General features: G+C 40.4%; 1 protein-coding gene across 4 annotated transcripts; it reads left to right on the top strand.

Moving 5' to 3' along the window:
- The first annotated feature begins 35425 nt into the window (after positions 1 to 35425).
- pcdh10a (protocadherin 10a) lies at positions 35426 to 53343 on the top strand. 4 transcript variants are annotated; one of them, XM_061275399.1, is made up of 5 exons: positions 35426 to 38487; positions 39596 to 39654; positions 40274 to 40380; positions 50237 to 50397; positions 52060 to 53343. In XM_061275399.1, the coding sequence occupies exons 1-5, from the start codon at positions 35941 to 35943 to the stop codon at positions 52111 to 52113; spliced, it is 2928 nt and encodes a 975-aa protein (XP_061131383.1). In that variant the 5' UTR covers positions 35426 to 35940; the 3' UTR covers positions 52114 to 53343. The 4 variants fall into 4 exon arrangements, with proteins under 4 accessions (XP_061131383.1, XP_061131380.1, XP_061131382.1 ...); XM_061275396.1 differs by having other exon boundaries at positions 50237 to 50620; XM_061275398.1 differs by lacking the exon at positions 52060 to 53343 and adding an exon at positions 50488 to 52040.
- Positions 53344 to 72089: the final 18746 nt, after the last annotated feature.

Below are 72089 nucleotides of genomic sequence, written 5' to 3'. Positions count from 1 at the left end.
CAACGTCAACACTGTTTACAGTGGCGATGGCGTGCTGCTGACCTCGACTAGGGACGTCGTGTGTCGGTGGGGAGAATACTTCGAAGACCTCCTCAATTCCACCGACACGCCTTCCATTGTGGAGGCAGGGCCTGGGGACTCTGAGGCGGACTCTCCAATCTCTGGGGTTGAAGTCACTGAGGTAGTTAAAAAACTCCTCGGTGGCAAGGCCCCGGGGGTGGATGAGATCCGCCCGGATTTCTTAAGGGCTCTGGATGTTGTGGGGCTGTCATGGCTGACACGTCTCTACAGCATCGCGTGGACATCGGGGACAGTGCCTCTGGATTGGCAGACTGGGGTGGTGGTTCCCCTCTTTAAGAAGGTGTGTTCCAATTACAGGGGAATTACACTCCTCAGCCTCCCTGGGAAGGTCTATTCAGGGGTGCTGGAGAGGAGGGTCCGTCGGGAGGTCGAACCTCGGATTCAGGAGGAACAGTGTGGCTTTCGTCCTGGCCGTGGAACAGTGGACCAGCTCTTCACCCTCAGCAGGATCCTCGAGGGTGCATGGGAGTTCGCCCAACCAGTCCACATGTGTTTTGTGGACTTGGAGAAGGCGTTCGACCGTGTCCCTCGGGAGGTTCTCTGGGGGGTGCTTCGGGAGTACGGGGTACCGAGCCAACTGATAAGGGCGGTTCGGTCCCTGTATCATCGATGCCAGAGTTTGGTCCGCATTTCCGGCAGTAAGTCGGATTCGTTCTCAGTGAGGGTTGGACTCCGCCAAGGCTGCCCTTTGTCACCGATTCTGTTCATAGTTTTTATGGACAGAATTTCTAGGCGCAGCCGAGGCGTTGAGGGTGTCCGGTTTGGGGACCTCAGCATCGCGTCTCTGCTTTTTGCAGACGACGTGGTGCTGTTGGCTTCTTCAGGCCGTGATCTCCAGCTCTCACTGGAGCGGTTCGCAGCCGAGTGTGAAGCGGTCGGGATGAGGGTCAGCACCTCCAAATCCGAGTCCATGGTCCTCGATCGGAAAAGGGTGGAATGCCCTCTCCGGATCGGGGATGAGATCCTGCCCCAAGTGGAGGAGTTTAAGTATCTTGGGGTCTTGTTCACGAGTGAGGGGAGGATGGAGCGCGAGATCGACAGGCGGATCGGTGCAGCGTCGGCAGTAATGCGGACTTTGTACCGGTCCGTCGTGGTAAAGAGAGAGCTGAGCCAAAAGGCAAAGCTCTCAATTTACCGGTCGATTTACGCTCCTACCCTCACCTATGGTCACGAGCTATGGGTCGTGACCGAAAGAACGAGATCCCGGATACAAGCGGCCGAAATGAGTTTTCTCCGCAGGATGTCCGGGCTCTCCCTTAGAGATAGGGTGAGAAGTTCGGTCATCCGGGAGAGACTCGGAGTAGAGCCGCTGCTCCTCCACGTAGAGAGGAGCCAGATGAGGTGGCTCGGGCATATCATCAGGATGCCTCCTGGACGCCTCCCTGGGGAGGTGTTCCGGGCATGTCCCACCGGTAGGAGACCCCGGGGACGACCCAGGACGCGCTGGAGAGACTATGTCTCTCAGCTGGCCTGGGAACGCCTTGGGATCCCCCGGGATGAGCTAGATGAAGTGGCTGGGGAGAGGGAAGTCTGGGAGTCCCTCCTGAAGCTGCTGCCCCCGCGACCCGACCCCGGATAAGCGGAAGAAGATGGATGGATGGATGGATGGATGGATGGTACAAGTCTACGTACTACAATTGTGTGGGCACTCCCTGCCTTCTGCTGGCGTGTTGGCAACTTTTGTGCCATAATTCCTCAATTTAGAAGTTTTATTTTTAATTTTAGATTTTTTTTGGGTGAAAAAAAATCCGCGATGTAGTGAAGCTGGGATAAATGAACCGCGATATAGCGAGGGATTACTGTATTATCTAAAATTAGGAGACAAGATGAAGAGAAAAGAAGGGAGAATATGAGATTCTTACTGTTAGAGATAACAAAGTAAAAGAGAAGATACTTCTGAAAAGGCTCTGAGAGATCATCAGAAGAAAGGCTGCAGAACATATGAATAGTGGCCTATTCAGGCACTGAAGATTAAGAGAGCAACGCACCTCAAATCATTCCTATCCACTGGATATGATCAATTTTTATCACAAATCAACATGATGTAATGTGGAGGTTCGGCCGTCATTAAAATGTAGTGGACACATATAAAGTCATTTGGCAGTCGATGAGAGAATATGGGACAGGTATACCCACATCCACTCTGTAATCTTCCCACCCCGCACAAATGAGTCGATTGGTGACAGGCATCAGTCTGGCAGTTACATTCAAACTTCAAATCATTCCTAATGAATATCTAATTACTCCCTGAAAAAAAGTGCTATGTCTGTCAGGTGGAAATTAAATAATTTACATCGATAAATATAGTGATCCACAGATGTTTAATAAAATAATTGGTGTCAAAAGGCTTGCTGTAGACTTGACAAATACAGTAATCTATCACATGGAATCCTTACATTATAAAATTAACATTTTGACTGCTCTTGATGATGTGCCAAGAACTTAAAACACAACAACAGTGGATTAATTAACAGGCTTATTGCCAAAATGAAAGCTGTTTAGGGCAGCTGGACATAAATGGTAAATGGTATGATAGTGAGAATGTTTGCCTTATAGCAGTACGTTGCAATATGGCAAACAACACTGCCAAGCCCGAGTGTCTCCATGTGGCTAATTGGTTTCATTGTTTCTGTGTTCTGGATAAACACATTCAATATATTTTACACGTGTAGCACGGTTGAAAAATAGAACGTTTTGTAAAATTCCCATCATTAATGTTTGTCATTATCTCAATAGTGACTAATTTGTCTACTCAAAAGTCCTATTTATTTTTCGACCAACATGCATGACAAATCTGTATACTCAGTTGGGTTGTGGTTTTAGGCAATGATTGTCCGATCCAGCTTGTCATATTAGTAAACTCAAGCTGACCATCTGTCGTCTGAAGGCATTCTGCTTTGTAAGCCTAATGTCCTTTTTTCAACTAGAGGGTGAGTGGCGAATTCAAAGCCCAGAAAAACCTACTTTAGCCGTTTGATGTTCCCAGACCTGTTTGCGTGAAATCAATCAGAGGTACCTTTTTTTCCTAATGCCTGACTTCAAAGTGCTGTCCTGTCCTACTGCTGATGCTGAGGCCTCTCTTCGTTTTCACCGGTGGAACCAAGAGATTGCAGTCTCGGTTCTTAAACAAGATTCTGCTCTCTGATTACACTTCTCCTAGTTGAAGGACTGTTAATGGAACGTAAAAATAACTGACCCTGAAACTGTGAAGGGTGGAGCACAGGGTATTTTATTGAATTCCCCCAAGAAAGGAACAAAAACTGCTGCAAACAAAAGAGACTAGAAGTTCCTTTAAATGTGTCTTACTGCTGAGAAATACTCTCCAAAATGATTGAGGACGTTAAATTAGGTAAAGACACTTCTGCCTTTATTTTTGAGTACTAGGCTAAAGAATTTAACAGTATTTTGCATTCAAAGCATCAGTGTGTTTCAATCAAATACACTAAACAAAGAGGACAAATTAGAAAAACTGTGCCGACAATAAAATTCTGAATATTAAGATAATAAATCATAACAATATCAATAATACTGCACATCGTTAAGAGCAAGAGAGATAAAATGACGAAATAAGTGCAATAAGAGTAAATACACAGTAAGTGCCCCGTGCATGGGTGGGTATCCTTTGGGTGCTCTTCCACATTCCAAAATCTTGCATGGTAGGATAATTGTGTCCCTCGTGAGAACAAGCAATCAGTTGATGAATAATATAATATAGTATATAAACTTTACACAAATAGCATTTGTGAGACATTTTCCACCTATGTGTTTTATTTTAAAAGTCAATAATCCCATTCCTGCACAAAAAGTCAAGATCTACTATGACCTTGTCGGACAGTAGTTTTTCTAGGGCAGGAATGGGCAAACCTTTTGACTTGCGGGCCGAATTGGGTTCTAGATTTTGACCGGGGGCTCGAACCAGGAGCAGATGGATGTAGTGTTTGTGTGAAGTAATATAAATGACATGTAAAGGTCATTGCATAAAATGTTTTTACTTTTAGTAGATACTAAAGCATGGATATTAAAAAAAGCTTTTTGGAAACAACTGCATTTATTAACAGCATTAAAAAAATATTTCACCAAAAAACCATTATCAGTGATCCTTATTAAATACGACACTGTTATGATGAATAACATTTTCCATCACTTCAGCGCCTGCAGGTCAGATTTATGAAATATGTTTATCTAATGAGGCGAAATCACATCCAACGGCAAACATTCTGACCAAATACATCATCTTGAAGAATCAGTGAATGAATACATCTAAATAAAGTAATAAAGAAATCAATAGTATTGTTGGTTTCCCTTTTTTGCCAGTGCATCATAGTCTGGAGTAAAATCTGTTGTGGTAATTCTTAGGATAGAGCCGAGGTGTCGGTCCGTTAACAATAGATCTGTGACGGGCTTTGTTGACGTTCATGTGGCTGAACGTCTTCTCACACACGTAGGTCGAGCCAAATTGTCCACTCTTTTTTAACATTCAGCACTCAGTGTCCACCTTTCTTTTCTTCGGGCCACTCATTTTAATGGAAGGATTCCAGGGGAAGGTTTGTGGGTGGCATTAGCGTAAAACTGTATCTGAAAACTCAGCGCGCGAATTACGAGAATATCGACGTCACAGCCTACATTCAAAATTCGGCACTGATAGATGAAATTACTGCGTACTACTGAGTACGCACACGCGCTTGTGAGTGTGCACCGAGCTTTCTGACACGGCTCCCGGGAGTAAATGCGCGGGCGGGCGCTTCCCCATCTACCGTAATTTTCGGACTATAAGTCGCGTTTTCTTTCATAGTTTGGGTGGGGGGGCGACTTATACTCAGGAGCGATTTATATACATATATATGTTTTTTTTTTCACTTTTTTGGGCATTTTATGGCTGGTGCGACTTATACTCCGGTGCGACTTATAGTCCGAAAATTACGGTACTGGGGAAACATAGAAATTGCAGGGAAAATGACCCCCCAAAAAATTAATAATACAATTTACTCAGGTTTGTCGGGCCGGATTAAACGGCCCCGTGGGCCGGATGTGGCCCGCGGGCCGTAGTTTGCCCATGTTTGTTCTAGGGTCATGCATTTAGATTTTATTCTCATTTGCAAAGACAGTTGGAGCACCCCAAGGGCGTGGATCTCTTTGCATGATATGGTACAAACAAGTGCTGCGGGCGGAGGAAATTATGTGGGGAAAACTACAATAGGTGCACAGCATGTGTTCACTGGGGACTAGTTCGATAGATAGATATTACAATTATGTATCATGAATTCTGAATAGCATCCTCTCCATTGTAAAAACAAACGATACAAAGGGATGAAAATGTTTTTCTTCGTGAATGCAGTTATATTACATTTTGACATTTTACAACCAGTTCATTTGTAAGCTGTAATGGAGCCAGCTGAGAAGCCTCCACTGAATAATGTGGTCTCTTTCCTTGATACAATCTCTTTCCCGAGCTACAGTTTAGAATACCACTTGTCCAACAGTAAAGTAGCAAAATGTGATGGGGGGGGGAAAAAAGGTTATTTTTCCTTTCAATTTTGTCTGACAGACACAAAGACACAGATGCTAGCAAAAACAGAGTTTGGCAAACAATTGAGACATAAGTAAACTCAAGAATAACACCCCTCACTGTCAAGGCTCCAACTCCCCTTCCAAAACGCAAAATGAGAAATTGAGAGCAAAATCTTTAAACATTTCTTTCAAAGATTTAGTTTGCACTTCAAAACGTTTTTCTTGATTCTTTCCTTTTGTTTGTTTGTCACAAAGTTTTGCTTGATTCTTTTTAGTTTTTGTCTGTGTTGCAAAAATGTTTTCACAATTCTTTTTTGGCACAAATCTGATTCCATACTTACGAAATGGAGCATATCACCGCGACGCAAAGTATTATTTTTCTTCTTTTTTTACCTCAACTAGTCTTTTTTATCTTCTTCAGAATCTTAAAAATCCTTAATCATGTAATCACTTGGGATGGTAATATGTACATCTAATCAAATCAGGAATTAGTTACTGCAATTATTATGAAGCAAATTATAGCAGATGTTTTCATTGCATCTTATATGTTCCTTTTTTGTTAGAAATTAAAAATACATTACACCCAGCAGATAATTGTCATTCAAGAGATGATGGATGATGACCATGGCTAAGGAAGCGTCAACAAATCCAAGGATTCTTGGGCTGAATCAGCAAGACACTCCGTGGACTCCGAAGGCAAACCTTGAACTTGTGCCGAGGTAAACAGTCAAACACTTCACCGCAGAATCGGTGCAAAAATCTGTCATCTTTTGGGCACATATACCCTTTGTACTTCCCTCCCCTTGCTTTTAACCTCAACCAAAGGCAATACAAGTTGTATCTCCCAGAGTGGATTCCTCTACTTGTATTTCTCTGCCCACTTACATTCTATACATCTGTGTAGCTTTGACTTTTTTTTTTCACTTTTTCCTCCCTCACACACCTCGTGTACGTATGCTCAAGTACAGAGTATTTTAGAACACAGTTAGGTTATGATTACTAGAAAGAGAGAGACAGAGAGAGAAAGGAGAGAGAGAGGGAGCGAGAGAGAGGAAAGAAAGAGAGGGAGCAAGATAGAGAGATGATCTACTGTATCTATTCAGCTCTCTCTTTTGAGCCAATTTTATTAAATGTGTCAGATATTAAAACGAATTGGATCTTATTGGACGAAAATATGGCATAACGACTCAAATGACACAAGTGTCCATTATGAACCCATCTCAAAAAGTTAAGAAATTTGTCCTTGGTAGTGCTTTGTAGATTATTACTTTTGTGAATTGTGATTACTGTAAACACCCTTGAAAGCTCTGTTATTGAATTGTATTTTATTTGATATCTATCTATCTATCTATCTATCTATCTATCTATCTATCTATCTATCTATCTATCTATCTATCTATCTATCTATCTATCTATCTATCTATCTATCTATCTCTCTATCTCTCTATCTCTCTATCTCTCTATCTCTCTCTCTCTCTCTCTCTCTCTCTCTCTATCTCTCTATCTCTCTATCTCTCTATCTCTCTATCTATCTATCTATCTATCTATCTATCTATCTATCTATCTATCTATCTATCTATCTATCTCTCTCTCTCTCTCTCTCTCTCTCTCTCTCTCTCTCTCTCTCTCTCTCTCTCTCTCTCTCTCTCTCTCTCTCTCTCTCTCTCTCTCTCTCTCTCTCTCTTTCTCGCTCTCTCTCTCTCTTTCTCGCTCTCTCTCTTTATCTATTTGTCTATCTGTCTATCTATCACGTTTTAGAAGGGGGTGGGGAGTGGGACCGACTCGAATGAACCCAGGTTTTAAACCACTGATATACACCCTGTAATTCTATACCCTACCAGTTGAGAGTATACCCTGCCTACTGCCCAGAGACCACTGGGATGGGCACTCACACACGTGCACACATGCACACACACACATGCACACACACACACGCAAACACACGCACGCAAACACACGCACACACACACATATACATATCTTATTACACCCCCCCAAAAAAATGTCACAGAATTTCTGAAATTTGTGCTCATAAAGATATCCTATACTTGTAAATATTGTGTGTGTCTGTATGTTTGAAATAGTACCCCCACCATGGCCGTATTGGACTATCTAAGACAGGGTACAAACAATGTGAAGTGCCCATTATTTTTTGTTTGTGGTTCTGTGAGAAAGTCTTGCTGGTGCTGATGCAATTAGTAGTAATACTGTGTGTGTGTTTGTGTTTGTGTGTGTGTGTGTGCATGTGTGTGTGTGTGTGTGTGGGTGTTCGTGCGTGCGAGTTTTTACCTTGTTTTGATACCAATTTGGAAAAATAATTGTCGTCATGTAGTAAAATCAAAATTTTAAATGAATCCAACCTCCAATGTTTTTTTATTGAATTGAAAGATTGAATCAGTCTAAAGTTGAAAAATATTAATATGTATAGCTGTCAAATTATTACCCAATGGGATTTTTTTCCATTAAGGTTAACTTCAGATCATCAGAGAAAAAAGGAAACAACTTTGGTAAAAGGAAAAAAAAGAATAACACTTTACTTGGAAGGTTTCAATCAATGCACAGTGCATGGCAGCTATTTTCTACTTATTAGTGTTTATTTTATATTTGGCTTTAATTTATTCATACTTGAAATTAGGTGAACATTTGTACTGGTAGTAAAAAAAATAAACACGCAGACCGTTCATTTTCGCATGACGTCATCTTTAGTAGACGTCTCTATGAAACAAAGACATAAAAAAAAAACCTTCATCTCGTTTCCCCCCAAAATTTCAACCTCCTCTTGCATCTTTTGTCTGTCGGTATGAGATATCAATTGAGCCCCGAATTGCTAGACTATTATTTACTTCCAGCACTTAGGGGACACATTTGATTCACAATATGTCCACAAACAAACCAGATTTTACGCAAAAATCCCAATTGAGCATAAAGACCTGCAATCTGAACATAGCAGCCTCTAAAGGGAGGCCCAGTCTTGTGTGAGCCATCCCTCATTCATCCCATATTCTGCATGGCCAATGTCAAACCTGTCTTTTGTTACCATGACAACAGTGTGCATGTGTATTTTGCCGCCAAGTGCGCGCAATCCAGCTGGTGTTTGCCCGTCTCTTCTTCTAAATCGCTCTGTAGGCTGGCTCTCATCATCTGGATGCAGACTGTGCAATGAGGCCAACTACTTGCTTCTACTCACGGAAGCAGAGCACAGAGTGTAGGAAAAAACGTCAGTAGTTGGACACAAAGACAATCAAAACATTGTAATCTCATGGTCATAAAAAGCTAAATTGCATGTATGCGGAGCATGCTGGACGAATAACCAGAACCCTATATGTGAAATACATACTGTGTACAAATGCAATTACAGTGGTACCTCAATTTATGAACCTAATTCGTTCTGCCATCAATGCCACTTTATACCTGACCTTCTAATTTTGCTTGGGGAAGGGGGGGCAGTTCTAATTTTCTACACTTGCTAAAAATACCTCAACCTAGCTTCTAAAGATAAAAATTGACAAACACAAAAGTGTGTTCTTCATCCCCAACCAGGATCACATGACACCCTCGTGTGGACAAGTACGTAGTTAACACATCTGCCTTAAAGTTCTGAGAGACTTGTTTGAATCCGGGCTACGGTTTACCTGTGCGGGGATTGTATTTTGTCCTTACGGGTATTGCAGCTGCGTCCCATTTTTCAATATTTTTTGTGGACTCCAAATTGTTTGTGTGAATCATTGTTGTTAATGCGTCCTGTAATTGGTAGGTTGATCAGTCCAAGGTGTATCCACCCTGTTGCCCAAAGCCAACATGGATAGTTCCAGCAACCCTCATGACCCTCAGCAGTGCCACCCAACCAGGGTGATGCGGTGAAAGGAACCAGCATGTTTTCCAATGTCTGAGAGCAAGGTAAAACACATTTAAAATGATGTCGAGCGACTTGCAACTGTTTCTGACAGAATCACTGCGGCACGCTACTGCAGTCACAGTTAAATATTTTACCCAACTTAGAGCAGTTCTCATGGTGTCAGAGGTTTTAGAGGCCAAAAAAGGCATCGGTGGCAGCCTCCAAATTTTACATGCGGTAAAAATCCTGACAGGTAACTAGGTTACTATTACTCTGGGTTTAACACACTAGAGAGGGATGTGTTAATAACTAATAATTATCAGTAATTGCACAGGAGACTCAGTGTAATGAAACAATTTTGCTTCAAAGTGTTGAAGTAGGTCTCATTATTAATGCATGTTATTCAATCTTTTAACCCACGTAACCATACTTTGTTTCCCTCTGCCACCTCCTCGAAATAACATAACAGTGAAATTCATTAACTTGACTTGCACCAGTTCTTTTTTCTCCAGAGGGATTTTTTTATGAACACAGAACTCTCACTACTGTAATTAGCAGCCAAATTAGTTTTCTGCGTTGTTCATCATACTAAACTTGAGGGAAAAGTGGTCAGTACAGCAGAGGGACTGAAGCCTTGCAATATCTGCCCTAAAGTGTTGAGATATGTCAAACAGTTTCTAAATGTTGACCAAGCATTCCAATAGAAAGCAATTACAGTTCTGCAGAACACCATTTGCTATTTCCATTTTTTGTTTACATTCAACTACAGCATCTCGGCTCTTATTTGGACTTGACCTGCTCCTTTAAGCATAGTGCACACATTTTTTATTTGGTACTAATCTCGTGGTCAAGGCTGTATGAAGTTTTATAACTACATAATGGACCATGTTCTACTGCAACAATGTTAAAATTACCCTGAGTCATTTTTTTGATTAAATAAAGGAGGGTTTTGAAATCTGTTCATTTCACAATGTTCTTTTTTTTTTATCAGAACCTCTCTTTTACCCATCCATCCCTTTTCTGAAATGTTTTCCTCCAACACCAGATTGTGAAGAATTAGCGATGGCCCGCTTTCCATTCATAAAACTATGAATTTTTTGATTAGGAAAATGAAACTAGCTTCCATTTTTAATTTGATCAATTTGCTTTGGATAAATGAAAAATAAATGTGTAACTTTGAGATGAATAACTTTAAATTAATGACAATAATTCATACTAAAGCATTCTTAAAACTGTATTTTTAAAAAGCTGATAATCTACAATATCTTTTGTGAAAAACATGTCCCCTCCCACAATTGATTAACGTGAAGCAAATTTTCCTCTTGAATGAACGTAGAATTGATCTATCCCAGCCGCAGAACCAAAGACAGTACGGATGGGAACCCCATGTTCAGACTCTAAAACCTTGTCTGCAACTCCGCCAGTGGGAAGGATAAAAAGGGTAAAAAATAATAAATGTTTCACTTGCCAAAGCACAACATGGTAATACATAAACTGCCAGGAAAACATAACCTCCTTGGCAAAGGTAAAAAGGGTAAACAAATTGTTATTTGCTGCGGCAAGAAGAAGTGGTCTGCTGTTAACTGTGTGTTTGTGTCTTTGTGTGCATGTGTGCATTTGTGTCTTGCAAGTATGTCTTTGTGGGTGTTTGTATATGTACATTTGTGTGTTATGTTTGCGAATTCACAGAGCCTTTATGTTATGTCTTTATCTCCACGTTCAAATCCCGTCTTGTTTGCTCTGCTCTGTAGCTAAACCAGCATGAGGCGCAACACTTAAGGTTTTCATTCCTCAGCTTATGGGTAAGGGTAATGTGCACGAGAATGATTGGGAGAAAACGAATGTGAAGCGGAAGCACAAAGAATTATAAATTGACAGTCTTTGTATGTGCATGCATGTACTGTATGAATCATAATTTACCTCTGGCTGAAAATGACAATTTTGTATTCCCCCCCAACCGTTCATCCCGCTTTCCTATAACACAGCACCTACTCTATGTGTATCCATGCACTTTAATCTGTCTCTCCATGTTTACCTTACCTTGGTGTCTGATCTCATGCTTATGCTCAAGTCATTGAGTAGCAGTCACCAACATTCAAGAGATCACTCCGTGGAGCATAATGTATTGGGCGCGGCTTAGGGGCTCATCAATTCTTCAGGCTTAACTATGACGGGTGGTGTGAGAGTGTGTGTGTTTAACACATACATTTACATCCATCCATTTTCAATACCTCTTGTCCCCACGGGGGTCGCGGGCGTGCTGGAGCCTATCCCAGCAGTCACCAGCAGTAGTCTGGGGACACCCTGAACCGGTTGCCAACCAATCGCAGGGCACACAGAGACGAACGACCATTCGCACCCGCACTCACACATGGGGGCAATTTGGAGTGCTCAATTGGCCAAGTTTTTGGGATGTGGGAGGAAACCGGAGTGCCTGGAGAAAACCCACATGGGCACGGGGAGAACATGCAAACTCCACACAGGGAGGGTCGGAGGTGGAATCAAACCAGGACCCTCTTAACTGGGAGGCGGACGTGCTAACCAGTGCCCCACATTGCACACATACAATTTCTTACAGAAAAGCCACTCTAAAATTGGTGTGTGTTTGTGTGTCATTGTGTGTCTGTCTGCGTGTGTATGTGTGTGTGTGTAAATGTGAAGTGGAGATCTTTGTCACATGTTATATTGTGTGCTATAATTAGTGTATTGAACCAAATGTCAATGTAAAAGCACCGAGATTTAAAGGGATTTAAGCTTGCATGAATGCTCCTGTCCCTCATGACAAGAGGGACAAAGTTTTAGAGATAAACGATTATCATATCCCCAAATGAACATCACTGTCTCATGAATTACTGTGATAGTGACATGTGGGATATTGTGTATTTGCTTTGTTCCAAAAGCTATTAAAAGATAGTTTTGAAGGCTCAAAGATGAGCGGTTCTTCTGCCATTTGTACATTGCATTGTGCATCCTAAGTGAGAGCAGTGTCAGGAATGTAGTATAAATATTTAAGACATGGCATTCACATAAAGGACAACAAAACGTGCCAATAAAAAGGCATCTGTTTCTCTCTTGATGTCTTGATGTTTCCAAAAGAACTGCAATGACAAAACAATCAACAAGTTGTCAAATGCACGACAAAGAAACAAAACATGTTTCTCTTTCTTAACATGCTGCACTGTAATCAAACATCAAAAAATCTATACTGCTCCCCTCCACACTGATGCTAAATCACATATTTTACATGCAATGAAATTAGTTCACCTAACCCCCTCTTGCTGAATGTAAATCCCACAAAGCATTCATTTTGAAGAACATCATCATTATTTAATTTTCCCCAGAAAGTGAACAACACAATTTCGTTTGATTACGAGCTGTGCGCTCATGCATTATAAACAACTCAATCATTTCATTACATTTCAAGTCATTGCAGGGGAATGGCGCACGCTAAATCAGTATTCATCAGTCCACATTACTTGTTTGATGATAATTTCTCATTTCACAAGATTAAACAGCATATTATTGCCAAAGACCTACATAAAGCATCGGGGGGGGGGGCTCAATTTCCGAGAAACGCAGAAGACAATTTATGGAAAGGGAAACCACACTCAAATTAGGATATATTTTGGGATATTTGGTTGGGTTGTATAAAGAACTAATTTAGTTCCCAGAAAATATCATTACACACAGTAGCAGTCGCCAATGTGCGTATGTACACGTCTCGTAAGTTTGGAGAATGATTGGTGTGTAAGGACCAAGTGCTCCTTCCTCAGCACCCTGCGAGCAGACAGCAGTCGTCCAGAGTGCCAGTCAGAATGTAGGTTCACTCACAACGATCAAAGAGTGCTCCAAGCACCAACGGATTTAATGTACCCACATGATGAACGGGTAGAGAGAATTAAGGGGACGCGCTGGGGCAGAGAAAAGGGGGTGAGATGGAATGACGGCAAGAAATCGACGAGCAATGCGAAGAAGCAATGAAAGCTTCAAAGCGAGTACGACGGTAACACTGGAAGCAGAATGGCTGAATGACGACAAGGATGTGAGAATAGGAGATGAGGAACTGATGGAGAAATAGGGAACAGAGGGAGGAAGAGATCATGAGGAAGATGGGTAGAAAAAAAAGGAGAGGAAAACGCTATTAGTGAAAATGAATGGAGAACTAAGAACCTCGGGCTGAAAGCTGCTTAGCAGCATAAGGGATGATTGCAACTATCACATCGCTCCTCATCTTTTTTCCCAAAAGTTGCTGCCTTCCAACAATACATAAAGAATCCACTGGAGTGATGACTGGGAAATGTAAAGTGGGCCAAACAAGGAGGAAGAAAGGAAGGAAGAACTTAAGGCCTGAAAGCGTGGTTTCAGTTTTGTCTTATCACTTTTTTCTTTTCAGTTCCAACTCACCAGCTAATAGTACAGCTCAAATTTTATTTGTCTTAATAAAACATTTATTTTTGCCACGCTCGATGCAGTTTCACACGTTTTCACAAAGGTTTAAACCCTCAAAAATGGCGTAATTCATATTTGCATACAGCAACAGCGTGTGACGAGAAAAAAACTTTCAATAACATTTCATCTTTAACATGTCTATATGAAACATACAGTTTGAAGATGACTGTATAGAAACTGTAGGAGGTGCTTGTAAAAGTATGACCACTATAAATGTCCAAAAATACCGCCGAATTCCAAAATGGAGATAAAATAACGCATATGGGTACAAAATGCTTTTTGTAAGTCTTGGGCTGTTATATATGTATGTTTATATATGTTTATATATGACTTTTCACAACTCTGGGTAAAAGGGAATGCTTTGTTAAAAATTTGTAGGAGGCGCTGTAGAGACATTTTTTGAAACTGGCACAAGAAATCTCTAAAATATTGATTCTCATGGCAGGTCTGATGTGTAATGTATATAGTGGAGGATTTACAACACATTTTATTGATGTAGAGTCCACATTGTAAACCAAAGTGTCTTCTTAAACCGTGTGTTTTTTTTTTTTCAGGCAACTTTAGGTGGAAGACAGGCAGGAAGCTGTCTCAGTATGAGTTCCACGACTGGATGTGTTGGTTAGACACGGGTATCGCATATCTGTGATTTTGTCATTCTATATCTAATTAAAATAAAAGTTAAACCCAGAGCAAGTGCACAGATAGCACCAGAACTATTAGTGGTGAGCCTATATTTACAATGTTATTCCTACTTCGTGTACAAAGTTTAGGAGGCAAAAGGGTTTGGAAATAAATAAATTTTGCACAATATTAGGAAACCATGTGCCTGTAATGGACCTTAAATTATCTGGTTAACTTGTAAGCTAACTGCCAGGCAAATTCATCTATCTTCAAAAACCAGCTCACTCGCTGGCAAGCTCAAACATGAACACTGGTGTTGTGAACAAGTACCGTGAATTGATTCAGTGACATTATCTGTGACCTTGATACGAGTTTTGTTTTCCTGGCAATTTTGTGACCCTATTCCAACAAACACCAGCAAGTCTTTGATGAGTTTAGCTCGGAATGGTTTCTATGATGTGGCATTCATGACCATCTCAAATGTAAGGAGGAACAACAAACACAGCACATCAGGAAGCAGTCATTAAATACACAAACTATTACCTTGAAATATACACACTTCAAATAGTTTTAACCCATTTTGTGGCTCAGGTCTGATGTGTTCCCCTCTTAACATGAATCCAGTCATTATTTATGCTCCAGAGGCGAGATGTCACACTTAACATCATACACATATTCAGCACACACAGAGCTTATGCACATAAAACAAAACACCCACTTGCACCTTCTGGCACTGTAGATGTGTGACATATACTCTACGTGCAAATGGAAACACACGGCATAAACGCAAATTTTAACTTCATAGAGCCAGTAACTGTGTAACGTACATGTACTTTTTGGACTGTTTCCCTAACTTCAAATTTCTATGAAATCTTTCTCATACTACAGAAATATCCCCAGTAACTACCTAAAGCTGCTATCTCATTGAGTGGTGAATGCTTGCAAGTATATTTGGGTTTTTTGTCTGGGTTTGTTTTTATCTCTCCCCAAGGAATCTTTAATCTACATACTGTATATCTTTGCAAGCTTTGGGAACCCTGACGAGTGAGATTACATCTTAAACTGCATATTGGAACCAATATAACACATGTTTCTATTTTAAGGGGAAATAAGTCTGTTCTTGTGTACAAATACTTAGTATCCGAAGAATCAAACTGGCACTCCCAAAATGGAATTGGCCTGATGTGCAGTTTCTTTTAACAAGAGCCAACTGTGCAGTATTTAAGAGCGTATTGGCAGTGCAATGAGTGTGTGTGTGTGTGTGTGTGTGTGTGTGTGTGTGTGTGTGTGTGTGTGTGTGTGTGCGTACTGCTGTTTATTGTGTCTCATTCTGACTAAATATTTATAACAGAATGGCAATATGTCAGTCACATGAACACACACATATGCTCAGAGAATGTGAAAGTAAGATGAGAGCGAAAGAAGGACAGCGCTTATTATTTAATGTCATACTTGGCAGAAAGCTGTCAGAAACCACAAAACTGAAGGGACTGACACAACTAAATCAATGTTCTTCTACTCAAGACATGAACAAGCTTAATTAATTAAGAGCGGGACCCCTTTCATCCTCTAGTTTGTAATGTGCAGAGAATTTCCGGGCTAGGGGGGGTGGATGGCAGTAGGCATTGTCAGCAATATTCAAGCAACACAGCAGTAAATCAAAACAAAGGGCAGCAGGAATGATCTCTCTATTATGAATTGCTCTTTCAGATAAAACACCCACACACACTCACACAGTTTTGTGCTCATGGTTTTCGGTTAGGTACGCATTGACTCTTAAAAAAAGTCTTGTTAAACTTGTATATTCATTACTTTTATTTGGAATAACTATTATTACTATTAAAGCACTACTGTCCCTCAATGTGTCTTAATTTGTTAAGTGTGTTGTTTTGAATGTTTGTTTTAAATGGTTCCACTTTTTTGAGACCAAAAAATGTTACAAAGTGGGGTTGCTGAAGTTAAATAGTGTCACACAAAACTTTACTGCGTCTGATGCATATATGCAAAAGTGCTTTTACTACCTTCAGGATAGAAAGGCAACGTATAAATGCAATCCATTTGTACCGCACGAGGCCAAGAGTTACATTCTATGCCTGTGGCTTGAAATTCCCGAAGCAAGTTAATGAGTTGCTAAGCGGTATTGCTACTTAAGAATTCAGCAACTCTTTGGAAGTTGTCAATAAACAGTTTGTGGCCATGAATGAACTTGTAAACTAAGATCCGGAAAAGCTAAAACATTTCATCTGAATGGTGTTACACAAATTGGAACGAAGAATACAGTGCGTCCTGGACTGCATTTCATTTAAACATGTTTTTCTTGCCACTCAAGTACATACATACGGTAGGTTGATATTCAGATATACAAATCACAATAATAATCATCATAATATCATATTAATAAACATTTTATTTAACGGTGTCTTTTTTGCCACTCAAGTACATACATACATACATACATACATACATACATACATACATACATACATACATACATACATACATACATACATACAGTAGATTGATATTCAAATATATACAAATCCTAATAATCATCATAATTATAATATTGGTAAAAATGGTATTTGCAGATGTCTTTCTTGCCACTCAGGTACATACATAAATACGCTTCGTTGATATACCAAGAGCCGTGGCATGCATTGAGGGTCTTCATATTTTGCGCATGGGAATCACCTGTCATCGTAAATTCATATTTCAAGTCGGTCTTCTGGGATCATCTGTGAAATGCACCTTGCTTTTTCTTCTTGGGCAGAGACTCATGTGTTGAATCCTCACAGGACCCTTTTCCCATTAAAAAGAGACAAATAGGCAAATCTGTCTATTTATTTTACTCATTTTACTAGCTTGTTGATTAATTATTAGCGTTACATGACCAGAGACAATAATCAGTCAAAGATGTATGTCACAGAGAGAATCGGGTCACTTTTCAATTATTTAATTTCTCAAGTATTTTTATAAATAAACTGGAAGTACAGAAAAAATTTTTTCATCTCTGCAGGACTTACAAGTGCACTCATTCAAAAGCTCATCTAAGACGCTTCCAAATTTGCTCGTTTCTGCTGCTGAGGTGCTTTTTTCACTGGTTCTTCATTTGACATGCTGGCCATCGTGTCAAGTAGTAAATCTTTGACAAGTTAGCTGGTTATGAGAAAAAAAAATTAACTCACAAAAATACGGACAATTGTAAAGAAATAAGCATGACAAATCAAAAAGGCGTTAGCTGTCTTTGTATCTTGGACCAACCAAAGTAGAACTGTGATAGAGGCTCTGCTTCAACAATAGAGAAGCACCTGTTTACATTCTCTAGAAAAGTGAGACTCATCTTTATTCCCATGTCAGTATCTGCCATAGTACCATGTCAGAGAAAGGATAGCAGGTATTACATCAGCACATATTGTAGTCTCTACATTCATTGATTTTGTGACTTCTTCAAATGGTGCCAGGGCAGTCACAGTATTCTCAACCAACATGCACAGGTTTACAATCAGAGTAGTTGCAAAATGGTACTCACTTGCGTAGAGATTGAGGATGCGTTTTTGATCAAGTATGCTTTGTAGCACGTGCTATTCCATCTTACGTGAACATCCTGCTGTAGCTATTTTTTTTGTGGCATTTTAAGGTCAAACTGGATGTCCCGAAGGTGTGAGGAGGCCAGAGAAGAATGGTTAAAATTACCTACTGTTTTTCTTGCAAAAATCACTGTCACTCACTGCGTTTTAAGGTGAAGTGTATGTGAGACTCATCCCAGCCGCTGCACTCCCAGTTCATCCACAGCTTTGCACATGTTACTGGGGTTTTCTCGTAATAGTTTAAGTGCGTGCAGTACGTGCTAGCTACGGTCGCTGTAACATGACAGAGAGAGAGTAGAGTGGGGTAATCAAACAGTGGCTGCAAGCTTCTACTGCATCTGGTTTCATTTTAAAATCATTAAAAAGTCTGCTTTAGCTGTCCATCATGTTGTTAAGGTCTCATGATACAGCTTGTGGTAGTTTTCACGTCCTCCTCTCACAACCCGGAGTTCAGGCTCATTCTAAGCTTATATTTGACTTGGTACTTAGATGAACCAAAGCCTCTCCCTTCTTTTTCTCTCAAATTTATAGATTTTAAGATCCATCTATTTAGAGCTCAGTTCACGTCTCCAAGTCTAACCACTTGCCTGATGTATTCTGAGCCTTACACTCAATCCCCCAGTGTCATTCACTCTCCACCTACAACTTCACCCTTTACACATCATTCGCAAGTGGACCTGAGAATTATACCCAACTGAGAATGAACTCAAAAGACACCCAATGCTATTTCAATTAATGCCCTAAGGCATACGGCAAAATCAAGTATTGGAATTAGAGTGGAGAAGGACTAGGGTATTACTTCCCTTCAGGCCTCAAGGGGTTAAAAAAAACCACTCGACCAATGTTGAAATGCTGGTTTGATTCACCTCAGGAGGATGACGTGAGTGTGTGAATTGTGAGGCCTGTGCACTTTTTGTGAGTTCTTTGAAATGTTTAAAGCGAGCGATCCTCATATGAGTGTGCATGTGAGTGTTGATATTCCTTTTGCAATAAATAGACAGACATTTGAGAGATGCCCCCTGGCGTTCCTCGCTTTAGTGCATTTTAGACTAGCTAAGCTCCCCCAGAGCCAAACGTCTAACTGGATCTGTCAGTATTGACAAAGAAAAAACACACTTCCTGCTTACCCAGAATATAATTCATGCTACGAACCTTCATGCTGAAATAAACCACTTAAAACTCATTCATATTCTCGACCACTCACAAACTAGTTGACTGTTACACAATTCTCTAAGATGTTGTCTCCTTTATCTCCCTTTATAATGATTTTAACATTATTCATCAGGTTTTAGAGTACTTCAAAGTAAACTTCTTAAATAAATAAATATGTCTTCATTTGAGGAATAGTTTTTAAACTGTGCTACAACCTATAAAGGTGGGGCACCTTTGTGAAGAAGGAGAGAGACTTGGCTCATTTGAGGCTGAACTTTGAACTCAAAATAATAAAAAATCCGAAATACAGGTAAACTAAGAACGGTTTGTACTTACCTAAATTTAGATTTTAATTTTGAAACAGGAGACTGACATTTACCGTCGCTCAGAGTATTATATAATGAGACAATGACTTATGGTAAGAAATACTGCCTTTGTCTTGCACGATCGAAGGAGAAGAATCGTATTTCCATTAAATCAATGAGATTGTGCTTTATTGTAATGAATAATGCATTGCTCTTGAAAAGCTACCTCGCCACACTTCCAAACCATTTCTCATGCTGTAGTCAGACCACATGTGAGCTGAGCATTTCAGACGGTACCATTCCATATGGGCAAAGAAGCTCCTGCGGATAAGCGTGACTGGATGAAGGGTGATGCGGATGATATGCATTTGCTGCGACATGAGCGGTAGTGTCCCTACCATTTGAAAATGTGAACTTTCTGTCGTGCACAATTGATGTTGAGAATATACTTTCTATATAACACACAGAGACACACACACACACACACTCAGACAAAGTGTGGTGAAATATACAATGTAATCATTGCAGTCTGTAGGCAGAGAGAGGCATACAACACAGCCATCTTCCTGTATCAGCCAAGCTAGAGAGAAAAAGGAGCAGGCTTGGAGAATTGGGAAGGAGCAAGTTCCGATTACTGCACTGACTTGTTTACAACTCTAGAACTGTGACCCAATATAACATTTAACAGCCAATGTAGCACAATCACCGGCCGGCAAACTTTAGTTTGCTTGTTTTCAGAAATGAACGAGGGTCCCTTTTTGTTTTCCACTCAACGCAAGCCCCCCGTGGTTCCTGTGGCAGGGCGATGTGATATTCCGTGTTCAGTCTGAACATAGAATCACCATGCCACTTGAAGTTTCGAGTCATTATAGGTTTGCTTGTGTAAGAATGGATGCAAACTTGATTGTTCACTCAGATGTCGAAATTGATCTAGTAACTGGGCATTTGTAAAACATTGTGCAAAACTGCAGAACAGTTCTTTTTTTCACATTCAGGAGTATCGTATTTTCCGGACTATAATTCGCAGTTTTTTTCATAGTTTGGCCGGGGGGGTGACTTATGATCAGGAGTGATTTATATGTGAAATTATGAACAGATTATATCATTTCACATGTTATTTTTACACTAAACCGCAAGAGGGCACTCTAGGCCTGTGGAATAATTGGAACTGCATCTGACGATGAGTCTGACGTAAGCGACGTAGAAGAGGAAGTGCCACATCTTCTACCTTCGGAGTTAGCAGAGTTGTTTAAAAGTGACACAGAGGATGAAGATTTCATTGGATTTACTGATCTGGAGTGACACAGATGGTTCGATAAACTTGTTAGCATGTTATTTATGCTAAAGTTATTTGGATAACTCTTAATATTTTATGTCAGGAACATTCTCAGTTCCTTGTTTATGTATCATGTAACATTAGCATACCGTACAATTATTCAGCCTGTTGGTGCTTCGATTCTAGTTTTATTTTAAATTGCCTTTCAAGATGACATGTCTGGTCTTGGTGTTGGATTTTATCAAATACATTTCCCCCAAAAATGCGATTTATACTCCAGTGCGACTTACGTATGTCTTTTCCTTCTTTGTTATGCATTTCATGACTGATCTGACTTGTACTCCGAAGCAATTTATAATCCAGAAAATACGGTAAATACAGTGAAGTATACAGATTACTTTAGCACGTGCAATGTGAGGTACCAAATCGGATCTGGTTTGACAAATCGCGATTGCTGATTTTACGTTTTAGAAATTGCACATCTCAAAGGCATTTGAAGTGCAAATGGCACCACCATGCATAATCATGACAAGGAAGTGCAGGTAAAAGATGCGACGGAGATAGAATATTTCCAATTTGTGTAAACATGTTTCAAACACCATAAAAAAATGTTAAATATGTCTGTTGATTGATGGAACTTTGGACTTCCACAAGGTAGAGCCCTGTCATATCAGCTAAGATCAAACGCCTCAAATGCAGCTCTACTGCCACCCTCTTACCTTTGTTTTGCTCATCACTTACTGTTCCAACATTGCACCTCTCTTAGAGCCATTACATCCATTAAGTCCCACTCAGGAGCTCTCTGACTGTGAACCCATACCATTCCGACATCCTTTACGCCTGTTCAAGTCCTCGGAACACACATAAGACCGATTCCCATTCCTTTAATAACTCTCTGGAAGAGTCTCAGTCTTCGCGCGTATGTTAAGCCCTATTGATCTCCAGTAGAGAGGCAAGGCCAGCAGTCCACCATGTGCAGTGTTGACCTTGTCTCCTTCTGAGTAATTAATTAAAACGTCACAGCGGGGCTGACAACTGATAGATTGCCCCCTTGTTGATTGTTGCTGTTGTGGCACTCGAGAGCACATCCACGTGCCGACATGCTGAGCTGAGGCGTGTGCATTCAAACTGAGTTGAAAAGAACCAGGGTGTATCAGGAGCAACATTGATCCGTTCACAGTGAAAATAGCAGTATGAATATGTGAGGATTCGATGTGTGTATGTGTGCACATACATTCATTAATTTAAAAAAGTACATTAATGATGATGCAATTGCAATTTGCATCTGAAAAAAATATATATAGTATATATATGGTCATAGAATGTGCTGTATGTGTTGCTCTTCCCTTCTTTACTTGCCACTCATAAAATTGTGCCCTGCATCCCTTATCAACCTCCTTCATCCCAGCCAGCCAACCAGAACTGCAGTATGTCAGCCCCAGTTCATCATGTTTGGTCTCCCTTTAGAACTTCCCACCTATATGGCTTTCCTTTCTAGAGTACACTGACAGCGTTGGCAAGGCACAAATTAGATGGTAGCCAGTAGATGTTTTGATCATTTTGATTAATGTTAGCATACTCAGTGGAAAATGATTTATAGTTCTCATTTCAACTAATACATTGTCCTTTTTGCCCTTACAGTACATTTGTTCCACTAAGAGAAGTAGTGCCTACAAGCATACTATACCAAAGGAATAGCTTATGAGATACAGTAGCATCCTACCAATGAGGTAAATTATATTTACTGAGAGAAATTCACTTGCTCTAACAAATGAACATAGATAAATGGAAAACTATTTCCACTTTAACTAACTTGTAAGAATAATATCACCACAAAAAAATATATATACTATATATATATATATATATATACACTAACATTCAAACATTCAAACTACCGATCAACATTACAAAATTGAATCTAAGAATCTAATCCCATGAGTATCATTTATGTTGCTGACTATAAAGTTAAATAAAGCACTTGAGATGAAGAGGGCCTTTGACTCATATTAATATTACTTAGCAAGAATTTTCCCTGTAGACTGCATAAAGTTGTTTCTGCAGTATGAAAGAATCAAGGACACTAATGGAAGAATTATTTGCCGCAATAGCACTGTCCAGACGCACCATTCATCACCTCCCAGAGAGGGAAAATGTTACAGCTGACTAAACCTACTATATCGTCAACAATCTAGTGGGAGAGTGTAATGTGTTGTACTAATGGCCTTACAGACTTTCAGAAGCACTTTTTTAAGTGCTCTTCTATTCTACTATCAATTAAATCACTTTTCACATGCATATTTGCCTGTTTTCAAGTTTTGCTAATAGTCAATGTACAATGCAAACAACATAAAAATACATATGATAAAGTGAGGTCACTGAACAAAGTAGCGACTTAAACAACTATTGTAAAGTAAACAAAGAAGATGTCACATGCACTCTAGTTAGGTCACAAGTGAAGGTCACAAGTGCAGTAATTAAACATTACACAATCATTAAAGCATGAAAAAAATTAGTCATATTTTGTACATTTGACAAAATAGTTATTTTTCTGAAGTGAGATGCTAGCATTCGTTTAAAGAAAAATAAGTGACTCAGAAAGCGAGATTTAAGATTTTTCATTACCTCAATATACTTTTGCCATGTGTTTTCCCGTCATAGCTTTTAACCTCTAATATCATATTTTGTCATGTGCCCTTACCATATGCCACCCAGCCGCAAACCTAATGTTTGTATTTAAACCCTGGTCGCGCGTTTCTCCCTGTCGGTGTCTACTGTTAATTATGTTTCTCTGTTTCTGCCCCTGCTGTTCCTGTCCCATTCGTGCATTCCCACCGGTCTTTTGTGTAGGCTCAGGGTCAGTACCCACTTCTTGTATCTGATCCTGGTTCGAGTGGACTTCTGTTCTCTGCGCACTGTCCGTGGGCCTCTACCCCGCCTGTGTCTCTGTTTTCAACAATTCACCTCAAGCTGCACATGGTCACGCTGTTCCATTCCGACATTATTTATTTTTGTTCCGTTGTACTGTCGTTAGGATGACAAGCCTCAATGTCTTTTTCATTCCTACTTGTTTGTTCTTTATAAATGTTTTTTCTGTCTTCCTTGATGAAAGGAAGCAGACTATTTTTGTTTTATATCTAAATAAAACATTGGCAAATATTTTTTTTCCTGTTTTCTGACAGGACTAAACCAGTAACTGAATCATGATTGATTTATAATCGCACAATTTGAAGTAATGTCCTGTTTTCTAACAAAGAAATCAAAATGAAAAACTGATTTATAAATTAATTGGTAAAATAATAACCAGATTAAGAGACTCAAAATATTCAGTTACTGCTTCTCTAATTCAACTCCAGGGAAATGGTGGGCCAGATAATATCTTGCCTCAACATGATTTAATTTTGGAGGCAAAATAGTGCCCTAAAATATTTAAAGCTGTTTTATGTATTAAAGGGTGACCAACCTCTTCACTATATCCTCGTGCGACAGAGCAACATTTGCAGCAGGCGGCTCATCTTGATACCGAGCACTACAGGAGGTCCTTTGTCCCAACAGCAATTTCACTGTGCCTCAGAACATATCTATCTATCTATCTATCTATCTATCTATCTATCTATCTATCTATCTATCTATCTATCTATCTATCTATCTATCTATCTATCTATCTATCTATCTATCTATCTATCTATCTATCTATCTATCTATCTATCTATCTATCTATCTATCTGTCCACCTGCTCACCCACCCCTCTCTCTCTCTCTCTCTCTCTCTCTCTCTCTCTCTCTCTCTCTCTCTCTCTCTCTCTCTCTCTCTTTCTCTTTCTCTTTCTCTTTCTCTCTCTCTCTCTCTCTTTCTCTTTCTCTTTCTCTTTCTCTTTCTCTTTCTCTTTCTCTTTCTCTCTCTCTCTCTCTCTCTCTCTCTCTCTTTCTCTCTCTCTCTCTCTCTTTCTCTCCTCTCTCTTTGGGGTAGTGATTAACTGAATGACGTTTGGTGTGTTAAAACTGCACACATCAACACACTTCAATTTTGACCAATGACGGAAGGACATTGACAAGAATGGTCATAAAACACTCTGCATATTTCCTGCAGATAGCACACGAATTGTTTTGGTGAGAATGAATGAATTAATTTAGCAATGATTAAGTACACTTGACAGACCTGAAAAGAGACCCGTGACAGCACTGGCAGCCATAAACCAAGGGACAGATAAAGTACTCTAGTAAACTCTCAGCATACCTTTCCCTTGCAAACTCATCCAAGTCTGAAGTGAACCATACAAATTAACTCCCTTTTTTCATCCTTATCCAAACAAATGTAGAGAAGAGGATTATGGCATTGGAACTCAAGAGATACCACTTGAATGGCACTGAAACCACAACAATACATTTGTGCTTCCGTCTCCGTCAGGGGAATTGAGTATGGGCTAATTAGCTATAATACCAGCAAGCAAACTTCCTCACTCCATTGACACCCACAGCGTTCGCTAATTGACTGCCAGAGTTTTGAGGCTTTAATACAGTAAAAAAAAAAAAAAGCAAGCTGTATCTCAGTGATTATGAGGTTTGTGGATACACTGAGTTACACAGAATTATACTGCAAAACCAATTCTATGTCATGAACTTTTAATGCAACAATGCTTGAATAAAGAAAGATAGACTATGCTCAAACATCAGAAAAAGCCCAAAGATGAGCAAGAGCATCCTTCATAGTAATTTCTCGTCTCGAATATTGGATGGACATTCCTGAGAGAGAAGGTTTGCATGAACACATAAAAATCATACAATATCATGCCACCAACATAACACAGCAGTTTCTGGTTTAAATGTGGTTTAGATGGGTGATAAGTGAGGTTACAGGATAAAAGGAAACAGACTGAACTTAATCTCTACTGTGGGTATACTTGATCAAACTATTATTAGACGGTTTCTGGTTTAAATGTGGTTTAGATGGGTGATAAGTGAGGTTGCAGGGTGAAAGGAAACAGACTGAACTTAATATCTGCTGTGGCTATACTTTATTAAACTATTATTATATGCAATTAGTGTCTTTTGCAATGCAATCTACACATGAATATTGAACATTTTATATTTGGTTAAGCATCTCTGCTATCTTTACTGGACTACAGCTTTCATTGTTTCTAAGAGCAAGAGAGCGATAGAAAATACTCATGTGGGAGGAATGTGATGGAGGGGGCCTCACCTAACCCTGGGAGGAAAAGGCCAGTGCATTAGATGGAGAACAAAGTTCCAGCAAAGATGAATATTGGCACTCGGATCAGGCTAGTGTCTAGGGAGACTTGGAAAATCCAGTTTTGTATATGTTGAAACTGTGAGGAGACAATCACCATAACCAAACAGACCCCAGGCTAAGCACGTCAGAGCCAGGGGAGAAACTGAGACGCACACTTATTGCTTGGTGGAAATTAATAAAAGTAAAGTCAAAGTCTGCTTTATTGTCAATTTCTTCACGTCAAGACACACTAAGAAATCGAAATCACGTTCCCACTATCCCACGGTGACAAAACATAGTACACAAAAACAAATAACATAATAAATAAGAGGAGCAAAAATGGAGCAAGTGTGCATACAGCAGACAGTCAGAATATAGCGCAAAAGTACAGGACGCTACGCAGAAGGGGAGAGAGAGAGTTCAGGATCCTAACAGCCTGGAGTATGAAGTTGTTGGTGAGTCTGGTGGTGCGGGAGCGCAGGGTGTCCCCCGAGGACAAACGAGCACACAGCAGGTTGACAGTGATGTGGAGCCAATCAGAAAGCAAGGTGACGCAACGGCGCGGAAGTGCAAAGGGGAATCCAAAATCAGAACAGTCACTGTGCAACAGAAAGTCCCTGCTCATGCTCTTTCCACGCCTTTGACCAACCCTTTATTCACACTAAAAACAAACCTTAAACCGTCGCGTCACTGTCCTGTCTGTTTGTATACTCTGTAGTCCCGTTTAATCTCAGAAGGTTTTGCAAAATGTCTTCTTCAACGTGGGAATATTCATGGATGAATGATTGTGTGTGATGTGTTGCTCTAGCTGAGTGGTTGCACACCACACAGGGTACATTTTATACCGTAATTTCAGTCTCACCACTTGTAGGATCTCAGAGTTTGGAAGTTTGCTGATTATTTTTAAATCTTGATGTGAGCTCCAGGTTTATGACAACAAAAAATTCTGGTGAAACAGAGGAGTAAAATTTTCCATTTCCATTGGGGCTCATTGAGCCCACATAGCATATTTTAATAATAATAATACATTATATTTTGTACTAAACTACTGATATGTTTAAAGCGGACAGAAGTATGAGCTAACCTAGTACCTGGATGTGAACTTAAAACTAAAACATACTAATACAATTCATCTAGTTGTTGATGTTGACTAAAATTCTCGATTTATAATCGACTAAAACTTGACTAGATGAAAAACAAGTTGATATGGACAAAATGTGCTAAAAACTAACAAGCACAATACAAACTGGTCTAAAACTAAGACTGAATTTAAAAATGACTGTTAAAAGTAACATTACATAGAAGTTTTGAAAAATGACCCGACTACTTTTTACATCACAGCATTTGTGGTGAGTTGGTCATTTGAATTACCATTTCTAATCATTCAAAAGAAAACCTCACTCATCCAAACATTCCACATTCATACAACAAGAAAGGGCCGCCGTAAATGAATACAGCAACACCCATTTTTTGCAAGACAAATAATGCTCCTAAGTGGAGCCAGCTTTAGGAAAATCAGCAGCATTTATGCAAGATGCCAAAGCAGCAGTACCAATTCCCCTGTGGATTTGCTAAACACTTAGCTGGCCTACGCAGTCTCTGTATTACATGACAGCAAGTTAAGTAAAGTATGACTGATAACAAATAGACTACATTCTTTACAATTCAGGCCATATGCGCATGCTAGCTCAGAAAGGGAAAAGAGTCAAATGGATGGAGGGAGGGAGGGAGGGAGGGAGGGAGGGAGGGAGGGAGGGAGGGAGGGAGGGAGGGAGGGAGGGAGGGAGGGAGGGAGGGAGGGAGGGAGGGAGGGAGGGAGGGAGGGATGATTGGTGGGTGGATGATTGGTGGGTGGATGATTGGTGGATGGATGGATGGATGGATGGATGGATGGATGGATGGATGGATGGATGGATGGATGGATGGATGGATGGATGGATGGATGGATGATTGGCGGATGGATGGATGGATGGATGATTGGTGGATGGATGGATGGATGGATGGATGGATGGATGGATGGATGGATGGATGGATGATTGGCGGATGGATGGATGGATGGATGGATGATTGGTGGATGGATGGATGGATGGATGGATGGATGGATGGATGGATGGATGGATGGATGGATGGGTGGATGGATGGATGGATGGATGGATGGATGGATGGATGGATGGATGATTGGTGGATGGATGGATGATTGGTGGATAGATGGATGGATGGATGGATGGATGGATGGATGGATGGATGGATGGCACACAACCAAGCAATTATTTTGTTACCTGCCTGTTAGGGTTGACAAATTATTTTGATCGTATGTTGGAATGTTGACTAGAATCAATGACTTTGTTAAAACCTTCCACCTTCCCTTGACTCGTTGAAACTTTCCACATTTCCTGCAGTTGTTGAAATTTTCCAATTAATGTGGAAACATTCTTGCTTAGTTATCTAAAACTGCTCCACGAGTATCTGTTTCCACAACCTTGTGAAACAAACACCAAAGACCCTGTGCACTGATTAACCAGTTTGAAGAGGTGATCCTCGAAACCTGTTCACTCTCACCCCCACCCTGCTTTCTCTCAATAAATAGTCTCTTGCAAGACGCAAAAGTCATTAGCATTATATAAACATTACCTTCCAATAAACAAGACTACTTACAGGTAATTGTTCCCTGAAGTTGTTGGTGAGGTGTATGACAGAGAGGTGTTTGTGTTTGGCAATGTGCATATGCCACCACAAACGTTTTTATCATTTCCTCACTTTGGGGTCAACTTCCACTTGTGGAAACATGCAGATGGCTGCTGTGACTACTCTCTTCTGAATGAGGCAGAAGGTACCTACTGATTTTTAATCTAACACATGGTTGACAATGGCTGAGCAGACATGATCAGGGTTGGGCCACTGTATGATACAGATCAGCTCCCAAAATAAGCCTTTTTCACCGTTGTAGAATAAATGTGTTAAAAATGTCTAATATAGTTCTCGTAAATTGTTGAACTTTGATGAACGCTCGTCAACATGAACTTATCCTGTAGACAACAACACTTATTGAGTGTTGAAATATCATTTTGGTGCATACATTGAAGGATTGGAACTTTCTTTGGTAAATAGTCTGCTCGTTCCGTTCTCTTTTCCCTTCCATTCTGTTGGTGCTCTCGTCCAGTCCAGTCAATTCATCGAGTATATAACTAAGTACTTTGTGTTGCTGCGTCATCTCAATGTTCTCATCCATGATTGTAACAGACTGGTTCTCAATTTTTTTTCGAATCAGACATGCAAGTACATTTTTCTAGATTCATTTTTTTAACTGATTCCCAATTTGACTGTTTTTTACTCTTTTTCTTCCTTAGATAGTCAAGGTAATCATATAATCACAATAATCCCATTTCTAACACAGCAAAACCTTTTGTATTATTCACTCTATGAAATAAAGGTTAGGTGAAGCAACAGGTGGATTTTTCTAAAACAGTGTCACAACACATTACAAATGAATTATCAAATCCATATTTTGAAAACTTTTATAGGTAAAACATATCTCAAAAGATTGACATGCCAGAAAAAAGTAAAGGTATTTTTAAAATGAGTTTCAAATGTAGATGTAGGGCCACAAAGCCATCACAAATTTAAATTTACCATTGACCAATGTTGTCTGACATTTCCTCAAAGTAGCTGCTCACTCAAAAGGTGCAGATTTGCATGGCAAATTGGGAATTCTATGATATGTAGAGATGCAAGCAACATTGAAGACCCCAGTGCTCCTTTTTCCCCGAGTATTTCATATCACCGAGAACTCCTCTCACCAAAGGTAATTACAATTTCTAAATCCAAGTGATGGAGTTAGAAATTACTCAGCAGAGCCTAAGAGGGCTTGAGCCTTTTCTGTTGCTAGTCTTTCTTTCTGAAATGACCTCCCTTTTGATTGTTAGGCAAGTAAATTCTCCGTATTTTAAAAATTCGTTTTTCGGTAACCAGAAATCATAATGATCAACCTCTTTGTTCAAATAATGCCAGCTTCATTTTGTGCTCTTCAACCCTTTTCATGTCAGCACCATTCACTGCTTTCAAGTACATCACCCAGATTGCTATCCCCCCACCAATTTCTTTTTTTTCTTCAACTCAACTCCACGCAATTTAGCACCTCATCCTCTTGAGGCCCCTGTTCTTCCATTCACACCAACCTTTCTCTCATCCTGCCCCAATGTACGGTCTCTGCCTCTGCCAGCCCCATCTATCCCTACTTCCTTCCTACCGCCCTTTACATTTTCTCACCACCACTCCTTCTGCAGTCCCTCCATCCATCAGACTGAGTAATAGCCCCAAGGCCCAGGAGTCACCCTGCAGCTGTCTGGGACAGACACTGATCACACACACAGTCACTTTGAGCTGAAGGTACAACCATCCATTTTGTACATCTTGATCTGGGTGCACTCCACTCTTACTGTTAATCCTTAGTTGGAACTCGAATAGAAAGTGTTTTTTTTTTTTCATTATGCAGCTATATCAGGTTTTCCATTGGACGATTTGTACATTTCATTTTACATGTGTAATATGAAACTCAACATGAGGGAAGGCCTTGGTTATGTCAAAATGTCAGTCTTGCTGAAATAGTTTCATCTACGTTGGTTGTTTATCGACCTTTCTGTTCATTTCACAAACACTTCAGCATTTATGAGCATGGAGTGTTTGAAAATCAATGTGTATCATAAATGATAAAGAGATGCAGTTTGTTTGTTATAGTGAATTTCATGCAATTAACTTCGATGACATTCTCTTTGAGTGCAAACATTACAGACTTCAATTGACACTGTTCTCCGTTACTACTATTTCATAGATCCACAACTCCGTTCTATTACACTCTCCAAAGTAGCTTTTTTTTCAGATAATGGCTTATTGGAGGACTCTGTCATACACATGAGGTATATCCTTTGGGTACTAACCTACTTAATGATGTCTTAATTTCATTTTTGTTCATATTATGAAATTGTAATACCTATCTCAGCATTGCCAACCAACTGGCCTTAGTTTGTACCACCCCCCACCCCCCAAACAGCTGGTTATTATCCTGTATAATCTCTTAAAAATGCATGAGTCATTTTTCACCACAAAGACAGAATGATGACCACGATGTTTTTCTCGCCAACCAAATTATAAATAAGTGTGACACTAGTACAGAGAATTTTGGCGTATGGGTGTACTGATACATGATTTATTTAGCACGGAACTTAAAAATATCTCAAAAACTGAAGAAAGTAGAGGTATTTTAAAATTAATGTCATCGTTTAGTACAGTAAAAAGTATGTAAAGTCCCACATAAAAACATTGGGTACCGAACAAATTGCCGTAAAACATACAAGAAAACAAACAAAACATTATATTGTGAGTAGCTATAACTTGGTTTGTATCAAAACGAGTGAGTCAAGTCAAATTCATTTATATAGCCCTTAATCGCACAAACGTCTCACAGGGCTTCACATGGCCACAGTTGACAAATATTAACAACATCCCCGAACCTTAACCCCCAGGGGAGCAAGGAAAAACTACAAACAAATTAAAACATCCGTGCAAAAATGATAAACCTTGAGAAGGGGCCAATATCTTTTCCAAGATCATTTCATGGAGTTCGATTGAATGGATCCCTTTTTGGAGAAATATGTATTGTACCATTTTAATACACATACAAACTCTGATGGCGCAGAACGATTTTCGTCCTGAATGGAGGATGTTGGTGAGTGTGTATGATGCGACAACAGTGACCTGACAAAAATGTGAGACGAGAAGAATCAGCGTGCATACGTACAGGTTTAAAAGGTGTTTAAACAAATCTCAGACACAAGCAGAACATTTACATTACTTTCAGTCTTTGGAGCTGATACAGGCTGGTAAAATTGATGGTTTTAGTATTATATGATCATTTTGTAATTGATGCTGATTTACGTGTGTGCGTGTGTTTCTATTTGTTCTTCTTGGGAGATGCCCAGTAGCTGCAGAGCAAACCTTCTAAATGGTGGTAATTGAGTGGCTGAAAAAAGAAATCAAGCCATAATGTGCAATTTCCAGCATCAAGTGGACACTCTAAGCGTGGTAAGCTTAAATTTGACATAATGGGGTTGAGGAAGTACATTTTCAATTCAATTTTGCTTTGTTCCCTGAACATTTTTGAAATAGCTTTGACTCTTCCTGTCTCTAGATTTTTTTATGATTTCTTAGAGTTACATCCTGTGTGTTTTGGAAATTTAACGCAAAGCTGGAACCCCCGAGTTCTCTGCCAAGATCAAACACATGACCAGGGCGGAGAAGATATGCAACATTCTCTGCAACATAGTTTGGCTCTCAGCAGGTATGCACATTCCACATATCACTGGAACTGCAACATTTGAGATTTGTATCAGGTCCGTCATCTGTGGCAGCATCTGGAGCTTATACCAGGGGTGGGTAACTTTAATGATGCAGAGGACCACTTAAGTTACACACTGAGTTCAAGGGAACATATTGCATATCATTGCTGTCATATAAACCTCTTTGCCCTATTTCTTAATTCTAGGATTCATTCATCATCCCAACCGCTTCTGCTCATGAGGGTTGCGGGCATGTTGGAGCATATCTCAGCAATCTGTGGGTGGTAGGACGGGGACACCGGGAACTGACTGCCAATACAGGGCACAGACGTAGACATTCACGCTCACAATCACACCTACAGACAATTTACTGTTTAACTGACCTACCATGCATGTTTTTGGAATGTGGAAGGAAACACGGAGGAAATCCACTCGGGCACAGAGAGAACATGCAAACTCCACGCAGGAAAGCTGTAGTCGGACTTGAACCCTGCACTTCTGAACGGCGAGGCGGACGTGGTAACTAGGGCGCCTACTGTGCCACCTAATTCTAATCTTTCAGACAAAATAGTGGGACTAACTCTAAACATGATGCATTGTGATGTTTTGGAGCAGATTTTTTTTTTTTTAAATCATGAAAAGTAAATACAATTTAGTTAGTCATAATTGTGTTAACTGTTCGAACCTTACAAAGAATAGCATTTTTCTTCATATGTTAAGACACAATATGTTTGAATTGCACTTTGTATATTGTAAAATTCATATGTTTAGGAAATCTTACGTTGAGGTATGATAACTTGTTTTTACGCATGGCTTTGGGCAAAGCATAAAAAAGGCAATTAAGTGAGTTTTCCAACTCACAGTTGTCATGGAGCGGATGGAGCAGGGTGACCAAATGCAGCTTGGACCAGGGTTTATTGAGCAAACTAAAAAAGCAAACTGACACAACTTAACAAAACAATAACTGGACTGATTGACTGGAACGTGAGACAAGAAGACTACAGACGTGAAGACATCAAGACATGACAACAATGATCTGACTGGGAGAGAGGGGCAGACAGGACTTAAATACAAAAAAGGTAACAAGAGGAAGGTGACTGTGGTTACAATGATTGAAGTGACACAGGAGGGGAGGGGCAACACGAACAAAAAACATGGTAACAGACATAATAAAGAAACCGGGGACGAATCGTGACAATATTGAACTTTGCAAAAACAAATCTGCAAATAGGTGAATCCATAAGTCACTGCACATTAAACAATTAACTTTACCTCCCCGGGGCTAGAGTGTATATTAGTGGGATGGTAAAGATGGATAAAAACGGTCAGGCTTTGCTGCTTAACTAATTCTCCACAAACACAATATTAATTAGATTACGAGTGGTGTCGCATAGCACATTATTGTAAAGAAAAAAATCACTTCAAATTCACTTTCCATTACTTTACCATGGTGACATAAACCATCATTAACTTAACCATCATCTCTATGTCTGTTTGGGCTTTTGTGCGTCATCTTCACAGCCATTGCTGTCTATATAACTATTTGCTCTAATCCGAGACCCAAAATGGACGCGTAGGTTCCAAAGTTTGTCCCTATTTTTTATCATGTGCAGGTGTCCATCATAAAATTAAGATAAATGGTAAAAAAAATTCTTATTAATGCAAATTGTGATCATGTAGGTCTGCGTTTAAGGCCTTGACCATGGAATTGATGAATAAGTGCTTGAAAATGGATGGGGGGGAAGCAGACACCAGGGGGCGTCGTTGGCCTCTAAAATAGCTTGTTACAGGCGGAGGGAGGGGAGAGAGAGAGAGAGAGAGAGAGAGAGAGAGAGAGAGAGAGAGAGAGAGAGAGAGAGAGAGAGAGAGAGAGAGAGAGAGAGAGAGAGAGAGAGAGAGAGAGAGAGAGAGAGAGAGAGACCACTTTAGTGTCAGTTCGATTCAGTCACACAGCTCTGGCTCAGACATGGGTGAAAATTTATCCAACGTCTGCTCTTTGTTTCTTGTGACTTGCGTGGCTAGTTGCAGAATCGCTGTTTAATCCACTCCACAATGGGCACGTCGCTTTGCATTATGGTCGATATTGTTGCGCCCCGTCTATTACACTTGGATTTGGAGACTTATGCAAATTAATTTCAATTACACCCCTATTCATCGTCTTTGTTGTCACAGTCTCAAAACTGCGCACAAGTACTACGTGAAATATTTATGCCCCTCTCGGAAACCCCTCATTTGCGTACTTAATATATTCATTGTCAATTAAATGAGCACATGATGCAACTGCACGTACAACCAAGGCCAGCATGTGAGAAGAGTTAATGATAAGAAATGGAAGATGGGGGAACTAATAGACTCCAAGCTATTAGTATCACGGTGGGACTAAAACATAATGCTTCATTAAACTGAATTAAAGCAACCCATGTGTGATCGTACTAGATGGGAAACCCTTTTAGTGACAACTTCCCAACAACATGGGAAATGTTCCCCTTGAACACGAGCTCTGAGTACCGTCCTGACAATGGAAAAGAAGCACCATGTGGAGTTTAGTCGGTAGCTTTACCAGCATTGGATATTTCTGTTGTGGCCCGTAGCTGTGAGCAGAATATATGACTCACGCTCTGCGAAAACATTCTAAAATAATTGCACCACTGGCTTCTGGCAACATTACATCTTGATGCTAAATCGAATCATTTTGAATAATTCAAGCCTTAACCGGTACCAAAACAGCATTCCCTAGACAGCTGCATGGGCTTTATTGGGCAGCCACTTTGGTTTCGATCGTTTCTATTATTGGACTTTCTTAATTTGCCGAATGTGTAGAAGATTTACATTGCCAAACCAAGGCTTGGCCTGGAGGAGATGAGGGGAAGACGAGATGAGGAGCGCAACTGCACTTAACTGGTTTTCTTAAGCGGCGCCAGTGTGCGCGCTGGCTGGCGTCGCGCAGCCCCAATCAGGTGGCATTACGCGCGGTCTTAGAGCTCACCATTGGCTGGTGGGGAAAGAAGCAGTGCGCAAAACCAACCGGCTGCTCACACTCGCCTGACAGAAGCCGAGCTGAGAACATCATCCGCTTTGAGCGCATGGACACACTGATTACATTCACGCAGCGAGGTTGGGGGGGAAAGCGCTCTGCTGTTCGTCATAGTTTTCATGTAGAAATTGCATTTTTTCCCTCTCTCTTTCTCTCTTGCCTCCTCCCATCTACCAGCCAGTAATTTCCTGTTTTGTGGTCACTTTTTGAGAAGAAGGGCTCAGTGTGTTTCTGCGCGCAGGAAGTATTGGCTATGCATCAGCCTGACGCCAAAACTCAACCGCGCGTTGCGGAGTTGATTAAAACAGAGGCGCTTGGATCAGATGGCTGTGCTTCACACCGCTCAAACGACTAAATGTTATACGACCCGACTCAAAGGAGAGGAATTTGTTATGCTTTTAATCTCACTGCGTTTTTTGCAGGAAGATAATTTGGGAATGCGCGCTGCTTGTAAAAAGTAAGGAGTAACAGTTTTTTCTTTTTTAAACAACTTTTCCTTTCTTGAAGTGCACTTGGAGGGAGAAAGCAGAAATGATTCGATTGCTTTTTCTGGTCTCCATCCTGGATGGAGCGCTCTCTCAGCTCCGTTACTCGGTGGCAGAGGAACAGGAGCCCGGCACCGTGGTTGGAAATATCGCAGAGGATTTGGGGCTGGACATTACCAAACTTTCCGCTCGCCATTTTCGGACTGTGCCTAATTCACGGACGCCCTATCTGGAAATGAACTTAGAAAACGGCGCACTTGTGGTGAGAGAGAAAATTGACCGAGAAAAAATCTGCAAGCAGATCATCCCGTGCCTACTGCACCTGGAGGTGTTTTTGGACAACCCATTGGAACTCTTTCGCGTCGAGATTGAAGTGATGGATATCAACGACAATTCACCCAGGTTTCCCGAGACGGACATTTCGGTGGAAATATCCGAGAGCGCCATCCCCGGGACGCGCTTCCCAGTGGAGAACGCCTTCGACCCGGACGTGGGCGCAAATGCTCTCAGCACATACGCCATCACCAATAATAACAATTTTTACCTGGACGTGCAGACTCAAAGTGACGGGAACAAGTTCGCCGAGCTTGTGCTGGAGAAGCCTCTGGACAGGGAGCAGCAAGCTGTGCACCGTTACGTACTCACCGCGGTGGACGGAGGTAACCCTCAGCGCACCGGAACCGCGCTCCTCGTCGTTAAAGTTCTTGATTCGAACGACAACGCGCCCACTTTTGAACAATCTGTCTACTCTGTTAACTTGCGTGAAAATTCCCCCGTGGGCACCCAAGTAATTCAGCTCAACGCCACCGACGTCGACGAGGGGGAAAACGGGGAAATTATTTATTCATTCAGCAACCACAACACCCCCCGGATTAAAGACTTATTCAGCATTGATGCGAGAACAGGCAGAATAGAGGTGGCCGGTGAGGTGGACTATGAGGAGAGCAACACACACCAGATTTACGTGCAGGCAAAAGATTTGGGGGCGAATGCTGTCCCCGCTCATTGCAAAGTGCTCGTGAAACTCGTGGACGTGAACGATAACACTCCTGAGATTGGCTTCAGTACCGTGACCGAGTCCGTGAGCGAGGAGGATGCCCCCGGCACCGTGATTGCACTTTTCAGCGTCTCGGATCGGGACTCGGGCGAGAACGGTTTAATGAGCTGCGAGATCCTGGGAGATGTCCCTTTCAAGCTCAAGTCGTCTTTTAAGAACTACTACACTATTGTGACGGACGGCCCGCTGGACCGTGAGACAACTGAGTCCTACACCATCACGGTGGTGGCAAAAGATAAGGGGCAGCCCGCTCTTGCCACCAGCAAGTCCATAAAAGTGCACGTCTCTGATGAGAATGACAACGCGCCCCGTTTTACGCAGGCGGTTTATGACGTGTATGTGACCGAGAATAATGTGCCCGGGGCTTTCATTCATGCTGTGAGCGCTTTAGACCCTGATATTGGACAGAACGCTCTTCTTACTTACTCCATATTGGAGTGTGACATACAGGGCATGTCTGTGGACACTTATGTTTCCATAAATCAGGACACCGGTTACCTTTACGCACTGCGCTCTTTCGATTATGAGCAGCTCAAAGAGTTCAGCTTCATGGTCCAGGCAAAGGACACAGGAACACCTGAGCTCTTCTCGAATGCCACTGTGAACGTGATCATAGTGGACCAAAACGATAACGCCCCAACTGTCATAGCCCCCATTGGTAAAAATGGCACTGCTAAGGAGCCCCTGCCACGGTCTGCTGAGCCTGGCTACCTTGTGACACGCGTCGTGGCCATGGACGCGGACGACGGCGAGAACGCTCGGTTATCCTACAGCATCTCGCGTGGCAACGAGATGGGCACGTTTCGCATGGACTGGAGGACGGGGGAGCTCAGGACCGCCCGCCGGATCTCTCCCAAGCGGGACTCTCAGGGCCATTATGACCTGCTAATAGAAGTGAGGGACCACGGGCAGCCCCCCCTCTCTTCGTCAGCCAGCGTGAGTGTGATATTAGTGGACAGTGTGGTCGAAGGTCGCAGTGGAGATCGCGGCTCTGCCTCCAAGGCAAAGGAGACCTCTCTCGACCTGACGCTCATTCTCATCATAGCCCTCGGCTCGGTGTCCTTTATCTTCCTCTTGGCCATGATTGTCTTGGCCGTGCGTTGCCAAAAGGACAAGAAACTCAACCTGTACACCTGCCTATTAGCTGGTGACTGTTGCATGTGTTGCAGCTCCTGTTGCAGCAGGCACGCTCGAGGCCGCAAGCAGAAGAAGCTGAGTAAGTCCGACATCATGTTGGTTCAGAGTACCAATGTGACATCAGGCGTTGGGCCTGTGGGGCAGGTGCCCGTGGAGGAGTCAGGAGTCGGCAGTGTCGGAGGCGGATTTGGCTCCCATCATCACCAGAATCAGAACTCCTACTGCTACCAAGTGTGTCTGACGCCAGAATCGGCCAAAACTGATCTGATGTTCCTGAAACCATGCAGTCCCTCACGAAGCACCGATACGGACCACACCAACCCGTGTGGCGCCTTAGTTACTGGTTACAGCGACCAACAACCAGACATCATATCCAACGGCAGTATTCTTTCCAGTGAGGTAAGAATCCATATTTTTTCTACCCTCAGCCGCATTACAATATTAAAATTTAATATATTGGCAGAAATCCATTTGTTTCATGTTTTCTATTGAAATCACGTCAAGGCAAAGCCCTTCAAAAGATGAAAATTGTATTGACTGATTGTTTTGCTCTGAGGCCTTTAATCATTGTCATACCTAATGGTGATTGGACATGTCAATTGTTAAATCTCCCGTGGCCCTTTAGTTTTTATTCACTCGTGTCAGCTAAAGCAGAAAGAGCTCATGTGACTTCCTGTCACTCTGACTCTGTTTATCTTTACTTACAATGCGTATGAAAGTATATTTTATTTAAATTATTGCTTTGATTTGTTATGATTTAATTTGCCTATAAGTGCACAGACAGACCCATAATGCATGTATACTGTGTGTCAAGGCCATTTGAAATTAACGTGATAGAACTCATCTTCAGTCAATTTTATTCACGGAAATGACTCTACTAAGCGACTTCGTTTATTGGAATTTTTGCATAAAAAAGAATTAAGTAATACACTCGCTATGTGGAGGACATAGATGGTTCTAATTATGTCCATTTTTCTCCCAAGAATGATTCATATACTGCATATACTCAGTCTGCCAAAATATATTGAGACGGCAAACATTAGACGAAAAGAGATAAGTGAGTTGGTGGCCCCATTTTGTGCTCAGCCTGTGCGTTTTGCACCGGAGAGCTTTGAGGACTCGAAGCTTTTTTGTTGATTGCAGTGTGGCTGGAGTTTTGCCAGACAGCCAGTCACAGTCTTGCCTTAGCTGGGCTTTAAGTATTCTCTGCACGACCCAGCATGGCAGCAGCGTGAACAAAGGTTGTTCAGTCCCAGCGTAGGCTGGCTCAATCATTTACACATTCAATTGCCTCCTAACCCACTCTCCACTGCTCTCTTCTCACCCAGTCATTAAGTGGATGCGTGCGTGCAAGTGGATGCGTTCAACATTTGTACCGCCTATGCCACCGCATAAGTAGTTTGTAACAAGCTACGCTAATATGTGCAGTTGTGTTCCTCTAATGGATGTGATCACCTGTGTCTATTTTTAGTTGAAATGACATGCTTTGTTTTTATGGCTTTTGTAGAATAAACACCAACGTGCGGAACTCAGCTACCTGGTGGACAGACCAAGACGTGTTAACAGGTAGTGAAAAGGACCTAGTCTATTTCTCTTGCACACAGATATACTACGCATGTGCACCCGCACATACAACCCCCAACACACCCGCACGCACACACATCCCGATTGTAGCAATCTGCTGAGTAAGGCAAACTACCTAGCCATTCACTACCTAAGGACCGCTAACATCTAGTTGGCCAAAGGGAACCAGTGTCTATTCACAGATCTATAAAACTGAATATTACACCCATCAGTATCAGTCCTGTGGATTCTGCATCATTAATTGTGGTTCCGAGAGGCTACATGGTTCCCAACGTGTCCGTAATGTAGCTCTTCAATTTGGCACCAGTCCCATAACTGGCAGAGCGGTGCCTATTAAAGCTCTAAGACTGGATTTCATTACATGCCATGTGTAACATCCAATTTAGAATCGTGATGGCCGCCGTGACGGTATTAATGCAGTTATGCGTTCGGGGTTCTGATTCTCTTCTCTCTCTCTTGCTCGCTCTCGGTTGCTTGCACTTGCCTGGCATTTCATTTAATCCCCCCTCCAGTATTGTAGCTTGACCTCCATCTCTACCCACGAATTAGTTTTGTTCTCCTGCACCTCTGTGACTAGCTGCATTATGCCTCTCTCCCCCAGTTCGGCATTTCAAGAAGCGGACATTGTGAGCTCCAAAGACAGTGGTCATGGTGATAGCGAACAAGGCGACAGTGACCATGATGCCACAAATCGGGGTCATTCTGCCGGTGAGTTTTTCTGAACATCATCATACATGTTTTTCATGATAACCGGTTTGTACATGGGACGTGGTAAATTGGGAAGACAGTGAATGTCTGGGATGGTCATGCGACGTTAGCTGGCATCCATGACATGAACCAACATAGGAATTGATTGTATTCAGGTGAAAAGATTGCTTAGCAAAACTTTTCTTTGCTTTCCTCATCATCTCACTGCTATTCCACTGAGTGGCACTGAAGCGACAGCAACTCACATGGAGGAAGTATGAGGCCTGCAGTTCTTTTGTGGCACTAATCAATAAATTCACTCAAGTGAAAGAGAAAGGCACTGAAGCTTAAGTGACATAATGAGATGCATTTCAATCAGCTGTATGAATTGTTGCATTTTCTTCTTTTTATACGAGTCGGCCAATCGACAGTGTAAGAAATAGGCTTACAGTCTACATCTGGCCCTCAGTATTCTAAACTACTGAATTGTAAAAAAATAAAACTGAAGGGGGGTGTCATGTTTGAATATAAAATTAATAGTTTTTTGGGGGTGAATAATTTATGATTGCATTATAATCCGATTTCAATCTCACAAGCTGCCGTATATTTTGTGGTGCACACCACTCATAGAACCATATCACACACAAGCAGGTCCGAGTGTAACACCTATCAAGCGTGTGCGCGTGCGTGTGTGTGTGTGTGGCGTGTTCAAGGGCAACTCAACAGTATCTTGGAAAGAGACCAGCATCTTTCCAGCAAAGTGTGATGCTGTCTTATTTTTTTTTTTCTTAAACGTATGTCCACAGCAGGACCTCATATTTGACCTTCTAGCTTCATAGCTTAAATTCTTATAGATGACCTAAAGCTCCTACTGTTACGCCTTCTTCAGGGCCAACAATGGACCTGTATTATCCTCATGAGAGAAAATATTAAATATTTGTGGCCTGAAAATTTATCAATAAACGGAAAACAAATCTATTGTCAAATCAATCCCCTCATATTTTAATATTTAAGTACCGTAATTTTCGGACTATAAGTCGCGTTTTTTTTTTTTTCATTGTTTGGGTGGGGGGGCGACTTATACTCAGGAGCGACCTATATACATATATATGTTTTTTTTCACTTTTTTGGGCATTTTATGGCTGGTGCGACTTATACTCCGGTGCGATTTATAGTCCGAAAATTACGGTAATTGTTTCGAGGCATTTTTTTTTTACTAAGGATTGTTGAAAACATAAGCTCTCAGTCTCTCAAAAGTAATAATTCTCTGATTTCTCTAGCCCTTGATGAAAGCGAACTGATTTAACTGTTGTTCAAAATAAGACATTTACAAACATCCACTTTTACTTTGGAAAACAATTTACATAACTAATTTTTGTAGTTTTTAATCACTCATGCCAAAATAATTGGTTAATAAGCACTAATTGGCAAAGCAAATAATTTATACATTTTAACGCAAACAAAATGGAATCCAGTTATTCAATCAATCGATCGAATAATCGATTAAATAATTTATTCTAAAAATAACTGATAGTAATACCCTTTTAAAATATCTTGAGATATAAATAATAATTGTATCCCAAAAGGTACACAACTGTACCTCTTAATATGATATTAAGAAACAGTTGTATTATTTAAAATACCCACGCTGATTATTATTTAAAAAATAAACCTTGCTATGCAGTTTATTCACAGCTGTACCCTTTTCTCTTTGGTTTCCAGTGTTGAAGAGTCCTTTTTGTAAATAGTTTACGATTGCAGTCATTGTGTTTATGCAAACATTCAATCACATTTGTACCTGTTTATTGATCCAAGTGGAGTCAGACACAAAGAGGAGCAATCGAAAATCACATTTCATATTGAATTGCCCTTTTCCTTTGAGGATTCGCTCCACTCAGCTCATATAAGGTCCCCGTCTAGACCTGAATCTGCCAAATATCGTATCAGTGCTGGGAATATAAACTAGACTTCTTTGGATGTGTGGTGTAGGACCCTGAACGGTACTCATCAGGCTCTGTGGCGTTTGACATTATTTACCACCTGAGGCAGAACAGAAAGACATCTACATGCAACTTATAGCATAGCTCTCTGCTCTTGCTTTTCAAGCACTTAAGGAAGGTCACACTGTGTAAATCAGACAGGCAGCGGTTGCAATTTAAATATCCGACTCTTTATCTAACTGTCAGCAATTCTACTCAACAGAGCAGAAGAAAGAACTTTAGAAAAAGGATGAGAGAGCATTGACAATCTTTTAAGACATCTTAGTCTTGGTTCGATGCTCATAGGGAAGATGGTTTTAACATTTATTTGGCGTGGATGGTACATGGTAAGTAAGAGAGAGAGCCAAACTTAAAATAACGAATCACAAGTACACTCAGCTCAGGTTTGGCACTGGTCTGAGAACACAATGTAGTGTTTGTATTTTATAATATGCATCAACACATTTTCCCTTGTGTTTGGTTTTTATGTGAACGGATGATCACTCCACGGAAGGCGGTAGAACATTAGTGGTATTTTTTGATTTGGAGGGATTTAAAATTTCAAAGCCTGTTTATGTTTGTGGACAAGTATGCCAATGTAATATAAGGTTTTTATTTTCTGGCATTTCATTCATCATTTTTTTATGTTTCTCATACAGTAGTTATAGTTGTATGGTGTCGTTTTTTTTTTTTTTCTAATATTGCAGTACACATTTAAATTTCTTATGTCAGTATTAGCAGTAGTATTAGGGAAATATATTTATGTACTTTGTAGTCATAGCATATTTGGCACTCTGCCCAGTGTATACAGTAGACCTTCGCTATTCCCCGGGATAAAGATCGAACTGACCGCAAATGATTAATGTTCCTCTAAAAGTGATTATACTTGCCTATATTTATAGTTCAAATCATGAATATACCACAAGCTGTTCTGCCAAAACATTTAAATATCATTAATAACATTTTCAAAAAATTACTGTACAGCTAAGCACGCACATGTCAACAATTTTGTTGTTGATGATGATATTATAGTGATGAATTATTGGAGTGGTGCAACACAGCAAAGCCCAGCAGTCATATTAAAGGTGTCAGCGCTCCCAGGGCAGCCTTTAGATATCGATATAGCAGCCCATAAGTATGCTGCTTCGTAGCCTGTTGGGCTGATGGAGCAGTTAGCACTTTACTGACCCAAAAGTGCTGGGTCCACAGTGGAACAACGTGAAATGCCAGCTGTCCATAGATTTAGAGATGTCCTGCTGAGCTTTTCTCACGGATTCCACCGACGGCCTTGTTTAGTGCTAGCAGACAAGTGTGTATCAAACAGGCAAGCCCCCTGCATTGTGACTTTAGGTTAAAAAACAATGTGCGAATAGTGCTGAACCACAAATGTGTTGTGCTCCACTGCAGATTGCTTCTTGACATCATATGGATCTTTTCATCTAAAGTGCTAGATGTGTCTTTTTTAATTAGTAAACACCAGTTCCGTACACAATTATGTCTCCTGGTTCACTGTGGGCAGGGTGTGTTAGCTAACATGCATTTGTGCTGAGTGCATATTTCCTAGAAGAGAATGCACTGAATAACCCTGAGCTAAAACCAGCATAGACCTCACATCAGTTTTGTGTATTTGTCCAGAATTTGTCTGCTTAAGCAAATTTGCCAGTGTGTACACATCCAAAGAACTGTGTGACGCATGTGTGCGGCAAAGTCTCATCCTTCATTCTGTTTCCCCCACACGTTGGATCTCCGCAACACTTGGCTGAGCAGTAATTCATTTCTGAAGCCTTTGCATAGCAATTATCAAAGGGGGTTTAGAGGCAGGTTGTCCTCACAGGACCGCACATCACAATGTCCCTTTTGGTATGCCTCTGAATATTTAAAATGAAGTGAAAACTATCTGCAGTTGGCAAATTGTCACCCACACCTGCATTTGCTAACCACACAAGCCACCCATTTGACACTTTAGAAAATAAGGCTCCCGATGTTCTTTTAAATCAAAGGGATCGTGCCTGTGAGGTTATCTCCTGATGCTTTTAAAAGTGTGCAAATAGCTTTCCTGAAAGCAGTGTGTCTGCAGTGAAACACTGCTGTGTCAAGATCGGCAGCACAAGTGATTGACTGCCACACCCTTATCTTGCCCACACCTTCATTCAGGTTGTTTTATTCAAATACGGTACTGTCTTCTCGCCGCATTATTTCCCTTGTCTCGCCCTAATAGCAAATTGAATGAAGGAGCAAAAAAAAAAAGGCATCTCACACACAAATGCTGAGATGGTAGAGCGAACAAAAATGATCGTCATGATGACATTTTCGTGAGAACGAACGCCATGACAAATGAGGCAATTAAATCACTGTGGCAAGAGTGTATGAGATTGATGATTATGAATTAGTAGCTGGCATCATGTTTCCTTGTCAGTGATCTGTCAAAGGCATTTAGCGAGCTGAGTTTAGCAACCACCTTTGCTCACATCCAAGACAATAACTCACATAGGGAATATAGGGCAAAATATTATGATGTACCGTAAATTCCGGACTATAAGCCGCAACTTTTTTCAAAAATTTTGAACCCTGCGGCTTATAGTCAGGTGCGGCTTATATAAGGATTTTTTTCGGGATTTTTGTGATGACTTGATCACTTTTATACACTGCGGTATCTTGAAGAAAAACAACAACAACAAAAATACTATTTTGAAACACTACTATGGCTGCTGCTTATTCTGGCTGTGTTGTTTGTGACTATTATGAGCTTTAGTAGGAATGCACGCTAGGTGACCTGTGTCAAAGGGCTCTAAACCCTTCATCACAGGCAATGTTTAGAAAGACATGTTAAAGTATGTTATTTTAAAAACTTTAAAAAGGCTTTCTGTGAACGGTCTTTCTTTGTAAAAAAACCCCGTGTGCACGTGTGGCTTATAGTCAGTCCGGTGCGGCTTATATAAGAAAATAACTCAAATATCCCCCAATTTTAGCTGGTGCGGTTTATAGTCCGGTGCGGTTTATAGTCCGGAATTTATGGTAATAGTATATACAGTATTATTATTATTATATAATGGTATTTTTTGCACAATATTTAATAGCGTGGGCTTTAGCTAACCCCGATCCTATTAAAGGAAGGCTAAAAAATGGATGCATTGTCATTAAAGAAACAGTCAATTAAAAAGCTCATTTGTATTTTGCAACAACTGGAGGTGTGACAGTTGTGAATGTTGTATCGGTTTCATTAAAAGTATCCAGCACATCTCGTTGCATCCAAACAATATACAAAGCCAGAGATCAATAACCAGTAGTCACCCAGAGCCTGTACAGTAAGGTGGGATATTAATCAACCAGGCAGTATATGGGCAAGTGGCCATCTCGGCTCTCCATCAAAACATTTAGTAGCTGCCTCTCCGAGGCTCCCAACAATTTCTCTCTCTGTCATTGCTGGGTAGAGTGGCAGCCATCTTGCTCTGTTTCTGCCCCGGGAGGTCTCTGGTTTACTCATCACTGGGCAGCTCACGGCACAAAGCTTTGCTACTCCCCTGCCGTCTTGAGCTGCTGTCCAAATATTGCCATGTCTGTATTCTCTCTGGAACAAAGAAGAAAGTATAAAATTATACATATGGTCTTGCTGGAAGACAACATCAACCAGCAGTAGAGATTTCTTTAGTGGAAAAAGTGACACCAAAGAAGAGAGCTTGAGAGGGAAAGTCAGGAGAAGATGGGCGAATGCAGGACAGGGATGGGCAGAAGGGGGGGGGGGGTTGAGTTAGTCTAATCTGGGTACCCACACAGCGCATTCAAACATGTGGCTCATTTTTTTTCCCCTCAGGATTTGTTTTCCCTCATTTCCTTCAGCTCCCACTTGCTGATCGTATGTCAGGCAGTCCAATTAGTCAAATCACCCCAACATGGGATTTCCGAAACGCGCAGCGATGTAATGAAAAACAAAATAGTCGGGGGGAAATGTGCTGATGGCTTATTAGAAAGTAGATTGTCTTTGCATTGTGTAGCATTGTTTACCCCATGTGCATGTGCTCAACTTTGTATGCGTGTGTGCGTGCATGTGAGCATGTGTGTGTGTTTGCCTGCCGGATGAGGTCATGATGAGGGAGAGCGCTGTTGGCAGGGAATGTCATTGCCACTCACTGTTTTGGTTGTTGTTTGCTTCCTGCCCGAGGAAGTGAAGGTGCTTCATGAGGCTCAACAGCCACTGGGTGTCATGTGCACATGGCCTGTCTGCCTCTCTGTTTCCAAGCATTTACATAACTTGGCACAAGAGTACTTTTAAGGCCATGTGTTTGCAAACATATGTGTTGATGTCCCTGTTGGTTAAGAGAAAGCTGGCAGACAACGGCCCCTCTCAGGTTGCAGAGTCTTTGCACACTATGTTTACTCTTTTTCTCCAGAATAAAATACCTCATTGGTGGCTTTGATTTGATTAAAACTGATATATTTTAAGATGAATGTGCATTGTTACTGTCAAGCACTTATCTGCCCACAGAAGATTAGGATGCTCTAGTTCAACACACGCAAATGTCAACAAATCATTAAAAGGCTAAAGGCCAGGCGTTGATAGAGTTGCCTCTGCATAGATGTTTTGCAGCAAACAATAATAATAATTAAAAAACTAAGAATTAATTGGGTAATATTGAAGTGATGAAAATCAAGTCCCTGTTAATTTTCATCCCCAGTCATTTTTCTAATTGAGATTAAAAGGTCAGCCATACATATTAATATAAAACAGTTCCATTTAAATATGTTTAAGCAAATAATTGAACAACAGCAAACTAATCAAAATGCATTTACTTGTATATAAGCTCTCCAATTCTGTATGTATTTAAGCACACTTCCTGTTCCATCTGCAGTGTCCCCCTGTCTGTTTTTGGCCATTGCGCTCTCCATCTGTGTTTTCTGCACTCTTTTTCTCTGTTCCTTATGGCTGCTGCAGCTTTGCTGCCCTGGAAATATGTGACTCCCGCTTTTGTTTGGCCCGCGCTGTTGATTGTCTGGGAGCCTTGTGTCTCATCTGACTTCATGGTCACTGCGGTCGCATAGCCTGCCTTGCTCCCATGTGTCCTGAATTACAGTAGCAGCATTATTACCAACACACAGTGCACACAAACATCTCAGCTTTGACCAGATGATAATGATCATAGATGATATTTATCTTTGGAATTAGAGGCAGATGATTGCAAGATGAGTACATTTCATTTGAATTAAAATTTTAATTTAATCTTTGTCATATGAAAATAATGAGAACACAAAACACAAAATTGTCTTATTCATTAATTATTTATTTTAAACTCCTTTTCCTGTTCATGGTGGGATGAAGCTTATCAAAGCTGACATTTGAACAAGATCACAGTGCCGTATATGACAGACAACCATTGAGTCCAACATTCATGTTCATAGTGAGCGGTAGCAGGGCATCAAGACTGTCAGAAAATACAAGGAAGAACCGATAGAATAAAAGAAGCTTGTCCAACGGTTCACTTACAGTAGGCATATGTGTTAAGTGCAAGTGGTGTCAGAAAGGTTCCAGGGCTGGTGTCCTAAAATATATATTTCAAACTCGGAGATGTACCTTACAAGTGAACATTTTAATCAGAATCTTACCAAACAAATGGGCATGTAACACTTCTCCCAGACATATTGGTACAACTGTGATATTTCTCCTATAGAGAAAGAAAATACCATTAAAAACAACGCAAATAAATAATTGTACTCAAATCAGTTAATCAAATCAATTAGCAAGTGGCAACGCAAGATGGCCGCCAATGGATTTGCTTCTCGCTTTGGCAAGTTAGCAGAATTGTTTGTCAATACATACATAAGTCCAGGCAGAAGATCCCGGAAGAATTCTTCCAGGAATGCGTGAGAGATTGCTGTGAAGGTTTTTTTTTTTTTTTTTTCATTGAAGGAGAATTACTTGGAAGGGGAAGAAAATGTTTGGACTTGAACAATAGTATCTGGAAATTTTCATCTATTCATATAATGCACTTGGAACCTCTTTCCTTGTCATTTTGATTATTGTGAATGACACGGAAACTCATGAGACAAACGCTCAATAGAAATTATTGTTTCTCTATTTCTCAAGGCTTTCAGCCCTGAAAAATCATTCTTAACGTGACAGATCGGAAATTGCTCAGACTTGATCCCATTATCAATGTGTTCAGCCAACTTTAGTTAATTATTATTCAGAAGAAATGACTGGCCTGTGTCTTTTGTATTTTTTTTTTTAAGGTAAATCACACTATAGTTTATTTATCGCTGATTCTAGATAGCACAATAACTGAAAGAATAAAATAATAGAGCATTAACTAAAAAGTTATCAAGTTATAGTCAGACAAAAACAAACGAAACAATTGTTTACGGCAAATCGCACATAACATCACACATGGGAATGGGCAGACAGATAGTGACAGAGGATTGGGCTCAAGCACAACACTATTCTGGAATGTTCCAACTTCTATACGCAATAATAATAATACAGCGGTTTCCCCACCTGTTCTTATTTATTTCTCGCAGTGTGACTTGTTTAAGGGAGATCAAATAGTTGTTCGGTGCACAGCACAGAAGAGATTTATTATTCTGTCAAAGTAAACATAAGTGAAATAGTACATTTGACGAGGTGCATTTATGACATGTCCCACTTTCTTTTCTCTTTCTTCGTTCATAGTGGATAAATATAATTCACGGTACTATGGGCAGATATTTTGAGAGTCAATTTCATCTGCAAGCAAGAGAAAGTTAAATAGGAAAACAAAAACGGGGAAAGTTACCCATTTATTGTCTGAATATGTGTTCCCATCTGTATATTTCGATTACTCTGCATGAATTTGTTTAAGTTATTATGAAAACATTTTGTTTTCATGCATTCACTGGTTGAAGTATGAGGTACACTTGCTCGGCCGATAACAATAGTATCTTCTCGGTGTCAGCAGTCACATTGTTCACAAGGGTGCATTTCTGCAACTGCAGGCTCTTTGATGGCAAGCCATTTTGGTCTCGGGGGTTCAGAGAGTGGAGGGGTCGCAAATTGTCCCTTTTTCTGATTCTCATTCTATCGCTTTGCCTTCCTTCTCCCAGATGTAAGCCCTCAACCTCCCGTCTCATTCTTTGATCACACCATTCCATTGCTTTCTCACATTTTAGCAGCTACAGGGGAAACACCAACCAATCTGCACAGGAGAAAATTGGCTGCAGGGTGTAATTATTATGATGACTCTGTTCATGTTTCTTTTTTCTCTTTTTTCCCCCATTTATAATCTCGCTCATACACTTATCCTACCACCCTCCTCTCTTTATTCTCGCTAAGAGAGTGTAATTAACATAACGTGGCTCCCTTTCATGCCCCCTCTTCTATTATATCATTCCCCATGTTAATATAATCTTTTTAGAGGAGCTATTTTGTTTATGGCTGTAACCTAATGTGAATTATAGATTGTCTCGTGGTATAGGCATGACTGACACGGGTAATTTGTCCATCAAGTGAATACTTGGTTGCTTTTTGTGTCACATTTCTTGAGGATAATTATAGTTTTTGTTTGTGTGGATGTGTTTTAAGACGACGGTACTTGGGGAGATGCTTTTTAAAATGCTGCCTCACTTTGATTGCACATTTCAGACAGAATGAATGAGGTTTAGAGGAAAACAAACTATTTGTTTAATCGGTGTTGGCTTTGTGTCTTTGAGGAGTAGTTTTCACACACTTTTTTTGTTCTTGTTAGATAAATGATTCATAATCCGTGTCTCCTCCCCACCCCCGGTCTTTTCCCCCCATCTTGCTTGTCCTCTTACGTTTTTTTCCTTACTTGCTGTCACTATTATTTGGCGTCCTCTATTACTGCCTTTTTCTACTTCATTCCCATTTTGCTTACAATCTCCTCTTTGTATTTTCACTGACCTGACTGCAGGTGCTGATCTGTTCTCCAACTGCACAGAAGAGTGCAAAGCCCTGGGCCACTCCGACCGCTGCTGGATGCCATCTTTCGTCCCATCCGATGGACGCCAGGGGCCAGACTATCGCAGCAACCTCCATGTCCCTGGAATGGATGCCACACTGCCAGACACTGAGGTACCCTCCTCTGTCAACCTCTCCGACCAAGTCGCCTTGACATCGTCCACCGCTTCGTCCAGCAATAAGTCATTCTTCACCTTTGGCAAGGATGGTCAAAGGTCACAGTCACACAACAGCCTTCACCATCACCTCCATCCGCAACAGCCGCAGTACAGCTCCAGCACGCTAGAGAGGGAAGAGTATGATAGGGGGACCCTCCCGTACAAATCCACTTTTTTCTGTGAGTATCAGTATGAAAAATCCTTAGGACCCTTTGACTTTGGTCTGGTTCAGCACAGATACTAAAGGAGGGGGTGCTGAATATGCCATTTATTCCTGATCTGGACAATAAACTTGAATTCTCCTGTTTTTAAGGAGTTGAAAAGTGCAAGTTTAGTGTGTTATAATTATAATGTTCTCTTGTAATTAATATATTTTTTTTGTCAAATGCAATTCATTAATGCTTACCCTCCTTTTCCCCAAAATTCACAACATAGACTTCCCCACTAATTTAAATGTTGTCTGTAATTATGTGACATAAAAAATACTAATAAAAAAAAAAAAAAAATGGACTCATGATTCTGCTCTGGCCCGTTTGTCCGGCTCCGACCCTCTATAATATTACCTGTAAAATCCTTTGCCAATTTATTCTTTTATACTATCTGATGGTCATATAAATCAAGGTCATCTACATCAAGCTCACCCCATGTTTTTATGTTACATCGCCTCACACATTTGTCTGAGTGCTGTCTTTGTTTAAAACTTGGATGAATCCGCTCTTGACACGTGACTCGAAATCCACAAGGAAAAAAATCATCATTCCACTTTATTCTGGAAAAGAATGTGTCCCTTGTGTAGCAAGCAAAGCTGACAAACAACACACAAAAACATTCAGTAAGGAAAGTTGAGCTGCACCCTATTGATATCAGTTGGAACATGAAAGGGAATTTCCAGCTCCAAAGAGTTCTACAGCATTCATTAGGAGACGATAACAAATCATTTCCGAGCTCCCACATAGCATAAATAATCTATTAGCTCTAAGAGTAGAGAATGGATTCGATATACACACTCAGTAGAGAGGTCATTTCCAATCAAGTCACTAGCATGCACACCACCATCCGCCATGAAACTGCATGCTGGCTGGGGGCTGTCTCTCAGGTAAAGGATTGTTTTTGACCTAGTAAACTGTGCCAAACAATGTCTCTCCTGTTCTGCCTCACAGAGTAATGATAAATGTGCAATATATTTCATACAGTTTGGATTTGTGATTTTGGTCTCTTCAAATAAACGTGGTTCATTGTGGTACAGCAGAGGTTGTGTTGCACAGAAGGGGTCTAAAAAAATATTCAAACGTTGCTGCTATGCTAAAATTACTTCTATTTTGGTTGTGGTGATGCTAATATTTTTTATTAGTAAATAACATGTAATACATTTATTCTGCTTTCAAAAACACATTTTGCAGTCTATATCTTTTCTTACATAATACAGGCAGAGATGTTTCAATATTTATCTTCACCATTGTTTTGATAGGTTTTAGTATTAGGCACTGTGGTGTATAAATAACTTCACAGCATGTCCTTTGTGGCACGTATCCTTCAATCAGCTGTATTTGGAGCCGTTACTAAAAAGCCACATGGGAAATAGTGTCATTTGTCTTAATGACTCTTCTCTGTCTTACAGCCCGCAAGAGGATTTGCTAGCTCATTCCATGTGGACCTGTCAGAGACAGCGTGAAGTTCAGTAACATACCACCAACATTGATGATAAAGACTTCAAACTGACTAAATAAACAGAAAGCTGGACAACAACAACAACAACTCTGGATGAATACCATTTTTTCGAGTGGCAAACTATAACAAAGCCTGGCCTTTCGTTCCCAAAAGAGGCAAGGAGTATTCAATTCTGAGTAGCTGTCACCCTTTCAGTATTTGACTAACATTCCAAGGCCTTATTTCGCTCAGCCGGACTGAGATCTGGGCTTGAAATTTTCTTGAGGTTGTGAAGATTTCGAAGTTATCAGCAAAGAGAAGAGAAGTAGGGAAATAGACTACGACAGACCATGAAGGACCTGCTCACTCCCAGATGTGGTTTTGACTCCCAAGAGTTGTGTGTGCCTGTTTACAAACATGAAGCGGAATCAACTTGGACCAATGTCACGTGGAGCCCTTTAGCTATTTCTATGGTCGCCAGTGAGCCAACTGTACAAAGACTATGTGGGTATAAAAAAAGGGAGGGCCAGCAGGTGCTATTCAGGTATTGATGGCACAGAAAAAAAAAAAGGACACAGAGAACTGACTACAATTTTAGTGTTTCTGTTTTTTGACCGACTGTCTTTATATGACGTTTTCAGTTCGGTTCTTTCTGTGTGGTTCACGTGTGAAGAAATATAGATGCATACGTATTACAACATATAGATGCATACAGCAACGGAGAGGTTCAGTCTTTTTCTGAATGACTTTCTACTACAGAAATGGAGCTGGAAGGTCACGTATTGTGAGAATGTTTGAACTTCTGAACTAGTGATGATCAATGGAAGTGAAGTGATGAATTACCAGGATGTGATTCTTTTAATGCCCTTGGCCTATACATAAACAATCAGACACATCCGGTGGTTTTTATCATGTGTGAAAAGTGTTTACTGTGCTCTTTTAAAAAGCGTTTAAATTAATATAAATCTATACATATACAACTATATATATTAACAACTATATACAAACAAAAATATTTGTTTTCCTGAAAACTGTGTAACCATTGGTTTGTACACTTCATTCAATCAAGAATTTCAAGTGCGAGTCGTTCTGACTGGAAATGAAGAATGCTTTTAAAAAAAAAAAAAAAAAAAGCAAACCTCGTTCAGGTCAACAAAGGATCGGTTGACTTTTTTATTTGATTGTTATATTCACCATGTTACCGAGATCTTGGTCGCCTGTGTATTTTTATCTCAGTATATGCTCATGTACAGGAAGGGGGGGGGGGGGGGGGGGGGGCTATTACTACTGAGCTATATTTCAAAGATTTTACAATCATATGCTTACAATTACACACACACACACACACGCACACACACACACACACACACACACAGGTCAAGTAATAAATAAACTGTGTCATTGAAATCTTCTAATCTGTGTTTTGTCGGGAATAATTTACCAGAAGTCCACTGGGAAACCTGCTCTTTTCTCGGTCTTATCACAGAACACCTTTCGCTGTTATTTTTAGTACTTGAATTTTCATAAGACACTGAGTTATGCCTGACGAATCATGTGGACTTTAAAGATGTAATCACTGTGGTTTTGCTCTACTTTCCTATAACCTAAAAAAAAGGTTATGGTGCCCGTCACTCTCCGCTGACGCCCATCTTCCAAAAATCACTGGAGACAACTCTTTCACCCTCACATTCCAATGCCATCATTCTTTCACTTCAATGTGATTCTCTCATGGCCTGGCAGATGTTCACAAGAGGAGAAAGAACTCTTGAATTCGGGGTCATCGGAAGGGGTGGAGGCTTCTGTCAATTGGCTGGCTGCAAACAGAGATGATCTGTTTGTGTCCATCACGAGATTTCCTTTTTTAAGAAGCAGAGATGCATGTGACTGCCGCATGTGACTGATCCGGTGGTTTCCTGCATGAATGAATGGCCTTTGGGTTTTGGATTAGCATCTCATCCAGAAACATTCCATCAAACGCTAATGCTTCAGACTGACGACTAGAAGTAGATGGGCTCCAAATATTTGTATATAAATGTGGTAATTATTCAACATGTATTGCTTTTTATCGAGTAGTCCTACTCCATGTGATGTATTAATTGCTATGTTGTGATTTTGGAATTGACATGAATTTCTGCATTCTGTTACTAGGAAATTATCATCAGCTTTGAATCTTGATCTGGGATTAATGATTTTTTTATAACTTTACTTCACATTCAGAGAAAAAAATCCCTTTTGACATGTCCATTGAGAACATTTAAATTTTATTAACAGAGATACCAAGCACCATGCACACCTTTTATCAAAAAGCGCCTGGCCTGTAACAAAAATGCTCCACCGAACTAAAAGCTGACCTTTTCATAGAATGTTAAGATGTTCTCAGACACTTGGTCGTTTTAGTTAGTAGTGAACAGTTAGAACACTGTTACCTTTTTTTTCATGATCTTACAAGACAAGCTAGAATTATAGGCATGACACAGAGTCAAGAATATGTCTAAGAATGAACAAGTCTTTTGATAAAAGCAAAGCAAGAGGGCAGCTGAGATCCAGCAAAAAGCAACACGCTTGCCAGTCGCAGGGCACATAGAGAGACACCCTCATGCACACCATTTCTGAGTGGGAATGGATCCCACACTGCTCACACACAAGCCAGGCAAGCATACCCCTAAATTATCAGCGACCGTACGAGGGTAAGCATAAGGAAAAATGCAAACTAATGAGACAAAGCAAGGTAACGAACTGGAGATGAACAGATATGGGCCAAAAGTATTAGAAGAAGGGGAAAGTAAAGCTGATGGGCTAAGAAAAATAATTACACAAGGGGAAGGAGACAAGTGAAGGAAAAAACTATTAACCAAATAAAACAAAATGAAAGAACAAACTTAACAGGAGTCTTTGCCGCCTTATGGTTTCATGAATGAAATGTTATAATGGAACTTTACTATCCAGAAGGCTGCCTTGAGTCTTACAGTAATTAGCTTTAGACACTTCAGTTGGCCAAATGACTAATGAGGGTCATATTGAACGTGACATTATGGTACGTCACTTTTCAAAAGTGAGAATGCTTGAATGCTTTTTTAGCTGCATATTCTTCCAAATGAGTTTGTGGTTTGAACCAAAAATAATTAATTTTGTGGTTTTATGGTTGTACTAATTGCATGACGCAATGTTTGACCTTCTGATAGGGGTAACACACAAACTCTAAAATATTTTCCAAAGAAATCCTCTTTTCTTTCATTTTAAGTCCCAATACAGGTCAACACAGAGTTAATTTGAATACAATTCCTGTTTTTTTTTTAGTAAGAATAGAAGTTCAATATACTGGCACAAGCATAAAAAGAAAAAAACAAATACTGTTTAGGCAAATACAGATGACCTTAAAGAGGAGATGGACATCTAATCAATGACCCGAAGTTGGCCTGATCTTAAGGCGCCTCCATAGCAGACAAAGTCATTGCAACTGAATCATTGTGTCTAGGTCACTTCTTTTCACTATACAAGGTTGAGTGAGGTGACCTAGCTGTCAGACTGAGCCTCCGAGCCTTTCCCTCATATTCATCCCTGGCAGACGCACTTCATTACTCTGGCTAAATAGACTTTCAAAAGACCCCATCAGCCGTATCACCTTTCAACACAGACACCTCATCAGACATACGCACTCTGCCATACGCACACACAAGCGTAACATGACACGCCCACGCAGGCATACATGTTCCACTCTCCCCCCTCTTCTGCCGCCTTATCTCTTTACAGGCCCATCAGTCAACACGCATGCACAGCCTTTCACAGACACATTGCTGGTTCACATCAACTCGCCACCTCGTCGGACACCGGCAGACAGCTATTACAGTGGATGCTCAAATGCACATTCATCCTTACGGCACTCTCCTACTCTGCCGGCCTGCAACAACAACAATTGACCTGAGTCATGCAGTAGTTTTGCTCTACTTGAAGACATGGACGCACTTACGGTTGTCTGGAAGATGTCACAATTTCACGTCAAAGATAATTAGTCAATGTGAATTGGCCTCAGATCTTCAAGTCACATGAAACTGATTAGATTAAAAAAAAAATCTTTCTAACTTCTTAACCTTTAGAGAAAGTACAGTACTTGTTGCAGTGATACAACGAGGCATATTAAATCCAAAGATTAATTTTTAATTAAATCAGTTCTCAAATAACAACCCAAACTGAATGTGGATACACTCAAAGAACATTTTCATGACTCGTTTGATGAAATAAAACATGGTTAATCAGCCCTTGGAGGGGGTACAAAGTTTATAGTATTCAAAGCAGAAGCTGGTTTTATTATGGTGTGCATTAATCCCAGGTCTCACGAACGATGCGATTATAAGCATCTGTTACTGTGATAACTTGATTTGCGTTTTCTTTATCAGTTCTCACGAAAAACGTAGTCAGGCAGTTTGCAGTTTGTAAAGAGGATCTCTAAACTGAAAGTAGCAACATTCTACCTTCACTGTTGTTTCAAATTTGTATGACACTAAAGTTAATATGTTCATTCATAGACTGAAAAAAAATTATAATCTTTCTAATTTAAATGTAAAAAAATATGTTCCCATGATGTAGTATCTTCTCTTGAAAAAGCCATTATTTTTTCCAATTTGACTTAGAGTTTGGTTAGTGTTATCATGCGTTTTAATGATTTCTTTCTTGCCAGACTTGATGCCACCACCAAGGCGAAATATTATAAAATAGAGGGCTTTCTACATGCAACGCTGATCTAAATATAATTAATGGAGGTCAACACTTTGGGTGAAAGCTCTTCTAAAGATAGAACTACACATTAATCCACTGTACACATTCTACCCGTATGCCTGCAAAATGGAAAACAGACACATTTTGAAAAAAGGTTAACACCCCAGAGGAGCACCGTGAAGCTAAAAAGCTTAATATTTCCCTCAGAAGTAGAAAATAAGAATAATATATTGTAGAAAATGTCTTTGTACTAAGTTTAGCAAAAATACCTTTTCTAAAATCATCGCAAACCACAGAACTCACCTCCAAATGAACGACTTCAAGGCTGGCAGTGACCTAAAAAAATAATCTCCAATAACACTAAAACAGTAGCAGCATCAACAAAATATTTTACAATACAAACCAGCACAAACAAAGCACAAATGAAACAGACAGTTTCCCCCAATTTTTCATGGGGTGGGGAGCCAGCTTCGCAGAGGTGTAAAATGGCAACTCTTAATATAGAATGGGATTCGTCCCTCAACGGGGCTAAGTCATTTTGTCCTACTTTACAATTGCTCAATTTAAGCACCAAAAATTTGCGCGCACACACACATGGACACACACACGCACGCACACGCACACACACACACACTTATGCACTCACTCATTAAGCCTGAAACATTTTGCCCTCAGCCACCATCCCCTCTTATTCTAATATCCTGGATACAAAGTAGTGAGTTGGTAACCTGGGGTGACGGAATCAGGCCTCTGATTCATGCCCTGACCCCCCTAAGGGAGGAAACAACCCAAGAGAGGACAGACCTTAGCCTCCAACATTGAGTTAACACAACTTGATTGACAAAGACAAAACAGGCTAAGTTCACATCCACTATGAATGATTTAAAGAAGTAAAAATCTCCAAGGGCAACAAATGCATGAGAAGAAAAAAAATAACTGTAACTAGATAACTGCTTTACACTTGATAATACAAGCCTGGTACTACACACTTGTTTATTTCACTTTAAGCCAGGGGTCACAAACTCAATTTACCTGTCGGCTACTGGAGGTAGAGTTTGGGGTGAGACTAGTGGATATTTTTTATTTTTCTATGTTATCAAGTGTAAGAAAAATAATTATAAAACAGGAATGAATAAATAAAATGCTAATAAGGAAAAAAATAATACAGCAGATATAGAAAACTGAAGAAAACCCATGTCGTTGCTGGCTAGAGAAATGTATTATTATCCACATTCACATGACTGTGTTAACATTTCTTAAACCTTGGAAGGAGCATTGTTCTGAACATGGCTTCAGCTTACTTCTTGCTTCTGCCAGCGATTCCTCTCGCAAAGCTGAACTACGTACATTTGGTGTAAGGGAAGAAGCAGCTGAGACCCTTAGTAGGTCTTGAAGATGCTCAGCAGTAAGTCTAGACCTGTACTTGGACTTATTGAAGTTAAAGATAGAAAAGAGTTTTTCGTATATATGTTCTCCATTAAACTTTTATATTAAGGCAAGTATCTTCAATTTCTCAAACTCGCCCCAATCGGGCCGCGGGCCGCCAGTTTGAGACCCCTGCTTTAAGCAGTGTGTTCCATTTCAGTTCAATAAAGGAGTTATTTCGGAGTTATAATAATGCAGTCCACATCCTTCATGGGTATAGAGGGTTGCACCAACAAATGCATTCCTCTTGAGAAACTAATCTTAACTGATGCCCTTCAACCTCTCATCCCAACAGTTTTACAAAGTGAGACACAGGAGCCATAATCCTTCTCTGAGGAAACGCGTCTGGTCCAAAAACTGAGGATTTGTTCACATGTTGCTCAGGGTAGGCGTCGATCCACTGATGGATAGGGTCTGTATTTCTCCAAATATCTTTCCACATTTCTTCAACCCAGATTCTGTCTAGTTCGTTTATTCTGTTTTCTTGTGCATGCACTCAGCTGTCACATTGAGACAGAGGTCTTTAGCCTGGGAAGAAAGTTGAGGGTGGTCGTAGTCATACAGAATCATGAAACATTTACTCATTAACAGACTCTCAACACAGATGCTTGAACAAGTCATGTGTAATTAGAAAAAGAACCCTGTGATTAAGTTGGGGAGAGCAGAATTATTCATGCTTTCAAAAAATCATATATTGTTTTGTGTGTGAGAGTTTTACAGAGGTTTACATCTGCAGTTTTGTCAAAAGTGACAAATCAGTTGTGATACATCACATCAAACTAGTACCGTAAATTCCGGACTATAAGCCGCACCGGACTATAAGCCGCACCAGCTAAAATTGGGGGATATTTTAGTTTTTTTTCTTATATAAACCGCACCGGACTATAAGCCGCACGTGCACACGCATCTTTTTACAAGGAAAGACCGTTCACAGAAAGCCTTTTTAAAGTTTTAATAACATACTTTAACATGTCTTTCTAAACACTGCCTGTGACGAAGGGTTTAGAGCCCATTGACGCAGGTCACCTAGCGTGCATTCCTACTAAAGCTCATAATAGTCACAAGCAACACAGCCAGAATAAGCAGCAGCCATAGCAGTGTTTCAAAATAGTATTTTTGTTGTTGTTTTTTTCTTCAAGATACCGCACTGTATAAAAGTGATCAAGTCATCACAAAAATCATGAAAAAATCCTTATATAAGCCGCACCTGACTATAAGCCGCAGGGTTCAAAATTTTGGAAAAAAGTCGCGGCTTATAGTCCGGAATTTACGGTACTCTTATTTGCTGAAAGGATCAAAGACAAATTAAATTTTGTTCCGCAACTTTTTTCAGGCTCTTCAGGGGTTTTAAGTTCAGTGACTGCTTTGTAAGCAAGTAACTAGCCTATCCACGTGCATTATTGATAATAAAAGCCCTGTCCAAAGTGATGTGATTATAATTATGATAGATTCCCTGCGGCTGATCAAAGCTACTCTGCACCTTTGACATAATTTAAAGTGTCGTCAAGTCAGGTAACCTTGCAACTGAATGAAAACACTGCTTTGCAAACGGTTTTGAGCATATTTATAGTGACATCCTCCTCATGGCCAGTATTTAACAAGTGGCCGCAACATTTCAATCACAGACTGAATGACATGTATTAAAGGGTAAGTCAGCCTCAAAATATTCTTGTAATACAACTGACGTGTTAACCCCTAAAGCACATTATTTAGAAAATTTTGGAAGTGTAATAAAATCAGAGCCATCCATATGAGTGTATTGGAGAAATTGCAATAGAGAAATACACACTAAGATACACACACGTGTTTGGATTTGGGAAACATCACAGTTGAAATTTACGACAAAAAAAAATGCCGTCCATGACCAAACTGTGTTAGAAAGTCACAAAGAATCGAAGCGCATAAATTCAATGTTGAGCAGTAATGTTCTGTGCAGCACAACCAGCCAAAACACAGTGTTCTGATATATAATTTAGGAATATGAATTCAACAGGCAAAATCCACCTGTTTTTATCTATCTCAGAGGGTGGGCATTTTGCCACGTACTGTCGTGTGAAAATGACATTTGAGTTCCGTACGGGCAGCCAAAACGGACAGGAACAAATCGGGAGGAGAACATAGCAACGTACGGGCAGGCAAAACGGACGGGAACCAGACGTGGGAAGACTCAGATGGCGTAAACAGGCCGGACAAACAGGCGGGGATAACAGGAAACCAGGGACTCACAGGCAGGGACTAACAGGCAGGGAATAACAGGCAGGGATTTACAGTCAGGGACTAACAGGCAGGGACTAACAGGCAGGGATTTACAGTCAGGGACTAACAGGACGGGCAAACAGGACAAACAGAGAGGACAACCGGACGATCTGACAGGGAGTGACACGCGGACAGGACTTAAATACAATACGCGTAATGAGGGGCAGGCGACGGCGATTACAATGGTTATGGGTAGAACACAGGTGGGGAGGTGCGAGAGTGTAGTGTGTCTGTTTTTAAGTGTGGGTGCACGCAAGTGTGTGGCCTTAAGTACACATGTGTATCTTTGTAATGAATACATGAATACGAAACCTTTTTTGTTATGGATTTCTTATGGAACTAATAACCTTTTCCTCACTGCCACAACTGTGACAGAACGATCAAACAAGAGTGTCCTTACCTCGGCCACAGAATTAGAGCCGCATTCTCCAAGCCCTTTAAAGATAATCAAGCATTCTATGTTTTATCGACAAAACATGGGAACAACCCCGTTGGAGAGCAAAAATGACTCATCCATTAATAGGCAAGTCTCCAAGGTTGGATGTTGTATTTAATCCCTTGAATCCCCCCATCAACCTGATCCTGGAAAAAACAATTGTTGATGTTTTGGTTTGCCCATAATGTGTATATTTATATACAGTATGTGATTTTGTGCATGTCCTTCCCCAGAGCTGCAGTTAGACCCTCTGCAGCCATGTCATGATTCTCTGGTACAAAGCTAAGACTGCATGAGCAAAGACTAGTTCTTTATACATGAGCATGCACATAAATTTATATACAAATGCAAATATGAAATAAGTGAGAAGGAACATGAAAAGCACATGAGAGCCACATAGGCCTTTCAACCCTAAGTGCCATATTCATCTATAAACAAAGCAAACAAAAAACGGATGCATAAAGAGAAACACTTAGAACAAGAACTTCATACATTTTCGTTCCCGTGTCAACCTTTGAATGTTATCCACCAAGAACGTAGATGACTTATGAAATGAGTGGAGAATTGTGCATAATTTACACTAATGTTGATATCCCGCAGATGGCACAAATCAAGCTATCTGTGTCGATACACTCAGATTCACTCAACTGTTTGGAGATTTTTTTTTTTTTTTAAGAATGGAACACTAAAAGATCCTATGAATCTTGAACTCATTGGGAGTTTGGCAGTCAGCTGGTTTTATGGAAATGCTTTCTTTGAGAGTTAGTGAAGTGAGTTTGCGTCAAAATGCAAGATCACACTGTTTGCATGGCAATGGCAACACATTTAGTCTGCACAATGTGGCCACAATATGCTTAAAAACATTTATTTGCAGACAGGTAGTTTTCTTACTCCAATATCGGACTAAACTTCGAAAATCGATTCAAATAATTATTACACGTTCGGATTTTGATGTTGCTGCAATTCACTAATTAGTAAAAGTTGCATGATTTGAGGTGGAAAAAAAAAGACAGAATGGATTGCACACAGCGCTTTTAAGCGCTTAAAAGTGTTTTTTTTTTTATTCTTCCTTAGTTCATGTTGAAGAAAATTCTCCAAGTAGAAATATATGTATATACTATATGTAGATATAGTCTGGATTGTGGACGGACAAATAGATAGATAGATAGATAGATAGATAGATAGATAGATAGATAGATAGATAGATAGATAGATAGATAGATAGATAGATAGATAGATAGATAGATAGATAGATAGATAGATAGATAGATAGATAGAAATAGTGGGTGACCACAAGTGAATTGAGAAAGGAACTGTTCGGCTCATACAGTAAATCCATTCAGCACATTCGCTCAAAGGATTAATTTGTTTGAGTGTGTCGTTGACGAACAACAAAACACTACTTGAACCCTGTCTGCCGCTCCATTACCCACTCCCACAAAAAAATAAAAATCAAGAAAATGCTTGGCTCGCTTGCACAGTGACACACTTGAATCAGGTTGGCTTTTAATATTTTCAGCGTGCATCCCTGGCTGTTGTAGTAAGATATAGTGGTAAGCTTTTTGCAGATTGAGCTGTCCTTCACCTTTCTGGTGGCAAATAGCCAGTTAATGAGCACTTCAGACCAATATTCAGACGAGACTACCGGTATATTTGAACACATGTACCAATTAACAACGGTTATACCATATACAATTTGAAATACACATTGTCCTCTTGATTAGAAGTTTCATTGCCTTTCATAGAGCTCAATAACACAGGCTTTATTTCACTGAAATTAATTACTTTAAATTAGATGTCAAAATGGTTAATTATAATGATGTTTTATTTAAATTACAGGCAGTGAAATTGGAGCAATATTAAACTGAGGCAGACACTCTCAATGCAGTGTTGTCAGAGAGAAAAATTAGTATAATCCATTTATTGGGAACGAAAATACCCAATGGTTTTATTAGCAAGTACAGCAAGTGTGAGAATTGAAGACAGTGAGAGAGACACAGGAGGAATGCTGAATCCATCTGAAAATGTAGCTTATCTTCTTGTGCTGTATTGAGTCCAGGAAAGTGTTTCCAAATGTTCAACTAGAGACCTTTTCACAAGTTTTATTCCAAAAGTAATTGTGGGATAAAATGTGCAAATGCAATGTTAATGTAGTTTAGGAAAGAGCAGTTACACAACAGTGCTAAATTACTCAGCAAAAATAAGGCACTTAAAAAAATTGATTCGTTATGCAAATATCCTGTAAGTAATATGGGTTGGATTGATACACATAATAAACATTCATGCCTGTGTAACATTTTAGACATTGTTCCATTTTACATATAGATAGTTGATTGAATCACTCAGAATATAGGACAAAAATAAAATAAGTAAAGTATTGGGAGGTGTAGCCTATGGGTTCTTTTTTCAATTGGACATGTTTTTGACCAATCAGACTATAAGATCAAAGCAGTCCATCTTGGACTCTATCTTGGACAATGGACTGGGCCAGTAAGATTAAAGTACAAAAGTGTCACCACCACTACCCTGCAACAAGCGTGTGTTGCAAGCAATGTGTGAAGAAAAAAAAATCAATGCTCGTGCAGCAGCAGGTTAGCGGCGAGTGGCAGCCAGCAGGGAAAGGAGCATCACAGATTAAGCGAAAGAGTGAGTGTCAATGGAAAAATAATCATCTTTTTGGCCAACAAGTATTTTCAGTTTCACTGACCAAATTATGTAGAGAATTTTCTCTCCAGTAGGTTGAGCCACTCTGGTATTGCAGCAACAAGCCACTATAGCAAAAAGACCATTAAAGACACAACACATGAGTACAGAGAGTTATTGATGCAGAGTACTTAAGTTATTTAAGGTGTATAATGGTGTGGAATAAAGTTACTTCAAATGGTGTTCATTGTGCCAGTTAAAATGATGTCTGTGGACAGCTCATTCTCCCATTAAAACCACTTAAAAATTAGAACTGAAGACTGACTACAATCAGACTGCAGGCCTTTATTGCCCATATGTGACTTGTATCTGATTTATTTATTTTTTACAGTTTGAATGGTTTAATTCAGATTTTTTCGAATCAGACCTGAGTCGCTTTCACGCATGTGGTCCTACATCGGATACCTATCAGATTTCTTGCTATTCAAGTCTGAATGGGCAGGTCTGACCTATACGTACATCATCAAAAGAACAACACGCGCTCTTGGGAGAGAGATTGGCAGATTGACTGATGGTCCATGAAGTTGCAGTTGTTTTGAGGAACAGTATTGACTTTCTATTTGACTTTACTTCTATCCCACTTTTATCCCAAGCATAAAATGGACCTTTGTGGTTATGGAAGTAATTTAGCCACGCAGATAGTTCATTTATTATGGATAGCCTGTAACGTCTTTAGTTGAGATCTCCATGAAATTAGTCGATAGAAAGCCTCGTTTTATTTCCTCCAAGTAGTTCTACTGCCTCACATGTTGCTCCTTTGTAGATATTAGAGGACAAAAAGATAAACTGATGAAAGCTAGACCACATTAACTTCCACAAACACTAAGTTGTCAGACACATTTTGTTACCACACATGACAGACTGAGCTCGCGTTTAATATAACGTGAATGCTGACACAGAAAAAACAGATTTTACCCCAAAATCTGAATCGAGCATTAAAACCTGCAGTTTAGCCATTTTTTTACCTTGAATAATATAAATTCACATAGAGACCTTTGAAGCATTAAGAAAAAAGTAAGGACTTTAAAGTAACAGACTTCATCTGCAAATGAAAGTCATTAAACATTTCAATTTCAACCTAAAATGAGACTATGATAATTAAAAATAACATTAAAATCTAGATTTTTAATTTTCCCTTTAGTCTCCCTTGAAGGGAAATTTAACCATCTGTCTCTGTACCCTAGGTCAGTGGTCCACAACCACTGGGCCGCGGACCGGTACCGGTCCGTGGGTCACTTGGTACCGGGCCGCCAAGCTGCATAGAAAAGAAAAAAAATTATCGACAATCAATTAATTCAGGTCAAGACACTCGTCCCGGTCATGTGACATGTTTCCCCAGTCGAGCCCCCAAAGCTAATGACCTAGTGGTTAGAGTGTCCGCCCTGAGACTGGAAGGTTGTGGGTTCAAACCGCGGCCATGTCATACCAAAGACTGTAAAAATGGGACCCATTGCCTCCCTGCTTGGCACTCAGCATTAAGGGTTGGAATTGGGGGTTAGAAGGAGTGGAGCTCTTTACAAGCCCTAGGCTTCGTCTCCCTCCTTGCACAGTTATCGATATAATAATATGTGCTAAACAATAAACTAAACTAAACTAAATATGTGGCGACAGGCTAACTAACCAGGCAATGAAGCATTCAAAACTGCTTCAACACATGGAGACCAAGCATCCTGCAATAAAAGACAAACCTTAATCACTTCGGGTGTCATTGTCTCCGATTACGTCTAGATGGGACCGGCTCGTTTCTGAGAAACAAACTCAGTCCTCCCACTAATTCAACGTAATGGTGAGTTTTATTTTTGTCATTTGTACTTGTCGTATCATTTTATTTCATTGTATTTATATCTTTATTATAAATGTATTATTTATTTAATTATTTATTTATTTATTTATTTATATAAATGTATTATTTATTTATATAAATGTATTATTTATTTATGTAAATGCCGGTCCGCGAAAATATTTCTGACATGTAACCGGTCCGTGGCGCAAAAAAGGTTGGGGACCACTGCCCTAGGTGGTTTAAATATTGGTCTATGGAGTGTTAATGTTGATCTTGTAAATCTAAGTTACTTAGGTCTACATTGATTGATTGATTGATTGATTGATTGATTGATTGATTGATTGATTGATTGATTGATTGATTGATTGTTTGTTTGTTTGACTTTAAATGAGCAAACTATTCTTTTGGTGTACAAAGTTGGGGGTGGAGTTGCTGGTCCATTAAAAGTCCTTTGTGTGATTTGATCATTCCCAACTTTGAGTATTTGATGATGGTGTTAGTTTAACATCATCAGTTTACCATCATCAAACAACTCAAGTTTGGCTCATGTTTGGATTTAATTCCCTTCTATAAGTGAATAATATCAGCCGTTTGAGGTTTGTTTTCCACGTTCAACAGGTAAAATATAACATTTTCATTTAAGCTTGCTTTTTCCTGTGTATGGTACGATTTGCATTTTTATTCAATGCAATTGTAACTCTTGTGCTGACCTTGTAACACATCAATTGATTTCATTGTGTCAAACCACATGAGGTATGCCAACACACTATGTATGAAAGGCACAGGTGAAAATAAAATTGGGAAACCAGAGTGAAAGCATTTTCACCATGTGGCACTGTGCTGCCATTTGTGAAGATCCATCCATCCATCCATCCATCCATCCATCCATCCATCCATCCATCCATCCATCCATCCATCCATCCATCCATCCATCCATCCATCCATCCATCCATCAATCCATCCATCCATCCATCCATCCATCCATCCAAGAGGCATCTTGATGAGATGCCCGAACCACCTCATCTAGCTCCTCTCAATGTGAAGGAGCAGCGGCTCGACTCTGAGTCCCTCCGGGACAACCGAGCTTGTCACCCTAGCTCTAAGGGAGAGCCCGGACACCTTGCAGAGGAAACTCATTTCGGCCGCTTGTTCTGTCAGTCACGACCCATAGCTTGTGACCATAGCTGAGGGTAGGAGCGTAGATCGACAGGTAAATCGAGAACTTTGACTTTCGGCTCAGCTCTCTCTTCATCACGACGGACCGGTACAGAGTCGGCATCCCAGCAGACACCCTTCGATCTCACACGCCATCAATGCCCTCGCTCGTGAACAAGACACCAAGATACTTGAACTCCAACACTTAGGGCAGGATCTCATCCCCGACCCGTAGAGGGCATTCCATCCTTTTCCGACTGGACCATGGTCTCAGATTTGGAGGTGGTGACTTTCATCCTGACCGCTTCACACTTGGCTGCAAACCACTCCAGTGAAAGCTGTAGATCACGGCTTGAAGAAGGCAACAGCACCACATAGTCTGCAAAAAGCACCCCCCACAGAACTCCATGAGGGACACGGTCAAACACCACATGTGGACTGGTTGTCTGTGAATTTGTGTTCGCTCAGTTGTAAATAATTGTAATTTGTAATTATTTTTGCTATATAACATTTAGTAATGCAACTCAGGAGAATGTAATTAACAAAAACACACATACGTACATGTCCAATTGTTAACTGTTGTCCCCAAAAGCAGGATTATTTTATCTCTAAACCCATCCGATCTGTCTGATCCAAGTCACTTGTGGAAACAATAGTTCATGTCAGGTCATAAAATCCTCCATGCTGTATATATCCCTAATGTCTATTGAAAGGGTTACAGACGGAACTTTAGAGTGATTACTCAGGTTTGAACAGTAAACAGAAGTCAGGATCATCTCTTCATAAGGTCATGCAAGTACAATCTTTATACATGACTGGTTGACCTGACTTGTACCCCTTTGTTGGTCTAAAGAGGGTCTAAGCTGTCTGGCTTCACCATATGCTAAACCACGGATGTCAAACTCAAGGCCTGAGGGCCAGATACGGCCCACCGCATAATTTTATATGGCCCGCAAAGACAAATTGTGCATCGAATTCATGTGTCAATACGAAAATTGCAAATCGTCGGGTGTTTGGCGTTGGACTCGAATGCACCTTAGAAATCAGATGCTCATATGTTTGCTGGCTACTGCCGAGGTACCGTTGAGTAAGCCATCTTACTTGCCACCCCACCTCAAGTGGTGCAGCCCTCGAGAACACCTTTTACTCTCAATTTCTCCTTGCATGCCTGCACGTGTGATCTGGTTCTATGTGTGTTGTGTAACAAAGTCTACATCTGTGTGGGAGTTACATTTCTGCTTGGGTGACACTAATTAATAGAAAAAATTAAAAATGAACAAAGAAATCTCAACTTCCTGATTGGAGTTCATGTGTTCACGCTGTGCTTGTATGTAGGGTGCATGGATAGGAAAACAGAATGCTCAATAAACCAAATAGTCCAAGGTTGTTTCTCTATTGACAGCATAGTGAAAGATGTGTAAAATCAATGTGTTTTATAATTACCGACAGTACTTCATGTAAATGTAGGATGATCCATGTGGGATGGACAGATGGTTTCGTTCACATCCTAACAATAGCATGCAAGGTTTGTGCAAAAAAAAAACAAGTGGTCTTTTGAAGTGGTGATTGAGATGCAAAATCACACGTCCGTGTGTGAATTGGGTTGTCTTCTCATCTGGTCTTCGCATTTTGGAGTCAACCTTATTTTCTTTTATCTCCTCCTTTTCCTCACAAGTTGCTCGTACCATCTGGCGGCAGGCTTTGAAAACAAGGCCAAGTCTCTCCCACCAGAATGGTATGAAAATATACCTACTAAACCCAGCCGCCCTGTCTCTCTCGCTCAAGTCAGATAAAAACAAGTCAAGATAACAGACTTATTGAATGGAATACGAGGTACTCTTTGGGCTACAAGACACAAGATGTGGTTTAAGAAATTGTATCTGAAAACACATTTAGGTGAATTTGGAGTTTGGATTCAAAATCTGCATTTCTAAATAGCCTGAAGAGTTTTGAGCTAGGTTGCTCCCACAATCACTTACTAACAAGAAAAGCAGGGAAGAAAAATGGAGTGAATGGGTCCAGAACTCTAGTGACTTATTTATAGTTAACTTTCTGCTCCTGGTAGTTGGAAGAAACTCCATTGTCATCACGCTCCACTTTTTTAGAGGCCATGATCATTTGCATAACCTGGTTCTCGCTCTCTTTGTCAGTTGATCCATTGTCAGTATTTACGCTGTGCAAGAGAGGCCATGTTGGATCGCAGCACTGTCGGGCAATGTCAGTTTCCCTATGCACTGCTGTTCTTTAATTGCTGTGGTTTTGCGTTGGGTCAGCCCACTCCTTTGTAGGCCTCACTGTAAAAATGACAGTCACAGTTCTGGGTTTTGTGTGATAGTACACAAAGGTGTGTGCCTAATGTTACACCTCAAAGCTTGCCGGCATTGATTAAAAAGACAGGTGCCATGTTTAACTGCTCTAATGGACTTTATTGGCTTGAACGTTGATGTTAAAAGAAAACACTATTGCAAAGCATTGCAAGCCTCCATACATTCTCCATAACTTCCCTGACAGAAGAAAATCCAGACAGACGAATAAGATGGACTGAAATAGTATTTTTTAACACATGTATCTTGAAAACAAGAGAAAACTATATAGTAACGAAGCTACTAGAAAAAGAAATAATGGAGAGACAGACCATGGGATCAGCTCGAGAGAAATCGTTTTTTTCGCCGCCACTGTTTAAACCGATAAATGTTTACACATTTCGTTGGTGTTAAATATTATTGCGGCATAGATTCGATGAGTGTTACGCTGCCTTAGATCATTTCACTTCATGTCATGGGCAAAACAACACATTTATTCAGACTATTTGTGTTTTGCTGTCACTGTTGAGAGTGATGGGTTACAAAACTACCCATTTTACATTTTTTTCAGGAACTAACTAATGCAACATGACATGAAACTGCAGTAAGTGTGCAAAAAGACATTTCATTACTATATATGTTGTAAGCATTAAATATCCCCATGAACCAGGACAAAGCAAATGACCCTAACCCAGTGCTTCTCAATTATTTTCTGTTACGCCCCCCCCTAGCAAGAAGAAAACTTTTCGCGCCCCCCCCCTCCCCACCGTGACTATCCTAACTTGTCTTGTAAATCGTAAAATGTTGCACTGTCGCAAACGTCACAGAAGTAACAATGAGAGCACCACTGCCCCCTGCTGGGAAGATGCGCAATTACACTTTATTCTAGTACTGCAAAAAAAAAGCCTGTTCCCCAGGGTCACACGCGCCCCCCCAGGTATAGCACGGCACCCCCCAAGGGGGGCGCGCCCCACTATTTGAGAAGCACTGCCCTAACCTAACCCTAACCGCCCACACCCTAAAAGCATCAACACTCTAGCTTTTGAAAGGGTTCTTATCACAGCTTTCCCTGTTACATTCCACCAGTTTTGAATGCTAAGTTAGTAGCAAAAATAAAATTACCTTACGGGTAAAACACTGCACAACCTCGAGATTGGCAAGTGGCTTATTATTGATAAATCCCCCAAATACTAACTGGACATGAATGATTTTCCAAGCTACTCTGATGTAAATTGCCAAATACTGAAGACTACACATGTTATTGAGGATGATGAGGAAATGGTGACTGATACGTAACATTTTTTAGTAGGGTTGAAGCTCTTAAGAATATTTAGGTAGGGCTTAAGCCCGCCTCAACTAGGCCTAACTACACCACTGGGCAGTTGTAAAAACTAGTGCAACTTTTTGAAAAAACAAACAAACACATCTTTTCATTTGTTTAAGACATATCCTCTACAAGTCTACATTGTTTTAGCAGTACCAGCGCTGTTTGTAATACTGCCACCAAGAAGATTGACCCCCGTCTTCAATAAATTTTCATCAAAAAGGGTATGTATGTTGGGCTGCTTGGTGGTGCACGTCCGTCTCACAGTTAGGAGGGTGTGAGTTTGATTCCACCTCCGGCCATCCCTGTGTGGAGTTTGCATGTTCTCCCCGTGCCCGCAAAGATTTTCTCCCGGCACTCTCGGTTTCCTCCCACATTATAAATACGTACTTGGTAGGCCGATTGAGTGTGGATGGTTGTTCATCTCTGTGTGCCCCGTGATTGGTTGGGAACCGATCCAGAGTGTCCCCCGCCTACTGCCGGATGACTGCTGGGTTGGCTCTAGCACGCCCACGCCCCCCGTGGGAACAAGCAGTATAGAAAAATATGTACTAAACATTCAATTATCAAATTATTGGTGTGCAGTATTTTGAGTCAATTACTACCTACGGAAGCATGGATCTCTTACATACTGCTCACAGACAAAACCGTGTGCACACAAATGACACGAAACTGTTTCTGATACTTCCATAGAAAATATTCAACTCCTGCAGAGGCTGAATCAGTACGATCGGCTGGGTGGCTTTGTCAACATCATAATTGTCTTTGATTACTCTATCATTGCTGTAGAGAGTGGAACAGATGCTGCTTCATCACACATACAATCTTCAGTACACACTCATAGACTCATGCTGGAAAGGAATTTAATGGATCATTTGGTTCTTTAGTTGTCCTTTAGATAAGAAAAACGTTTCATTGACTTTCAGTACGTTGTGTGTCCATGCACTGTTAGCAGCTTTTGAGTGCACTACTGCTTCTGAACAGATAACCCCAAATTAGATTTCTAGGTCATTTTTGTATATACAGTATTATACAAAGGTATGGTTGTGATTTGACATTGCTTTTCATAGCTTTACAGTAGAGTACAACTTTTCACCTACGATACAATACTGATCTTGCAGCCTAGAGTATTGTCAGACATCCCTAATTCTACCTAAGACCCCCCTCCCCAAAAAAAGGCCCTCCGAAAAATGGCAAACACTGGGAAAAAAACAGGTGTGCCATAAAAATTGTAGAGGTTAGGCTTAGTAGGTGAGCTACAGTACAGTACAGTGCAGTACAGTACAGTACAGTACAGTACAGTACAGTACAGTACAGTACAGTACAGTACAGTACAGTACAGTACAGTACAGTACAGTACAGTACAGTATAGACCAGACCCCAGATTCAACAACACACAATATGACTTGTCTATACCTTAAATCAACTCGTTTTCACACACACACACACACACACACACACACACACACACACACACACACACACACACACACACAAACACACGCACACACATATACACGCAAACACACACACACACACGCACACACACACGCACTCACTCCTCCCATACACCCAGCACACCCAGAGGATAATGGATTAGTATAGATTTAAGAAGATTCCAGTGTTCGCTAAGCTCTGAGCTAAGAGTGTTTCTGTCCTATATCAAGCACAAGCCATCTTTTTGATACAAAAAGATTTACATAGAGTACACACGCATACCCGCACACATTTGTGTGTGTATATATATATTCATATATACCAATAGATAGATAGATAGATAGATAGATAGATAGATAGATAGATAGATAGATAGATAGATAGATAGATAGATAGATAGATAGATAGATAGATAGATAGATAGATAGATAGATAGATAGATCGTCTTTTTCTGTGCATAATGCGC

Source organism: Syngnathus typhle, linkage group LG3 (assembly GCF_033458585.1).
Source record: "Syngnathus typhle isolate RoL2023-S1 ecotype Sweden linkage group LG3, RoL_Styp_1.0, whole genome shotgun sequence".
Classification (NCBI taxonomy): domain Eukaryota; kingdom Metazoa; phylum Chordata; class Actinopteri; order Syngnathiformes; family Syngnathidae; genus Syngnathus; species Syngnathus typhle.
The sequence above is the reverse complement of the archived record's forward strand: the minus strand, read 5'-3'. Positions and strand labels throughout refer to the sequence as shown.

Bases quoted from the DNA above. Each gene is read 5' to 3' on its own strand.
- pcdh10a (XM_061275395.1), top strand. From the start codon at position 35,941: ATGATTCGATTGCTTTTTCTGGTCTCCATCCTGGATGGAGCGCTCTCT. The intron at 39,655-40,273 runs GTAGTGAAAAGG...TCTCTCCCCCAG, and splicing joins AGACCAAGACGTGTTAACAG to TTCGGCATTTCAAGAAGCGG. The intron at 40,381-50,236 runs GTGAGTTTTTCT...ACCTGACTGCAG, and splicing joins AAATCGGGGTCATTCTGCCG to GTGCTGATCTGTTCTCCAAC.